General features: G+C 45.8%; 2 protein-coding genes across 2 annotated transcripts; both read left to right on the forward strand.

The window, feature by feature from the left end:
- Window positions 1-29,800: 29,800 nt before the first annotated feature.
- Window positions 29,801-33,066, forward strand: LOC140365191 (uncharacterized). The gene is made up of 3 exons (XM_072451462.1): window positions 29,801-29,918; window positions 31,370-31,490; window positions 32,056-33,066. The coding sequence occupies exons 1-3, from the start codon at window positions 29,870-29,872 to the stop codon at window positions 32,882-32,884; spliced, it is 999 nt and encodes a 332-aa protein (XP_072307563.1). The 5' UTR covers window positions 29,801-29,869; the 3' UTR covers window positions 32,885-33,066.
- A 9,454-nt stretch (window positions 33,067-42,520) lies between these two features.
- LOC140365190 (uncharacterized) lies at window positions 42,521-47,017 on the forward strand. Its single transcript, XM_072451461.1, has 3 exons — window positions 42,521-42,790; window positions 44,172-44,292; window positions 45,067-47,017. The coding sequence occupies exons 1-3, from the start codon at window positions 42,598-42,600 to the stop codon at window positions 46,304-46,306; spliced, it is 1,554 nt and encodes a 517-aa protein (XP_072307562.1). The 5' UTR covers window positions 42,521-42,597; the 3' UTR covers window positions 46,307-47,017.
- Window positions 47,018-69,380: the final 22,363 nt, after the last annotated feature.

A 69,380-nucleotide genomic window follows, 5' to 3' on the forward strand; every position in this document is an offset into this window, starting at 1 on the left:
TTTAGTCCTGTTACAGACCTGCTTTAGTCCTGTTACAGACCTGCTTTAGTCCTGTTACAGACCTGCTTTAGTCCAGTTACAGACCTGCTTTAGTCCTGTTACAGACCTGTTACAGACCTGCTTTAGTCCCGTTACAGACCTGCTTTAGTCCTGTCACAGACCTGCTTTAGTCCCGTTACAGACCTGCTTTCGTCCAGTTACAGACCTGCTTTAGTCCTGTCACAGACCTGCTTTAGACCTGTTACAGACCTGCTTTAGTCCAGTTACAGACCTGCTTTAGTCCTGTTACAGACCTGTTACAGACCTGCTTTAGTCCCGTTACAGACCTGCTTTAGTCCTGTCACAGACCTGCTTTAGTCCTGTCACAGACCTGCTTTCGTCCAGTTACAGACCTGCTTTAGTTCTGTCACAGACCTGCTTTAGTCCTGTCACAGACCTGCTTTACCCCCGTTACAGACCTGCTTTAGTCCTGTTACAGACCTGCTTTAGTCCTGTTATAGACCTGCTTTAGTCCTGTTATAGACCTGCTTTAGACCTGCTTTAGTCCTGTTATAGACCTGCTTTAGTCCTGTTATAGACCTGCTTTAGTCCTGTTACAAACCTGCTTTAGTCCTGTTATAGACCTGCTTTAGTCCTGTTACAAACCCGCTTTAGTCCTGTTATAGACCTGCTTTAGTCCTGTTATAGACCTGCTTTAGACCTGCTTTAGTCCTGTTACAGACCTGCTTTAGTCCTGTTATAGACCTGCTTTAGACCTGCTTTAGTCCTGTTATAGACCTGCTTTAGTCCTGTTACAGACCTGCTTTAGTCCTGTTACGGACCTGCTTTAGTCCTGTTATAGACCTGCTTTAGTCCTGTTACAGACCTGCTTTAGTCCTGTTACGGACCTGCTTTAGTCCTGTTATAGTCCTGTTATAGACCTGCTTTAGTCCTGTTATGGACCTGCTTTAGTCCTGTTATAGTCCTGTTACGGACCTGCTTTAGTCCTGTTACGGATCTGCTTTAGTCCTGTTATGGATCTGCTTTAGTCCTGTTACAGACCTGCTTTAGTCCTGTTACAGACCTGCTTTAGTCCTGTTACAGACCCGGTTTAGTCCCGTTACAGACCCGCTTTAGTCCTGTTACAGACCTGCTTTAGTCCCGTTACAGACCTGCTTTAGTCCTGTCACAGACCTGCTTTAGTCCCGTTACAGACCTGCTTTCGTCCCGTTACAGACCTGCTTTAGTCCTGTCACAGACCTGCTTTAGTCCTGTCACAGACCTGCTTTAGTCCAGTTACAGACCTGCTTTAGTCCTGTCACAGACCTGCTTTAGTCCAGTTACAAACCTGCTTTAGTCCCGTTACAGACCTGTTACAGGCCTGCTTTAGTCCCAATACAGACCTGCTTTAATCCTGTCACAGACCTGCTTTAGTCCTGTCACAGACCCGCTTTAGTCCTGTTATAGACCTGCTTTAGTCCTGTTACGGACCTGCTTTAGTCCTGTTACGGACCTGCTTTAGTCCTGTTACAGACCTGCTTTAGTCCTGTTACAGACCCGCTTTAGTCCCATTACAGACCCGCTTTAGTCCCGTTACAGACCCGCTTTAGTCCCGTCACAGACCCGCTTTAGTCCTGTCACAGACCTGCTTTAGTCCTGTTACAGACCTGCTTTAGTCCAGTTACAGACCTGCTTTAGTCCTGTCACAGACCCGCTTTAGTCCAATTACAGACCTGCTTTAGTCCTGTCACAGACCTGCTTTAGTCCTGTCACAGACCTGCTTTAGTCAAGTTACAGACCTGTTTTAGTCCTGTTACAGACCTGCTTTAGTCCCGTTAGGGACCTGCTTTAGTCCTGTCACAGACCTGCTTTAGTCCCGTTACAGACCTGCTTTCGTCCCGTTACAGACCTGCTTTAGTCCTGTCACAGACCTGCTTTAGTCCTGTCACAGACCTGCTTTAGTCCAGTTACAGACCTGCTTTAGTCCCGTTACAGACCTGCTTTAGTCCCGTTACAGACCTGCTTTAGTCCTGTTATAGACCTGCTTTAGTCCTGTTATAGACCTGCTTTAGACCTGCTTTAGTCCTGTTATAGACCTGCTTTAGTCCTGTTATAGACCTGCTTTAGTCCTGTTACAGACCTGCTTTAGTCCTGTTATAGACCTGCTTTAGTCCTGTTACAGACCTGCTTTTGTCCTGTTACGGACCTGCTTTAGTCCTGTTATAGTCCTGTTATAGACCTGCTTTAGTCCTGTTATGGACCTGCTTTAGTCCTGTTATAGTCCTGTTATGGACCTGCTTTAGTCCTGTTACGGATCTGCTTTAGTCCTGTTATGGATCTGCTTTAGTTCTGTTACGGACCTGCTTTAGTCCTGTTACAGACCTGCTTTAGTCCTGTTACAGACCCGCTTTAGTCCCGTTACAGACCCGCTTTAGTCCCGTTACAGACCCGCTTTAGTCCTGTCACAGACCTGCTTTAGTCCTGTCACAGACCTGCTTTAGTCCAGTTACAGACCTGCTTTAGTCCTGTTACAGACCTGCTTTAGTCCTGTTACAGACCTGCTTTAGTCCTGTTACAGACCTGCTTTAGTCCAGTTACAGACCTGCTTTAGTCCTGTTACAGACCTGTTACAGACCTGCTTTAGTCCCGTTACAGACCTGCTTTAGTCCTGTCACAGACCTGCTTTAGTCCCGTTACAGACCTGCTTTCGTCCAGTTACAGACCTGCTTTAGTCCTGTCACAGACCTGCTTTAGACCTGTTACAGACCTGCTTTAGTCCAGTTACAGACCTGCTTTAGTCCTGTTACAGACCTGTTACAGACCTGCTTTAGTCCCGTTACAGACCTGCTTTAGTCCTGTCACAGACCTGCTTTAGTCCTGTCACAGACCTGCTTTCGTCCAGTTACAGACCTGCTTTAGTTCTGTCACAGACCTGCTTTAGTCCTGTCACAGACCTGCTTTACCCCCGTTACAGACCTGCTTTAGTCCTGTTACAGACCTGCTTTAGTCCTGTTATAGACCTGCTTTAGTCCTGTTATGGACCTGCTTTAGACCTGCTTTAGTCCTGTTATAGACCTGCTTTAGTCCTGTTATAGACCTGCTTTAGTCCTGTTACAAACCTGCTTTAGTCCTGTTATAGACCTGCTTTAGTCCTGTTACAAACCCGCTTTAGTCCTGTTATAGACCTGCTTTAGTCCTGTTATAGACCTGCTTTAGACCTGCTTTAGTCCTGTTACAGACCTGCTTTAGTCCTGTTATAGACCTGCTTTAGACCTGCTTTAGTCCTGTTATAGACCTGCTTTAGTCCTGTTACAGACCTGCTTTAGTCCTGTTACGGACCTGCTTTAGTCCTGTTATAGACCTGCTTTAGTCCTGTTACAGACCTGCTTTAGTCCTGTTACGGACCTGCTTTAGTCCTGTTATAGTCCTGTTATAGACCTGCTTTAGTCCTGTTATGGACCTGCTTTAGTCCTGTTATAGTCCTGTTACGGACCTGCTTTAGTCCTGTTACGGATCTGCTTTAGTCCTGTTATGGATCTGCTTTAGTCCTGTTACAGACCTGCTTTAGTCCTGTTACAGACCTGCTTTAGTCCTGTTACAGACCCGGTTTAGTCCCGTTACAGACCCGCTTTAGTCCTGTTACAGACCTGCTTTAGTCCCGTTACAGACCTGCTTTAGTCCTGTCACAGACCTGCTTTAGTCCCGTTACAGACCTGCTTTCGTCCAGTTACAGACCTGCTTTAGTCCTGTCACAGACCTGCTTTAGTCCTGTCACAGACCTGCTTTAGTCCAGTTACAGACCTGCTTTAGTCCCGTTACAGACCTGCTTTAGTCCCGTTACAGACCTGCTTTAGTCCTGTTATAGACCTGCTTTAGTCCTGTTATAGACCTGCTTTAGACCTGCTTTAGTCCTGTTATAGACCTGCTTTAGTCCTGTTATAGACCTGCTTTAGTCCTGTTACAGACCTGCTTTAGTCCTGTTATAGACCTGCTTTAGTCCTGTTACAGACCTGCTTTAGTCCTGTTACGGACCTGCTTTAGTCCTGTTATAGTCCTGTTATAGACCTGCTTTAGTCCTGTTATGGACCTGCTTTAGTCCTGTTATAGTCCTGTTACGGACCTGCTTTAGTCCTGTTACGGATCTGCTTTAGTCCTGTTATGGATCTGCTTTAGTTCTGTTACGGACCTGCTTTAGTCCTGTTATAGTCCTGTTACAGACCTGCTTTAGTCCTGTTACGGACCTGCTTTAGTCCTGTTATAGTCCTGTTATAGACCTGCTTTAGTCCTGTTATGGACCTGCTTTAGTCCTGTTATAGTCCTGTTACGGACCTGCTTTAGTCCTGTTACGGATCTGCTTTAGTCCTGTTATGGATCTGCTTTAGTTCTGTTACGGACCTGCTTTAGTCCTGTTACAGACCTGCTTTAGTCCTGTTACAGACCCGCTTTAGTCCCGTTACAGACCCGCTTTAGTCCCGTTACAGACCTGCTTTCGTCCCGTTACAGACCTGCTTTAGTCCTGTCACAGACCTGCTTTAGTCCTGTCACAGACCTGCTTTAGTCCAGTTACAGACCTGCTTTAGTCCCGTTACAGACCTGCTTTAGTCCCGTTACAGACCTGCTTTAGTCCTGTTATAGACCTGCTTTAGTCCTGTTATAGACCTGCTTTAGACCTGCTTTAGTCCTGTTATAGACCTGCTTTAGTCCTGTTATAGACCTGCTTTAGTCCTGTTACAGACCTGCTTTAGTCCTGTTATAGACCTGCTTTAGTCCTGTTACAGACCTGCTTTAGTCCTGTTACGGACCTGCTTTAGTCCTGTTATAGTCCTGTTATAGACCTGCTTTAGTCCTGTTATGGACCTGCTTTAGTCCTGTTATAGTCCTGTTATGGACCTGCTTTAGTCCTGTTACGGATCTGCTTTAGTCCTGTTATGGATCTGCTTTAGTTCTGTTACGGACCTGCTTTAGTCCTGTTACAGACCTGCTTTAGTCCTGTTACAGACCCGCTTTAGTCCCGTTACAGACCCGCTTTAGTCCCGTTACAGACCCGCTTTAGTCCTGTCACAGACCTGCTTTAGTCCTGTCACAGACCTGCTTTAGTCCTGTTACAGACCTGCTTTAGTCCTGTTACAGACCTGCTTTAGTCCTGTTACAGACCTGCTTTAGTCCAGTTACAGACCTGCTTTAGTCCTGTTACAGACCTGTTACAGACCTGCTTTAGTCCCGTTACAGACCTGCTTTAGTCCTGTCACAGACCTGCTTTAGTCCCGTTACAGACCTGCTTTCGTCCAGTTACAGACCTGCTTTAGTCCTGTCACAGACCTGCTTTAGACCTGTTACAGACCTGCTTTAGTCCAGTTACAGACCTGCTTTAGTCCTGTTACAGACCTGTTACAGACCTGCTTTAGTCCCGTTACAGACCTGCTTTAGTCCTGTCACAGACCTGCTTTAGTCCTGTCACAGACCTGCTTTCGTCCAGTTACAGACCTGCTTTAGTTCTGTCACAGACCTGCTTTAGTCCTGTCACAGACCTGCTTTACCCCCGTTACAGACCTGCTTTAGTCCTGTTACAGACCTGCTTTAGTCCTGTTATAGACCTGCTTTAGTCCTGTTATGGACCTGCTTTAGACCTGCTTTAGTCCTGTTATAGACCTGCTTTAGTCCTGTTATAGACCTGCTTTAGTCCTGTTACAAACCTGCTTTAGTCCTGTTATAGACCTGCTTTAGTCCTGTTACAAACCCGCTTTAGTCCTGTTATAGACCTGCTTTAGTCCTGTTATAGACCTGCTTTAGACCTGCTTTAGTCCTGTTACAGACCTGCTTTAGTCCTGTTATAGACCTGCTTTAGACCTGCTTTAGTCCTGTTATAGACCTGCTTTAGTCCTGTTACAGACCTGCTTTAGTCCTGTTACGGACCTGCTTTAGTCCTGTTATAGACCTGCTTTAGTCCTGTTACAGACCTGCTTTAGTCCTGTTACGGACCTGCTTTAGTCCTGTTATAGTCCTGTTATAGACCTGCTTTAGTCCTGTTATGGACCTGCTTTAGTCCTGTTATAGTCCTGTTACGGACCTGCTTTAGTCCTGTTACGGATCTGCTTTAGTCCTGTTATGGATCTGCTTTAGTCCTGTTACAGACCTGCTTTAGTCCTGTTACAGACCTGCTTTAGTCCTGTTACAGACCCGGTTTAGTCCCGTTACAGACCCGCTTTAGTCCTGTTACAGACCTGCTTTAGTCCCGTTACAGACCTGCTTTAGTCCTGTCACAGACCTGCTTTAGTCCCGTTACAGACCTGCTTTCGTCCCGTTACAGACCTGCTTTAGTCCTGTCACAGACCTGCTTTAGTCCTGTCACAGACCTGCTTTAGTCCAGTTACAGACCTGCTTTAGTCCCGTTACAGACCTGCTTTAGTCCCGTTACAGACCTGCTTTAGTCCTGTTATAGACCTGCTTTAGTCCTGTTATAGACCTGCTTTAGACCTGCTTTAGTCCTGTTATAGACCTGCTTTAGTCCTGTTATAGACCTGCTTTAGTCCTGTTACAGACCTGCTTTAGTCCTGTTATAGACCTGCTTCAGTCCTGTTACAGACCTGCTTTAGTCCTGTTACGGACCTGCTTTAGTCCTGTTATAGTCCTGTTATAGACCTGCTTTAGTCCTGTTATGGACCTGCTTTAGTCCTGTTATAGTCCTGTTACGGACCTGCTTTAGTCCTGTTACGGATCTGCTTTAGTCCTGTTATGGATCTGCTTTAGTTCTGTTACGGACCTGCTTTAGTCCTGTTATAGTCCTGTTACAGACCTGCTTTAGTCCTGTTACGGACCTGCTTTAGTCCTGTTATAGTCCTGTTATAGACCTGCTTTAGTCCTGTTATGGACCTGCTTTAGTCCTGTTATAGTCCTGTTACGGACCTGCTTTAGTCCTGTTACGGATCTGCTTTAGTCCTGTTATGGATCTGCTTTAGTTCTGTTACGGACCTGCTTTAGTCCTGTTACAGACCTGCTTTAGTCCTGTTACAGACCCGCTTTAGTCCCGTTACAGACCCGCTTTAGTCCCGTTACAGACCTGCTTTCGTCCCGTTACAGACCTGCTTTAGTCCTGTCACAGACCTGCTTTAGTCCTGTCACAGACCTGCTTTAGTCCAGTTACAGACCTGCTTTAGTCCCGTTACAGACCTGCTTTAGTCCCGTTACAGACCTGCTTTAGTCCTGTTATAGACCTGCTTTAGTCCTGTTATAGACCTGCTTTAGACCTGCTTTAGTCCTGTTATAGACCTGCTTTAGTCCTGTTATAGACCTGCTTTAGTCCTGTTACAGACCTGCTTTAGTCCTGTTATAGACCTGCTTTAGTCCTGTTACAGACCTGCTTTAGTCCTGTTACGGACCTGCTTTAGTCCTGTTATAGTCCTGTTATAGACCTGCTTTAGTCCTGTTATGGACCTGCTTTAGTCCTGTTATAGTCCTGTTATGGACCTGCTTTAGTCCTGTTACGGATCTGCTTTAGTCCTGTTATGGATCTGCTTTAGTTCTGTTACGGACCTGCTTTAGTCCTGTTACAGACCTGCTTTAGTCCTGTTACAGACCCGCTTTAGTCCCGTTACAGACCCGCTTTAGTCCCGTTACAGACCCGCTTTAGTCCTGTCACAGACCTGCTTTAGTCCTGTCACAGACCTGCTTTAGTCCAGTTACAGACCTGCTTTAGTCCTGTTACAGACCTGCTTTAGTCCTGTTACAGACCTGCTTTAGTCCTGTTACAGACCTGCTTTAGTCCAGTTACAGACCTGCTTTAGTCCTGTTACAGACCTGTTACAGACCTGCTTTAGTCCCGTTACAGACCTGCTTTAGTCCTGTCACAGACCTGCTTTAGTCCCGTTACAGACCTGCTTTCGTCCAGTTACAGACCTGCTTTAGTCCTGTCACAGACCTGCTTTAGACCTGTTACAGACCTGCTTTAGTCCAGTTACAGACCTGCTTTAGTCCTGTTACAGACCTGTTACAGACCTGCTTTAGTCCCGTTACAGACCTGCTTTAGTCCTGTCACAGACCTGCTTTAGTCCTGTCACAGACCTGCTTTCGTCCAGTTACAGACCTGCTTTAGTTCTGTCACAGACCTGCTTTAGTCCTGTCACAGACCTGCTTTACCCCCGTTACAGACCTGCTTTAGTCCTGTTACAGACCTGCTTTAGTCCTGTTATAGACCTGCTTTAGTCCTGTTATGGACCTGCTTTAGACCTGCTTTAGTCCTGTTATAGACCTGCTTTAGTCCTGTTATAGACCTGCTTTAGTCCTGTTACAAACCTGCTTTAGTCCTGTTATAGACCTGCTTTAGTCCTGTTACAAACCCGCTTTAGTCCTGTTATAGACCTGCTTTAGTCCTGTTATAGACCTGCTTTAGACCTGCTTTAGTCCTGTTACAGACCTGCTTTAGTCCTGTTATAGACCTGCTTTAGACCTGCTTTAGTCCTGTTATAGACCTGCTTTAGTCCTGTTACAGACCTGCTTTAGTCCTGTTACGGACCTGCTTTAGTCCTGTTATAGACCTGCTTTAGTCCTGTTACAGACCTGCTTTAGTCCTGTTACGGACCTGCTTTAGTCCTGTTATAGTCCTGTTATAGACCTGCTTTAGTCCTGTTATGGACCTGCTTTAGTCCTGTTATAGTCCTGTTACGGACCTGCTTTAGTCCTGTTACGGATCTGCTTTAGTCCTGTTATGGATCTGCTTTAGTCCTGTTACAGACCTGCTTTAGTCCTGTTACAGACCTGCTTTAGTCCTGTTACAGACCCGGTTTAGTCCCGTTACAGACCCGCTTTAGTCCTGTTACAGACCTGCTTTAGTCCCGTTACAGACCTGCTTTAGTCCTGTCACAGACCTGCTTTAGTCCCGTTACAGACCTGCTTTCGTCCCGTTACAGACCTGCTTTAGTCCTGTCACAGACCTGCTTTAGTCCTGTCACAGACCTGCTTTAGTCCAGTTACAGACCTGCTTTAGTCCCGTTACAGACCTGCTTTAGTCCCGTTACAGACCTGCTTTAGTCCTGTTATAGACCTGCTTTAGTCCTGTTATAGACCTGCTTTAGACCTGCTTTAGTCCTGTTATAGACCTGCTTTAGTCCTGTTATAGACCTGCTTTAGTCCTGTTACAGACCTGCTTTAGTCCTGTTATAGACCTGCTTTAGTCCTGTTACAGACCTGCTTTAGTCCTGTTACGGACCTGCTTTAGTCCTGTTATAGTCCTGTTATAGACCTGCTTTAGTCCTGTTATGGACCTGCTTTAGTCCTGTTATAGTCCTGTTACGGACCTGCTTTAGTCCTGTTACGGATCTGCTTTAGTCCTGTTATGGATCTGCTTTAGTTCTGTTACGGACCTGCTTTAGTCCTGTTATAGTCCTGTTACAGACCTGCTTTAGTCCTGTTACGGACCTGCTTTAGTCCTGTTATAGTCCTGTTATAGACCTGCTTTAGTCCTGTTATGGACCTGCTTTAGTCCTGTTATAGTCCTGTTACGGACCTGCTTTAGTCCTGTTACGGATCTGCTTTAGTCCTGTTATGGATCTGCTTTAGTTCTGTTACGGACCTGCTTTAGTCCTGTTACAGACCTGCTTTAGTCCTGTTACAGACCCGCTTTAGTCCCGTTACAGACCCGCTTTAGTCCCGTTACAGACCCGCTTTAGTCCTGTCACAGACCTGCTTTAGTCCTGTCACAGACCTGCTTTAGTCCAGTTACAGACCTGCTTTAGTCCTGTTACAGACCTGCTTTAGTCCTGTTACAGACCTGCTTTAGTCCTGTTACAGACCTGCTTTAGTCCAGTTACAGACCTGCTTTAGTCCTGTTACAGACCTGTTACAGACCTGCTTTAGTCCCGTTACAGACCTGCTTTAGTCCTGTCACAGACCTGCTTTAGTCCCGTTACAGACCTGCTTTCGTCCAGTTACAGACCTGCTTTAGTCCTGTCACAGACCTGCTTTAGACCTGTTACAGACCTGCTTTAGTCCAGTTACAGACCTGCTTTAGTCCTGTTACAGACCTGTTACAGACCTGCTTTAGTCCCGTTACAGACCTGCTTTAGTCCTGTCACAGACCTGCTTTAGTCCTGTCACAGACCTGCTTTCGTCCAGTTACAGACCTGCTTTAGTCCTGTCACAGACCTGCTTTAGTCCTGTCACAGACCTGCTTTACCCCCGTTACAGACCTGCTTTAGTCCTGTTACAGACCTGCTTTAGTCCTGTTATAGACCTGCTTTAGTCCTGTTATAGACCTGCTTTAGACCTGCTTTAGTCCTGTTATAGACCTGCTTTAGTCCTGTTATAGACCTGCTTTAGTCCTGTTACAAACCTGCTTTAGTCCTGTTATAGACCTGCTTTAGTCCTGTTACAAACCCGCTTTAGTCCTGTTATAGACCTGCTTTAGTCCTGTTATAGACCTGCTTTAGACCTGCTTTAGTCCTGTTACAGACCTGCTTTAGTCCTGTTATAGACCTGCTTTAGACCTGCTTTAGTCCTGTTATAGACCTGCTTTAGTCCTGTTACAGACCTGCTTTAGTCCTGTTACGGACCTGCTTTAGTCCTGTTATAGACCTGCTTTAGTCCTGTTACAGACCTGCTTTAGTCCTGTTACGGACCTGCTTTAGTCCTGTTATAGTCCTGTTATAGACCTGCTTTAGTCCTGTTATGGACCTGCTTTAGTCCTGTTATAGTCCTGTTACGGACCTGCTTTAGTCCTGTTACGGATCTGCTTTAGTCCTGTTATGGATCTGCTTTAGTCCTGTTACAGACCTGCTTTAGTCCTGTTACAGACCTGCTTTAGTCCTGTTACAGACCCGGTTTAGTCCCGTTACAGACCCGCTTTAGTCCTGTTACAGACCTGCTTTAGTCCCGTTACAGACCTGCTTTAGTCCTGTCACAGACCTGCTTTAGTCCCGTTACAGACCTGCTTTCGTCCCGTTACAGACCTGCTTTAGTCCTGTCACAGACCTGCTTTAGTCCTGTCACAGACCTGCTTTAGTCCTGTTATAGACCTGCTTTAGACCTGCTTTAGTCCTGTTACAGACCTGCTTTAGTCCTGTTATAGACCTGCTTTAGACCTGCTTTAGTCCTGTTATAGACCTGCTTTAGTCCTGTTACAGACCTGCTTTAGTCCTGTCACAGACCTGCTTTAGTCCAGTTACAGACCTGCTTTAGTCCTGTCACAGACCTGCTTTAGTCCAGTTACAAACCTGCTTTAGTCCCGTTACAGACCTGTTACAGGCCTGCTTTAGTCCCAATACAGACCTGCTTTAATCCTGTCACAGACCTGCTTTAGTCCTGTCACAGACCCGCTTTAGTCCTGTTATAGACCTGCTTTAGTCCTGTTACGGACCTGCTTTAGTCCTGTTACGGACCTGCTTTAGTCCTGTTACAGACCTGCTTTAGTCCTGTTACAGACCCGCTTTAGTCCCATTACAGACCCGCTTTAGTCCCGTTACAGACCCGCTTTAGTCCCGTCACAGACCCGCTTTAGTCCTGTCACAGACCTGCTTTAGTCCTGTTACAGACCTGCTTTAGTCCAGTTACAGACCTGCTTTAGTCCTGTCACAGACCCGCTTTAGTCCAATTACAGACCTGCTTTAGTCCTGTCACAGACCTGCTTTAGTCCTGTCACAGACCTGCTTTAGTCAAGTTACAGACCTGTTTTAGTCCTGTTACAGACCTACTTTAGTCCCGTTACAGACCTGCTTTAGTCCTGTCACAGACCTGCTTTAGTCCCGTTACAGACCTGCTTTCGTCCCGTTACAGACCTGCTTTAGTCCTGTCACAGACCTGCTTTAGTCCTGTCACAGACCTGCTTTAGTCCAGTTACAGACCTGCTTTAGTCCCGTTACAGACCTGCTTTAGTCCCGTTACAGACCTGCTTTAGTCCTGTTATAGACCTGCTTTAGTCCTGTTATAGACCTGCTTTAGACCTGCTTTAGTCCTGTTATAGACCTGCTTTAGTCCTGTTATAGACCTGCTTTAGTCCTGTTACAGACCTGCTTTAGTCCTGTTATAGACCTGCTTTAGTCCTGTTACAGACCTGCTTTTGTCCTGTTACGGACCTGCTTTAGTCCTGTTATAGTCCTGTTATAGACCTGCTTTAGTCCTGTTATGGACCTGCTTTAGTCCTGTTATAGTCCTGTTATGGACCTGCTTTAGTCCTGTTACGGATCTGCTTTAGTCCTGTTATGGATCTGCTTTAGTTCTGTTACGGACCTGCTTTAGTCCTGTTACAGACCTGCTTTAGTCCTGTTACAGACCCGCTTTAGTCCCGTTACAGACCCGCTTTAGTCCCGTTACAGACCCGCTTTAGTCCTGTCACAGACCTGCTTTAGTCCTGTCACAGACCTGCTTTAGTCCAGTTACAGACCTGCTTTAGTCCTGTTACAGACCTGCTTTAGTCCTGTTACAGACCTGCTTTAGTCCTGTTACAGACCTGCTTTAGTCCAGTTACAGACCTGCTTTAGTCCTGTTACAGACCTGTTACAGACCTGCTTTAGTCCCGTTACAGACCTGCTTTAGTCCTGTCACAGACCTGCTTTAGTCCCGTTACAGACCTGCTTTCGTCCAGTTACAGACCTGCTTTAGTCCTGTCACAGACCTGCTTTAGACCTGTTACAGACCTGCTTTAGTCCAGTTACAGACCTGCTTTAGTCCTGTTACAGACCTGTTACAGACCTGCTTTAGTCCCGTTACAGACCTGCTTTAGTCCTGTCACAGACCTGCTTTAGTCCTGTCACAGACCTGCTTTCGTCCAGTTACAGACCTGCTTTAGTTCTGTCACAGACCTGCTTTAGTCCTGTCACAGACCTGCTTTACCCCCGTTACAGACCTGCTTTAGTCCTGTTACAGACCTGCTTTAGTCCTGTTATAGACCTGCTTTAGTCCTGTTATGGACCTGCTTTAGACCTGCTTTAGTCCTGTTATAGACCTGCTTTAGTCCTGTTATAGACCTGCTTTAGTCCTGTTACAAACCTGCTTTAGTCCTGTTATAGACCTGCTTTAGTCCTGTTACAAACCCGCTTTAGTCCTGTTATAGACCTGCTTTAGTCCTGTTATAGACCTGCTTTAGACCTGCTTTAGTCCTGTTACAGACCTGCTTTAGTCCTGTTATAGACCTGCTTTAGACCTGCTTTAGTCCTGTTATAGACCTGCTTTAGTCCTGTTACAGACCTGCTTTAGTCCTGTTACGGACCTGCTTTAGTCCTGTTATAGACCTGCTTTAGTCCTGTTACAGACCTGCTTTAGTCCTGTTACGGACCTGCTTTAGTCCTGTTATAGTCCTGTTATAGACCTGCTTTAGTCCTGTTATGGACCTGCTTTAGTCCTGTTATAGTCCTGTTACGGACCTGCTTTAGTCCTGTTACGGATCTGCTTTAGTCCTGTTATGGATCTGCTTTAGTCCTGTTACAGACCTGCTTTAGTCCTGTTACAGACCTGCTTTAGTCCTGTTACAGACCCGGTTTAGTCCCGTTACAGACCCGCTTTAGTCCTGTTACAGACCTGCTTTAGTCCCGTTACAGACCTGCTTTAGTCCTGTCACAGACCTGCTTTAGTCCCGTTACAGACCTGCTTTCGTCCCGTTACAGACCTGCTTTAGTCCTGTCACAGACCTGCTTTAGTCCTGTCACAGACCTGCTTTAGTCCAGTTACAGACCTGCTTTAGTCCCGTTACAGACCTGCTTTAGTCCCGTTACAGACCTGCTTTAGTCCTGTTATAGACCTGCTTTAGTCCTGTTATAGACCTGCTTTAGACCTGCTTTAGTCCTGTTATAGACCTGCTTTAGTCCTGTTATAGACCTGCTTTAGTCCTGTTACAGACCTGCTTTAGTCCTGTTATAGACCTGCTTTAGTCCTGTTACAGACCTGCTTTAGTCCTGTTACGGACCTGCTTTAGTCCTGTTATAGTCCTGTTATAGACCTGCTTTAGTCCTGTTATGGACCTGCTTTAGTCCTGTTATAGTCCTGTTACGGACCTGCTTTAGTCCTGTTACGGATCTGCTTTAGTCCTGTTATGGATCTGCTTTAGTTCTGTTACGGACCTGCTTTAGTCCTGTTATAGTCCTGTTACAGACCTGCTTTAGTCCTGTTACGGACCTGCTTTAGTCCTGTTATAGTCCTGTTATAGACCTGCTTTAGTCCTGTTATGGACCTGCTTTAGTCCTGTTATAGTCCTGTTACGGACCTGCTTTAGTCCTGTTACGGATCTGCTTTAGTCCTGTTATGGATCTGCTTTAGTTCTGTTACGGACCTGCTTTAGTCCTGTTACAGACCTGCTTTAGTCCTGTTACAGACCCGCTTTAGTCCCGTTACAGACCCGCTTTAGTCCCGTTACAGACCTGCTTTCGTCCCGTTACAGACCTGCTTTAGTCCTGTCACAGACCTGCTTTAGTCCTGTCACAGACCTGCTTTAGTCCAGTTACAGACCTGCTTTAGTCCCGTTACAGACCTGCTTTAGTCCCGTTACAGACCTGCTTTAGTCCTGTTATAGACCTGCTTTAGTCCTGTTATAGACCTGCTTTAGACCTGCTTTAGTCCTGTTATAGACCTGCTTTAGTCCTGTTATAGACCTGCTTTAGTCCTGTTACAGACCTGCTTTAGTCCTGTTATAGACCTGCTTTAGTCCTGTTACAGACCTGCTTTAGTCCTGTTACGGACCTGCTTTAGTCCTGTTATAGTCCTGTTATAGACCTGCTTTAGTCCTGTTATGGACCTGCTTTAGTCCTGTTATAGTCCTGTTATGGACCTGCTTTAGTCCTGTTACGGATCTGCTTTAGTCCTGTTATGGATCTGCTTTAGTTCTGTTACGGACCTGCTTTAGTCCTGTTACAGACCTGCTTTAGTCCTGTTACAGACCCGCTTTAGTCCCGTTACAGACCCGCTTTAGTCCCGTTACAGACCCGCTTTAGTCCTGTCACAGACCTGCTTTAGTCCTGTCACAGACCTGCTTTAGTCCAGTTACAGACCTGCTTTAGTCCTGTTACAGACCTGCTTTAGTCCTGTTACAGACCTGCTTTAGTCCTGTTACAGACCTGCTTTAGTCCAGTTACAGACCTGCTTTAGTCCTGTTACAGACCTGTTACAGACCTGCTTTAGTCCCGTTACAGACCTGCTTTAGTCCTGTCACAGACCTGCTTTAGTCCCGTTACAGACCTGCTTTCGTCCAGTTACAGACCTGCTTTAGTCCTGTCACAGACCTGCTTTAGACCTGTTACAGACCTGCTTTAGTCCAGTTACAGACCTGCTTTAGTCCTGTTACAGACCTGTTACAGACCTGCTTTAGTCCCGTTACAGACCTGCTTTAGTCCTGTCACAGACCTGCTTTAGTCCTGTCACAGACCTGCTTTCGTCCAGTTACAGACCTGCTTTAGTTCTGTCACAGACCTGCTTTAGTCCTGTCACAGACCTGCTTTACCCCCGTTACAGACCTGCTTTAGTCCTGTTACAGACCTGCTTTAGTCCTGTTATAGACCTGCTTTAGTCCTGTTATGGACCTGCTTTAGACCTGCTTTAGTCCTGTTATAGACCTGCTTTAGTCCTGTTATAGACCTGCTTTAGTCCTGTTACAAACCTGCTTTAGTCCTGTTATAGACCTGCTTTAGTCCTGTTACAAACCCGCTTTAGTCCTGTTATAGACCTGCTTTAGTCCTGTTATAGACCTGCTTTAGACCTGCTTTAGTCCTGTTACAGACCTGCTTTAGTCCTGTTATAGACCTGCTTTAGACCTGCTTTAGTCCTGTTATAGACCTGCTTTAGTCCTGTTACAGACCTGCTTTAGTCCTGTTACGGACCTGCTTTAGTCCTGTTATAGACCTGCTTTAGTCCTGTTACAGACCTGCTTTAGTCCTGTTACGGACCTGCTTTAGTCCTGTTATAGTCCTGTTATAGACCTGCTTTAGTCCTGTTATGGACCTGCTTTAGTCCTGTTATAGTCCTGTTACGGACCTGCTTTAGTCCTGTTACGGATCTGCTTTAGTCCTGTTATGGATCTGCTTTAGTCCTGTTACAGACCTGCTTTAGTCCTGTTACAGACCTGCTTTAGTCCTGTTACAGACCCGGTTTAGTCCCGTTACAGACCCGCTTTAGTCCTGTTACAGACCTGCTTTAGTCCCGTTACAGACCTGCTTTAGTCCTGTCACAGACCTGCTTTAGTCCCGTTACAGACCTGCTTTCGTCCCGTTACAGACCTGCTTTAGTCCTGTCACAGACCTGCTTTAGTCCTGTCACAGACCTGCTTTAGTCCAGTTACAGACCTGCTTTAGTCCCGTTACAGACCTGCTTTAGTCCCGTTACAGACCTGCTTTAGTCCTGTTATAGACCTGCTTTAGTCCTGTTATAGACCTGCTTTAGACCTGCTTTAGTCCTGTTATAGACCTGCTTTAGTCCTGTTATAGACCTGCTTTAGTCCTGTTACAGACCTGCTTTAGTCCTGTTATAGACCTGCTTTAGTCCTGTTACAGACCTGCTTTAGTCCTGTTACGGACCTGCTTTAGTCCTGTTATAGTCCTGTTATAGACCTGCTTTAGTCCTGTTATGGACCTGCTTTAGTCCTGTTATAGTCCTGTTACGGACCTGCTTTAGTCCTGTTACGGATCTGCTTTAGTCCTGTTATGGATCTGCTTTAGTTCTGTTACGGACCTGCTTTAGTCCTGTTATAGTCCTGTTACAGACCTGCTTTAGTCCTGTTACGGACCTGCTTTAGTCCTGTTATAGTCCTGTTATAGACCTGCTTTAGTCCTGTTATGGACCTGCTTTAGTCCTGTTATAGTCCTGTTACGGACCTGCTTTAGACCTGTTACGGATCTGCTTTAGTCCTGTTATGGATCTGCTTTAGTTCTGTTACGGACCTGCTTTAGTCCTGTTACAGACCTGCTTTAGTCCTGTTACAGACCCGCTTTAGTCCCGTTACAGACCCGCTTTAGTCCCGTTACAGACCCGCTTTAGTCCTGTCACAGACCTGCTTTAGTCCTGTCACAGACCTGCTTTAGTCCAGTTACAGACCTGCTTTAGTCCTGTTACAGACCTGCTTTAGTCCTGTTACAGACCTGCTTTAGTCCTGTTACAGACCTGCTTTAGTCCAGTTACAGACCTGCTTTAGTCCTGTTACAGACCTGTTACAGACCTGCTTTAGTCCCGTTACAGACCTGCTTTAGTCCTGTCACAGACCTGCTTTAGTCCCGTTACAGACCTGCTTTCGTCCAGTTACAGACCTGCTTTAGTCCTGTCACAGACCTGCTTTAGACCTGTTACAGACCTGCTTTAGTCCAGTTACAGACCTGCTTTAGTCCTGTTACAGACCTGTTACAGACCTGCTTTAGTCCCGTTACAGACCTGCTTTAGTCCTGTCACAGACCTGCTTTAGTCCTGTCACAGACCTGCTTTCGTCCAGTTACAGACCTGCTTTAGTCCTGTCACAGACCTGCTTTAGTCCTGTCACAGACCTGCTTTACCCCCGTTACAGACCTGCTTTAGTCCTGTTACAGACCTGCTTTAGTCCTGTTATAGACCTGCTTTAGTCCTGTTATAGACCTGCTTTAGACCTGCTTTAGTCCTGTTATAGACCTGCTTTAGTCCTGTTATAGACCTGCTTTAGTCCTGTTACAAACCTGCTTTAGTCCTGTTATAGACCTGCTTTAGTCCTGTTACAAACCCGCTTTAGTCCTGTTATAGACCTGCTTTAGTCCTGTTATAGACCTGCTTTAGACCTGCTTTAGTCCTGTTACAGACCTGCTTTAGTCCTGTTATAGACCTGCTTTAGACCTGCTTTAGTCCTGTTATAGACCTGCTTTAGTCCTGTTACAGACCTGCTTTAGTCCTGTTACGGACCTGCTTTAGTCCTGTTATAGACCTGCTTTAGTCCTGTTACAGACCTGCTTTAGTCCTGTTACGGACCTGCTTTAGTCCTGTTATAGTCCTGTTATAGACCTGCTTTAGTCCTGTTATGGACCTGCTTTAGTCCTGTTATAGTCCTGTTACGGACCTGCTTTAGTCCTGTTACGGATCTGCTTTAGTCCTGTTATGGATCTGCTTTAGTCCTGTTACAGACCTGCTTTAGTCCTGTTACAGACCTGCTTTAGTCCTGTTACAGACCCGGTTTAGTCCCGTTACAGACCCGCTTTAGTCCTGTTACAGACCTGCTTTAGTCCCGTTACAGACCTGCTTTAGTCCTGTCACAGACCTGCTTTAGTCCCGTTACAGACCTGCTTTCGTCCCGTTACAGACCTGCTTTAGTCCTGTCACAGACCTGCTTTAGTCCTGTCACAGACCTGCTTTAGTCCAGTTACAGACCTGCTTTAGTCCCGTTACAGACCTGCTTTAGTCCCGTTACAGACCTGCTTTAGTCCTGTTATAGACCTGCTTTAGTCCTGTTATAGACCTGCTTTAGACCTGCTTTAGTCCTGTTATAGACCTTCTTTAGTCCTGTTATAGACCTGCTTTAGTCCTGTTACAGACCTGCTTTAGTCCTGTTATAGACCTGCTTTAGTCCTGTTACAGACCTGCTTTAGTCCTGTTACGGACCTGCTTTAGTCCTGTTATAGTCCTGTTATAGACCTGCTTTAGTCCTGTTATGGACCTGCTTTAGTCCTGTTATAGTCCTGTTACGGACCTGCTTTAGTCCTGTTACGGATCTGCTTTAGTCCTGTTATGGATCTGCTTTAGTTCTGTTACGGACCTGCTTTAGTCCTGTCACAGACCTGCTTTAGTCCTGTCACAGACCTGCTTTAGTCCAGTTACAGACCTGCTTTAGTCCCGTTACAGACCTGCTTTAGTCCCGTTACAGACCTGCTTTAGTCCTGTTATAGACCTGCTTTAGTCCTGTTATAGACCTGCTTTAGACCTGCTTTAGTCCTGTTATAGACCTGCTTTAGTCCTGTTATAGACCTGCTTTAGTCCTGTTACAGACCTGCTTTAGTCCTGTTATAGACCTGCTTTAGTCCTGTTATGGACCTGCTTTAGACCTGCTTTAGTCCTGTTATAGACCTGCTTTAGTCCTGTTATAGACCTGCTTTAGTCCTGTTACAAACCTGCTTCAGTCCTGTTATAGACCTGCTTTAGTCCTGTTACAAACCCGCTTTAGTCCTGTTATAGACCTGCTTTAGTCCTGTTATAGACCTGCTTTAGACCTGCTTTAGTCCTGTTACAGACCTGCTTTAGTCCTGTTATAGACCTGCTTTAGACCTGCTTTAGTCCTGTTATAGACCTGCTTTAGTCCTGTTACAGACCTGCTTTAGTCCTGTTACGGACCTGCTTTAGTCCTGTTATAGACCTGCTTTAGTCCTGTTACAGACCTGCTTTAGTCCTGTTACGGACCTGCTTTAGTCCTGTTATAGTCCTGTTATAGACCTGCTTTAGTCCTGTTATGGACCTGCTTTAGTCCTGTTATAGTCCTGTTACGGACCTGCTTTAGTCCTGTTACGGATCTGCTTTAGTCCTGTTATGGATCTGCTTTAGTCCTGTTACAGACCTGCTTTAGTCCTGTTACAGACCTGCTTTAGTCCTGTTACAGACCCGGTTTAGTCCCGTTACAGACCCGCTTTAGTCCTGTTACAGACCTGCTTTAGTCCCGTTACAGACCTGCTTTAGTCCTGTCACAGACCTGCTTTAGTCCCGTTACAGACCTGCTTTCGTCCCGTTACAGACCTGCTTTAGTCCTGTCACAGACCTGCTTTAGTCCTGTCACAGACCTGCTTTAGTCCAGTTACAGACCTGCTTTAGTCCCGTTACAGACCTGCTTTAGTCCCGTTACAGACCTGCTTTAGTCCTGTTATAGACCTGCTTTAGTCCTGTTATAGACCTGCTTTAGACCTGCTTTAGTCCTGTTATAGACCTGCTTTAGTCCTGTTATAGACCTGCTTTAGTCCTGTTACAGACCTGCTTTAGTCCTGTTATAGACCTGCTTTAGTCCTGTTACAGACCTGCTTTAGTCCTGTTACGGACCTGCTTTAGTCCTGTTATAGTCCTGTTATAGACCTGCTTTAGTCCTGTTATGGACCTGCTTTAGTCCTGTTATAGTCCTGTTACGGACCTGCTTTAGTCCTGTTACGGATCTGCTTTAGTCCTGTTATGGATCTGCTTTAGTTCTGTTACGGACCTGCTTTAGTCCTGTTATAGTCCTGTTACAGACCTGCTTTAGTCCTGTTACGGACCTGCTTTAGTCCTGTTATAGTCCTGTTATAGACCTGCTTTAGTCCTGTTATGGACCTGCTTTAGTCCTGTTATAGTCCTGTTACGGACCTGCTTTAGTCCTGTTACGGATCTGCTTTAGTCCTGTTATGGATCTGCTTTAGTTCTGTTACAGACCCGGTTTAGTCCCGTTACAGACCCGCTTTAGTCCTGTTACAGACCTGCTTTAGTCCCGTTACAGACCTGCTTTAGTCCTGTCACAGACCTGCTTTAGTCCCGTTACAGACCTGCTTTCGTCCCGTTACAGACCTGCTTTAGTCCTGTCACAGACCTGCTTTAGTCCTGTCACAGACCTGCTTTAGTCCAGTTACAGACCTGCTTTAGTCCCGTTACAGACCTGCTTTAGTCCCGTTACAGACCTGCTTTAGTCCTGTTATAGACCTGCTTTAGTCCTGTTATAGACCTGCTTTAGACCTGCTTTAGTCCTGTTATAGACCTGCTTTAGTCCTGTTATAGACCTGCTTTAGTCCTGTTACAGACCTGCTTTAGTCCTGTTATAGACCTGCTTTAGTCCTGTTACAGACCTGCTTTAGTCCTGTTACGGACCTGCTTTAGTCCTGTTATAGTCCTGTTATAGACCTGCTTTAGTCCTGTTATGGACCTGCTTTAGTCCTGTTATAGTCCTGTTACGGACCTGCTTTAGTCCTGTTACGGATCTGCTTTAGTCCTGTTATGGATCTGCTTTAGTTCTGTTACGGACCTGCTTTAGTCCTGTTATAGTCCTGTTACAGACCTGCTTTAGTCCTGTTACGGACCTGCTTTAGTCCTGTTATAGTCCTGTTATAGACCTGCTTTAGTCCTGTTATGGACCTGCTTTAGTCCTGTTATAGTCCTGTTACGGACCTGCTTTAGACCTGTTACGGATCTGCTTTAGTCCTGTTATGGATCTGCTTTAGTTCTGTTACGGACCTGCTTTAGTCCTGTTACAGACCTGCTTTAGTCCTGTTACAGACCCGCTTTAGTCCCTTTACAGACCCGCTTTAGTCCCGTTACAGACCCGCTTTAGTCCTGTCACAGACCTGCTTTAGTCCTGTCACAGACCTGCTTTAGTCCAGTTACAGACCTGCTTTAGTCCTGTTACAGACCTGCTTTAGTCCTGTTACAGACCTGCTTTAGTCCTGTTACAGACCTGCTTTAGTCCAGTTACAGACCTGCTTTAGTCCTGTTACAGACCTGTTACAGACCTGCTTTAGTCCCGTTACAGACCTGCTTTAGTCCTGTCACAGACCTGCTTTAGTCCCGTTACAGACCTGCTTTCGTCCAGTTACAGACCTGCTTTAGTCCTGTCACAGACCTGCTTTAGACCTGTTACAGACCTGCTTTAGTCCAGTTACAGACCTGCTTTAGTCCTGTTACAGACCTGTTACAGACCTGCTTTAGTCCCGTTACAGACCTGCTTTAGTCCTGTCACAGACCTGCTTTAGTCCTGTCACAGACCTGCTTTCGTCCAGTTACAGACCTGCTTTAGTCCTGTCACAGACCTGCTTTAGTCCTGTCACAGACCTGCTTTACCCCCGTTACAGACCTGCTTTAGTCCTGTTACAGACCTGCTTTAGTCCTGTTATAGACCTGCTTTAGTCCTGTTATAGACCTGCTTTAGACCTGCTTTAGTCCTGTTATAGACCTGCTTTAGTCCTGTTATAGACCTGCTTTAGTCCTGTTACAAACCTGCTTTAGTCCTGTTATAGACCTGCTTTAGTCCTGTTACAAACCCGCTTTAGTCCTGTTATAGACCTGCTTTAGTCCTGTTATAGACCTGCTTTAGACCTGCTTTAGTCCTGTTACAGACCTGCTTTAGTCCTGTTATAGACCTGCTTTAGACCTGCTTTAGTCCTGTTATAGACCTGCTTTAGTCCTGTTACAGACCTGCTTTAGTCCTGTTACGGACCTGCTTTAGTCCTGTTATAGACCTGCTTTAGTCCTGTTACAGACCTGCTTTAGTCCTGTTACGGACCTGCTTTAGTCCTGTTATAGTCCTGTTATAGACCTGCTTTAGTCCTGTTATGGACCTGCTTTAGTCCTGTTATAGTCCTGTTACGGACCTGCTTTAGTCCTGTTACGGATCTGCTTTAGTCCTGTTATGGATCTGCTTTAGTCCTGTTACAGACCTGCTTTAGTCCTGTTACAGACCTGCTTTAGTCCTGTTACAGACCCGGTTTAGTCCCGTTACAGACCCGCTTTAGTCCTGTTACAGACCTGCTTTAGTCCCGTTACAGACCTGCTTTAGTCCTGTCACAGACCTGCTTTAGTCCCGTTACAGACCTGCTTTCGTCCCGTTACAGACCTGCTTTAGTCCTGTCACAGACCTGCTTTAGTCCTGTCACAGACCTGCTTTAGTCCAGTTACAGACCTGCTTTAGTCCCGTTACAGACCTGCTTTAGTCCCGTTACAGACCTGCTTTAGTCCTGTTATAGACCTGCTTTAGTCCTGTTATAGACCTGCTTTAGACCTGCTTTAGTCCTGTTATAGACCTTCTTTAGTCCTGTTATAGACCTGCTTTAGTCCTGTTACAGACCTGCTTTAGTCCTGTTATAGACCTGCTTTAGTCCTGTTACAGACCTGCTTTAGTCCTGTTACGGACCTGCTTTAGTCCTGTTATAGTCCTGTTATAGACCTGCTTTAGTCCTGTTATGGACCTGCTTTAGTCCTGTTATAGTCCTGTTACGGACCTGCTTTAGTCCTGTTACGGATCTGCTTTAGTCCTGTTATGGATCTGCTTTAGTTCTGTTACGGACCTGCTTTAGTCCTGTCACAGACCTGCTTTAGTCCTGTCACAGACCTGCTTTAGTCCAGTTACAGACCTGCTTTAGTCCCGTTACAGACCTGCTTTAGTCCCGTTACAGACCTGCTTTAGTCCTGTTATAGACCTGCTTTAGTCCTGTTATAGACCTGCTTTAGACCTGCTTTAGTCCTGTTATAGACCTGCTTTAGTCCTGTTATAGACCTGCTTTAGTCCTGTTACAGACCTGCTTTAGTCCTGTTATAGACCTGCTTTAGTCCTGTTATGGACCTGCTTTAGACCTGCTTTAGTCCTGTTATAGACCTGCTTTAGTCCTGTTATAGACCTGCTTTAGTCCTGTTACAAACCTGCTTCAGTCCTGTTATAGACCTGCTTTAGTCCTGTTACAAACCCGCTTTAGTCCTGTTATAGACCTGCTTTAGTCCTGTTATAGACCTGCTTTAGACCTGCTTTAGTCCTGTTACAGACCTGCTTTAGTCCTGTTATAGACCTGCTTTAGACCTGCTTTAGTCCTGTTATAGACCTGCTTTAGTCCTGTTACAGACCTGCTTTAGTCCTGTTACGGACCTGCTTTAGTCCTGTTATAGTCCTGTTATAGACCTGCTTTAGTCCTGTTATGGACCTGCTTTAGTCCTGTTATAGTCCTGTTACGGACCTGCTTTAGACCTGTTACGGATCTGCTTTAGTCCTGTTATGGATCTGCTTTAGTTCTGTTACGGACCTGCTTTAGTCCTGTTACAGACCTGCTTTAGTCCTGTTACAGACCCGCTTTAGTCCCGTTACAGACCCGCTTTAGTCCCGTTACAGACCCGCTTTAGTCCTGTCACAGACCTGCTTTAGTCCTGTCACAGACCTGCTTTAGTCCAGTTACAGACCTGCTTTAGTCCTGTTACAGACCTGCTTTAGTCCTGTTACAGACCTGCTTTAGTCCTGTTACAGACCTGCTTTAGTCCAGTTACAGACCTGCTTTAGTCCTGTTACAGACCTGTTACAGACCTGCTTTAGTCCCGTTACAGACCTGCTTTAGTCCTGTCACAGACCTGCTTTAGTCCCGTTACAGACCTGCTTTCGTCCAGTTACAGACCTGCTTTAGTCCTGTCACAGACCTGCTTTAGACCTGTTACAGACCTGCTTTAGTCCAGTTACAGACCTGCTTTAGTCCTGTTACAGACCTGTTACAGACCTGCTTTAGTCCCGTTACAGACCTGCTTTAGTCCTGTCACAGACCTGCTTTAGTCCTGTCACAGACCTGCTTTCGTCCAGTTACAGACCTGCTTTAGTTCTGTCACAGACCTGCTTTAGTCCTGTCACAGACCTGCTTTACCCCCGTTACAGACCTGCTTTAGTCCTGTTACAGACCTGCTTTAGTCCTGTTATAGACCTGCTTTAGTCCTGTTATGGACCTGCTTTAGACCTGCTTTAGTCCTGTTATAGACCTGCTTTAGTCCTGTTATAGACCTGCTTTAGTCCTGTTACAAACCTTCTTTAGTCCTGTTATAGACCTGCTTTAGTCCTGTTATAGACCTGCTTTAGTCCTGTTATAGACCTGCTTTAGACCTGCTTTAGTCCTGTTACAGACCTGCTTTAGTCCTGTTATAGACCTGCTTTAGACCTGCTTTAGTCCTGTTATAGACCTGCTTTAGTCCTGTTACAGACCTGCTTTAGTCCTGTTACGGACCTGCTTTAGTCCTGTTATAGACCTGCTTTAGTCCTGTTACAGACCTGCTTTAGTCCTGTTACGGACCTGCTTTAGTCCTGTTATAGTCCTGTTATAGACCTGCTTTAGTCCTGTTATGGACCTGCTTTAGTCCTGTTATAGTCCTGTTACGGACCTGCTTTAGTCCTGTTACGGATCTGCTTTAGTCCTGTTATGGATCTGCTTTAGTCCTGTTACAGACCTGCTTTAGTCCTGTTACAGACCTGCTTTAGTCCTGTTACAGACCCGGTTTAGTCCCGTTACAGACCCGCTTTAGTCCTGTTACAGACCTGCTTTAGTCCTGTTACAGACCTGCTTTAGTCCTGTTACAGACCCGGTTTAGTCCCGTTACAGACCCGCTTTAGTCCTGTTACAGACCTGCTTTAGTCCCGTTACAGACCTGCTTTCGTCCCGTTACAGACCTGCTTTAGTCCTGTCACAGACCTGCTTTAGTCCTGTCACAGACCTGCTTTAGTCCAGTTACAGACCTGCTTTAGTCCCGTTACAGACCTGATTTAGTCCCGTTACAGACCTGCTTTAGTCCTGTTATAGACCTGCTTTAGTCCTGTTATAGACCTGCTTTAGACCTGCTTTAGTCCTGTTATAGACCTGCTTTAGTCCTGTTATAGACCTGCTTTAGTCCTGTTACAGACCTGCTTTAGTCCTGTTATAGACCTGCTTTAGTCCTGTTACAGACCTGCTTTAGTCCTGTTACGGACCTGCTTTAGTCCTGTTATAGTCCTGTTATAGACCTGCTTTAGTCCTGTTATGGACCTGCTTTAGTCCTGTTATAGTCCTGTTACGGACCTGCTTTAGTCCTGTTACGGATCTGCTTTAGTCCTGTTATGGATCTGCTTTAGTTCTGTTACGGACCTGCTTTAGTCCTGTTATAGTCCTGTTACAGACCTGCTTTAGTCCTGTTACGGACCTGCTTTAGTCCTGTTATAGTCCTGTTATAGACCTGCTTTAGTCCTGTTATGGACCTGCTTTAGTCCTGTTATAGTCCTGTTACGGACCTGCTTTAGTCCTGTTACGGATCTGCTTTAGTCCTGTTATGGATCTGCTTTAGTTCTGTTACGGACCTGCTTTAGTCCTGTTACAGACCTGCTTTAGTCCTGTTACAGACCCGCTTTAGTCCCGTTACAGACCCGCTTTAGTCCCGTTACAGACCCGCTTTAGTCCTGTCACAGACCTGCTTTAGTCCTGTCACAGACCTGCTTTAGTCCAGTTACAGACCTGCTTTAGTCCTGTTACAGACCTGCTTTAGTCCTGTTACAGACCTGCTTTAGTCCTGTTACAGACCTGCTTTAGTCCAGTTACAGACCTGCTTTAGTCCTGTTACAGACCTGTTACAGACCTGCTTTAGTCCCGTTACAGACCTGCTTTAGTCCTGTCACAGACCTGCTTTAGTCCCGTTACAGACCTGCTTTCGTCCAGTTACAGACCTGCTTTAGTCCTGTCACAGACCTGCTTTAGACCTGTTACAGACCTGCTTTAGTCCAGTTACAGACCTGCTTTAGTCCTGTTACAGACCTGTTACAGACCTGCTTTAGTCCCGTTACAGACCTGCTTTAGTCCTGTCACAGACCTGCTTTAGTCCTGTCACAGACCTGCTTTCGTCCAGTTACAGACCTGCTTTAGTCCTGTCACAGACCTGCTTTAGTCCTGTCACAGACCTGCTTTACCCCCGTTACAGACCTGCTTTAGTCCTGTTACAGACCTGCTTTAGTCCTGTTATAGACCTGCTTTAGTCCTGTTATAGACCTGCTTTAGACCTGCTTTAGTCCTGTTATAGACCTGCTTTAGTCCTGTTATAGACCTGCTTTAGTCCTGTTACAAACCTGCTTTAGTCCTGTTATAGACCTGCTTTAGTCCTGTTACAAACCCGCTTTAGTCCTGTTATAGACCTGCTTTAGTCCTGTTATAGACCTGCTTTAGACCTGCTTTAGTCCTGTTACAGACCTGCTTTAGTCCTGTTATAGACCTGCTTTAGACCTGCTTTAGTCCTGTTATAGACCTGCTTTAGTCCTGTTACAGACCTGCTTTAGTCCTGTTACGGACCTGCTTTAGTCCTGTTATAGACCTGCTTTAGTCCTGTTACAGACCTGCTTTAGTCCTGTTACGGACCTGCTTTAGTCCTGTTATAGTCCTGTTATAGACCTGCTTTAGTCCTGTTATGGACCTGCTTTAGTCCTGTTATAGTCCTGTTACGGACCTGCTTTAGTCCTGTTACGGATCTGCTTTAGTCCTGTTATGGATCTGCTTTAGTCCTGTTACAGACCTGCTTTAGTCCTGTTACAGACCTGCTTTAGTCCTGTTACAGACCCGGTTTAGTCCCGTTACAGACCCGCTTTAGTCCTGTTACAGACCTGCTTTAGTCCCGTTACAGACCTGCTTTAGTCCTGTCACAGACCTGCTTTAGTCCCGTTACAGACCTGCTTTCGTCCCGTTACAGACCTGCTTTAGTCCTGTCACAGACCTGCTTTAGTCCTGTCACAGACCTGCTTTAGTCCAGTTACAGACCTGCTTTAGTCCCGTTACAGACCTGCTTTAGTCCCGTTACAGACCTGCTTTAGTCCTGTTATAGACCTGCTTTAGTCCTGTTATAGACCTGCTTTAGACCTGCTTTAGTCCTGTTATAGACCTGCTTTAGTCCTGTTATAGACCTGCTTTAGTCCTGTTACAGACCTGCTTTAGTCCTGTTATAGACCTGCTTTAGTCCTGTTACAGACCTGCTTTAGTCCTGTTACGGACCTGCTTTAGTCCTGTTATAGTCCTGTTATAGACCTGCTTTAGTCCTGTTATGGACCTGCTTTAGTCCTGTTATAGTCCTGTTACGGACCTGCTTTAGTCCTGTTACGGATCTGCTTTAGTCCTGTTATGGATCTGCTTTAGTTCTGTTACGGACCTGCTTTAGTCCTGTCACAGACCTGCTTTAGTCCTGTCACAGACCTGCTTTAGTCCAGTTACAGACCTGCTTTAGTCCCGTTACAGACCTGCTTTAGTCCCGTTACAGACCTGCTTTAGTCCTGTTATAGACCTGCTTTAGTCCTGTTATAGACCTGCTTTAGACCTGCTTTAGTCCTGTTATAGACCTGCTTTAGTCCTGTTATAGACCTGCTTTAGTCCTGTTACAGACCTGCTTTAGTCCTGTTATAGACCTGCTTTAGTCCTGTTACAGACCTGCTTTAGTCCTGTTACGGACCTGCTTTAGTCCTGTTATAGTCCTGTTATAGACCTGCTTTAGTCCTGTTATGGACCTGCTTTAGTCCTGTTATAGTCCTGTTACGGACCTGCTTTAGTCCTGTTACGGATCTGCTTTAGTCCTGTTATGGATCTGCTTTAGTTCTGTTACGGACCTGCTTTAGTCCTGTTACAGACCTGCTTTAGTCCCGTTACAGACCCGCTTTAGTCCCGTTACAGACCCGCTTTAGTCCTGTCACAGACCTGCTTTAGTCCTGTCACAGACCTGCTTTAGTCCAGTTACAGACCTGCTTTAGTCCTGTTACAGACCTGCTTTAGTCCTGTTACAGACCTGCTTTAGTCCTGTTACAGACCTGCTTTAGTCCAGTTACAGACCTGCTTTAGTCCTGTTACAGACCTGTTACAGACCTGCTTTAGTCCCGTTACAGACCTGCTTTAGTCCTGTCACAGACCTGCTTTAGTCCCGTTACAGACCTGCTTTCGTCCAGTTACAGACCTGCTTTAGTCCTGTCACAGACCTGCTTTAGACCTGTTACAGACCTGCTTTAGTCCAGTTACAGACCTGCTTTAGTCCTGTTACAGACCTGTTACAGACCTGCTTTAGTCCCGTTACAGACCTGCTTTAGTCCTGTTACAGACCTGTCACAGACCTGCTTTAGTCCTGTCACAGACCTGCTTTCGTCCAGTTACAGACCTGCTTTAGTCCTGTCACAGACCTGCTTTACCCCCGTTACAGACCTGCTTTAGTCCTGTTACAGACCTGCTTTAGTCCTGTTATAGACCTGCTTTAGTCCTGTTATAGACCTGCTTTAGACCTGCTTTAGTCCTGTTATAGACCTGCTTTAGTCCTGTTATAGACCTGCTTTAGTCCTGTTACAAACCTGCTTTAGTCCTGTTATAGACCTGCTTTAGTCCTGTTACAAACCCGCTTTAGTCCTGTTATAGACCTGCTTTAGTCCTGTTATAGACCTGCTTTAGACCTGCTTTAGTCCTGTTACAGACCTGCTTTAGTCCTGTTATAGACCTGCTTTAGACCTGCTTTAGTCCTGTTATAGACCTGCTTTAGTCCTGTTACAGACCTGCTTTAGTCCTGTTACGGACCTGCTTTAGTCCTGTTATAGACCTGCTTTAGTCCTGTTACAGACCTGCTTTAGTCCTGTTATAGACCTGCTTTAGACCTGCTTTAGTCCTGTTATAGACCTGCTTTAGTCCTGTTACAGACCTGCTTTAGTCCTGTTATGGACCTGCTTTAGTCCTGTTATAGTCCTGTTACGGACCTGCTTTAGTCCTGTTACGGATCTGCTTTAGTCCTGTTATGGATCTGCTTTAGTCCTGTTACAGACCTGCTTTAGTCCTGTTACAGACCTGCTTTAGTCCTGTTACAGACCCGGTTTAGTCCCGTTACAGACCCGCTTTAGTCCCGTTACAGACCTGCTTTAGTCCCGTTACAGACCTGCTTTAGTCCTGTCACAGACCTTCTTTAGTCCTGTCATAGACCTGCTTTAGTCCTGTTACGGACCTGCTTTAGTCCTGTTACAGACCTGCTTTAGTCCTGTTACAGACCTGCTTTAGTCCTGTTATAGACCTGCTTTAGACCTGCTTTAGTCCTGTTATAGACCTGCTTTAGTCCTGTTATAGACCTGCTTTAGTCCTGTTACAAACCTGCTTTAGTCCTGTTATAGACCTGCTTTAGTCCTGTTACAAACCCGCTTTAGTCCTGTTATAGACCTGCTTTAGTCCTGTTACAGACCTGCTTTAGTCCTGTTATAGACCTGCTTTAGACCTGCTTTAGTCCTGTTATAGACCTGCTTTAGTCCTGTTATAGACCTGCTTTAGTCCTGTTATAGACCTGCTTTAGTCCTGTTACAGACCTGCTTTAGTCCTGTTACAGACCTGGTTTTCACTCTTCTACTGTAACATTCTCAAAGACATACTGTAAGTACCACTCTGATCCAGCAGACGGTGCCCGAGCCCGGGTTTCACACTCACGCATGCGCAGAACAGATAGTTTTCCGGTCTCGGGGTGGTTAGCTCGGAGCTAAAGCTAAAAACAAAACACAGAGTAAATGTCTGCGGGAGCCGCGCGCGGGGACCGGACGCCGCGGTCACGTGACGGTGAGTGCGTTTGAAGAGCGGGAATAATCTGAGGAAAGAAAGAGAGAAGTGAAAAGGAGAAGAAGAGAGAACCCGTGCGGTCTCCTTTAAAGCTCACGCACGGAACCTCTGACATGATCACGTGTGAACTCAGAGGGTCACACTGGGCGGGGTCAGGCTCACTCTGTGACTTCTGTGACCTGTGTGACCTGTGTGCCTGAGGCTGGACGGTCTTTGGTGCAGGAGCTTCACTCAAAGTCATTTCTTTGGCTCTGACTAATCAAAAGAGAATTAAAGATGTCTCTGATCAGAGAAATAGTGACTATTTTTAACAGTATAATATTTGTACAGTATAATATTTGTATATTATGCAAGTGGTTTAATGATGTAAGCGATAGTTGCTGTGTAAATGCTTTTTCTCTTTCAGTATTTGTCTTTCGGCTGTAAATTCTTCAGTCGTCCAAAAGTAAATGAGAATTGATTGATTATTGATTATATTCTTACATTTTAACTTCTATCTTTTGATTTTATCGCAATAATCAGAGTTTAATGATTATTGATCAAAGACTTTGAGGGCTTAAATAAAGTCTCAGTTCCTTTAAAGTTCTGAACGCGTCTGAACTTTAGATATTGAATATGTTTATCACGTCCAAACATAAACCTACTTACCGTATTTTCCGGACTATAAGTCGCACCAAAGCATAATAGAGAAGACAAAAACATATAAGTTGCATTTTTGGGGAAATTTATTTGCTAAAATCCAAGACCAAGAACAGACATTTCCTCTTGAAATGCAGTTTAAAATAATAACAGATGAGAGAACATGGTGAATAGGTGTACGTATGCTAACGCTAACACCTTCAGCTACATGACGTATGCTAACGCTAACACCTTCAGCTACATGAGGCACAGACAGAACTGTGGTAAGTGTCTGGTATGTTAACGTAACATATGAACAGTTATTCAGATAACTATAGCATAAAGAACATGCTAACAAGTTTACCAAAGCATCATTTTTACCCCAAATCACTAAATCCATTGAATTCTTCTTCCTCTGTGTCACTTCTAAACAACTCCACAAACTCCAGAGGTAGAGGAAGTGCAGATTCTTCTTCTGCGTCGCTCAGAGCCCAGAGCGCCCTCTTGTGGTTGTCAGTGTGAAAATAACGAATAATATCACGTTTAAGTCGCTCTGGAGTATAAGTCGCACCCGGGCCAAAACTATGAAAAAAGGTGCGACATATAGTCCAGAAAATACGGTATTTGACTTCTTTGACAGCTTGCATCCTCTGTAAGTTCTGAACCGTTTCCACCTTTGCTGAGCTCCGTCTAAAAGGCGGCGGAACTGAAGGTTTTTAACGTTTCCTCATTCTCTCCTGCAGGTGTCCAGATGCTCTCCCTGAGTCCTGCAGCTGTCCAGATGCTCTCCCTGAGTCCTGCAGGTGTCCAGATGTCCTCCCAGACTCCTGCAGGTGTCCAGATGTCCTCCCTGAGTCCTGGTCCTGGTCTGAACCTGGAAATCCCAGAGACTTCACAGATTAAAGAGGAGCCAGAGGAACAGAGCGTCAAACAGGAGGAAGAGCAGCTGCAAGTGTAGGCCTCATTTACACACATCTGAGCGATGTTCTACTGTAGGCCTCATTTACACACCTCTGAGCCATGTTCTACCGTAGGCCTCATTTACACACATCTGAGCGATGTTCTACTCTAGGCCTCATTTACACACCTCTGAGCGATGTTCTACTGTAGGCCTCATTTACACACATCTGAGCGATGTTCTACTGTAGGCCTCATTTACACACATCTGAGCCATGTTCTACTGTAAGCCTCATTCACACACATCTGAGCGATGTTCTACTGTAGGCCTCATTTACACACATCTGAGCCACGTTCTACTGTAGGCCTCATTTACACGCATCTGAGCCATGTTCTACTGTAGGCCTCATTTACACACATCTGAGCCACGTTCTACTGTAGGCCTCATTTACACGCATCTGAGCCATGTTCTACTGTAGGCCTCATTTACACGCATCTGAGCCATGTTCTACTGTAGGCCTCATTTACACACATCTGAGCCATGTTCTACTGTAGGCCTCATTTACACACATAGGCCTCATTTACACACATATGACCCATGTTCTGTGTTTTTGACTTACAGGTCTGTCCCAGAGTCCAGATCTGTTTGTGTGAAGACAGAAGAGTCGTCACGGCAACAAACACAAACTGAGCACAAAGAGGAAGCACAGGAAGAGGACCTCAGCGCAGAGCCACAAGAGGGAGACACTGAGCACTCTTCTGACAATGATGAAGACTGGAGAGCTCCTCTCAGCTGTTCAGCTGCAGAGGTGGAGACAGAGGAAGAGGAATCAAAGAAATACAAGTGCTTTGTTTGTAGAAAGACATTTGGGAAAAAAGAACACTTACAAATACACATTAGAATTCACACCGGAGAGAAGCCTTACAGCTGTCCCACCTGTAACAAAGCCTTTTCTATTAAGAGTACTTTAGATAAACATATAAGAACTCATACAGGAGAAAAACCTTACAGCTGTTCTACCTGTAAGAAGTCCTTTTCCCAAAAGTCTACTTTAGATAAACATAATCGAACACACACTGGAGAAAAGCCTTACAGCTGTTCAGAGTGTAGCAGGACCTTTGCCGACAGCTCGACTCTGAGCACGCACGTGAAAACTCACACAGGAGAAAAAACACACAGCTGTTCCTTTTGTTTGAAAGGATTTATAAAGCGCGGGGAGCTGGAGCGCCACATTAGAATCCATACAGGTGAAAAACCATTCAGCTGTTCCACTTGTGATAGACGTTTTACACACGACCTCACACTGAAACGACATATGAGGTCACACACTGGCGAAAGACCTTACAGCTGTTCAATCTGTAACAAAACATTTACTCAAAAGGGTAATTTAAATGTGCACGCGAGAACGCACACAGGTAAACAACCTGTCGGCTGTTCTACCAGTGCGTAGCCCCGCCCCCATCTGCTGCTCTGTTGCTGCAGAAACAACTGAAACTACAGCTGAAACTACAGCTGAAACTACAACTGAAACTACAACTGAAACTACAGATGAAACTACAGATGAAACTACTGCTGTGAGAGCCAGTTTTCATCCACTGTTTGGTCCTGAACATTTGCCGAGACATGAATTACTTGGGCTTTAAAATTACTAATTTAAATTTGTGAAATAATTAAATTATTTATTTAACTGAAAAAAACCTTTAATGAAATAAAGCTCGTCATGTATTAAACATGATTCATCTGATTCATTTGTAATATCGATCGACACCACTAATATCAAACTCCACTGACGACAAACGAGTAGAAGAAGAAGTTTGAGCTGTGATGTTCACTCATGAATCCTGGTGCATTGTGGGAAGGAGGGCTTTGTCCTGCTGATGGTAGTGACGAGGTGGTCTTATTACAGACCTGGTTTAGTCCTGTTACGGACCTGCTTTAGTCCTGTTACGAACCTGGTTTAGTCCTGTTACAGACCTGATTTAGTCCTGTTACAGACCTGCTTTAGTCCTGTTACAGACCTGCTTTAGTCCTGTTACAGACCTGGTTTAGTCCTGTTACAGACCTGGTTTAGTCCTGTTACAGACCTGCTTTAGTCCTGTTACAGACCTGCTTTAGTCCTTTTATAGACCTGGTTTAGTCCAGTTACAGACCTGGTTTACAGACCTGGTTTACAGACCTGCTTTAGTCCTGTTACAGACCTGCTTTAGTCCTGTTACAGACCTGCTTTAGTCCTGTTATAGACCTGCTTTAGTCCTGTTACGGACCAGCTTTAGTCCTGTAATAGACCTGCTTTAGTCCTGTTACAGACCTGCTTTAGTCCTGTTACAGACCTGCTTTAGTCCTGTTATAGACCTGCTTTAGTCCTGTTACAGACCTGCTCTAGTCCTGTTATAGACCTGCTTTAGTCCTGTTATAGACCTGCTTTAGTCCTGTTACAGACCCGCTTTAGTCCTGGTATAGACCTGCTTTAGTCCTGTTACAGGCCTGCTTTAGTCCTGTTATGGACCTGCTTTAGTCCTGTTACAGACCAGCTTTAGTCCTGTTATAGACCTGCTTTAGTCCTGTTAAAGACCTGCTTTAGTCCTGTTACAGACCTGCTTTAGTCCTTTTACAGACCTGCTTTAGTCCTGTTACAGACCTGCTTTAGTCCTGTTACAGACCAGCTTTAGTCCTGTTATAGACCTGCTTTAGTCCTGTTATAGACCTGCTTTAGTCCTGTTACAAACCCGCTTTAGTCCTGTTATAGACCTGCTTTAGTCCTGTTACAGGCCTGCTTTAGTCCTGTTATGGACCTGCTTTAGTCCTGTTACAGACCTGCTTTAGTCCTGTTATAGACCTGCTTTAGTCCTGTTACAGACCAGCTTTAGTCCTGTTATAGACCTGCTTTAGTCCTGTTACAGACCTGCTTTAGTCCTGTTACAGACCTGCTTTAGTCCTGTTATAGACCTGCTTTAGTCCTGTTATAGACCTGCTTTAGTCCTGTTATAGACCTGCTTTAGTCCTATTACAGACCTGCTTTAGTCCTGTTATAGACCTGCTTTAGTCCTGTTACAGACCAGCTTTAGTCCTGTAATAGACCTGCTTTAGTCCTGTTACAGACCTGCTTTAGTCCTGTTACAGACCTGCTTTAGTCCTGTTACAGACCTGCTTTAGTCCTGTTACAGACCTGCTTTAGTCCTGTTACAGACCAGCTTTAGTCCTGTCACAGACCTGCTTTAGTCCTGTCACAGACCTGCTTTAGTCCTGTTACAGACCTGTTACAGACCTGCTTTAGTCCTGTCACAGACCTGCTTTAGTCCCGTTACAGACCTGCTTTAGTCCCGTTACAGACCTGCTTTACTCCTGTTACAGACCTGCTTTCGTCCCGTTAGACCTGCTTTAGTCCTGTCACAGACCTGCTTTAGTCCAGTTACAGACCTGCTTTCGTCCCGTTAGACCTGCTTTAGTCCTGTCACAGACCTGCTTTAGTCCAGTTACAGACCTGCTTTAGTCCCGTTACAGACCTGCTTTAGTCCCGTTACAGACCTGCTTTAGTCCTGTTATAGACCTGCTTTAGTCCTGTTATAGACCTGCTTTAGTCCTGTTATAGACCTGCTTTAGTCCTGTTACAGACCTGCTTTAGTCCTGTTACAGACCTACTTTAGTCCTGTTACAGACCTGCTTTAGTCCTGTTACAGACCTGCTTTAGTCCAGTTACAGACCTGCTTTAGTCCCGTTACAGACCTGCTTTAGTCCCGTTACAGACCTGCTTTAGTCCTGTTATAGACCTGCTTTAGTCCTGTTATAGACCTGCTTTAGTCCTGTTATAGACCTGCTTTAGTCCTGTTATAGACCTGCTTTAGTCCTGTTACAGGCCTGCTTTAGTCCTGTTACAGACCTGCTTTAGTCCTGTTACAGACCTGCTTTAGTCCTGTTACAGACCTGCTTTAGTCCTGTTACAGACCTGCTTTAGTCCTGTTACAGACCTGCTTTAGTCCTGTTATAGACCTGTTACAGACCTGCTTTAGTCCCGTTACAGACCTGCTTTAGTCCTGTCACAGACCTGCTTTAGTCCCGTTACAGACCTGCCTTAGTCCCGTTACAGACCTGCTTTAGTCCTGTCACAGACCTGCTTTAGTCCCGTTACAGACCTGCTTTAGACCTGCTTTAGTCCTGTTATAGACCTGCTTTAGTCCTGTTACAGACCTGCTTTAGTCCTGTTACAGACCTGCTTTAGTCCTGTTATAGACCTGCTTTAGTCCTGTTACAGACCTGCTTTAGTCCTGTTATAGACCTGTTACAGACCTGCTTTAGTCCCGTTACAGACCTGCTTTAGTCCTGTCACAGACCTGCTTTAGTCCCGTTAAAGACCTGCTTTAGTCCCGTTACAGACCTGCTTTAGTCCTGTTATAGACCTGCTTTAGTCCTGTTATAGACCTGCTTTAGTCCCGTTACAGACCTGCTTTAGTCCTGTTATAGACCTGCTTTAGTCCTGTTATAGACCTGCTTTAGACCTGCTTTAGTCCTGTTATAGACCTGCTTTAGGCCTGTTATAGACCTGCTTTAGTCCTGTTACAGACCTGCTTTAGTCCTGTTATAGACCTGCTTTAGTCCCCTTACAGACCTGCTTTAGTCCTGTTATAGACCTGCTTTAGTCCTGTTACAGACCTGCTTTAGTCCTGTTACAGACCAGCTTTAGTCCTGTTATAGACCTGCTTTAGTCCTGTTATAGACCTGCTTTAGTCCTGTTACAGGCCTGCTTTAGTCCTGTTATGGACCTGCTTTAGTCCTGTTACAGACCTGCTTTAGTCCTGTTATAGACCTGCTTTAGTCCTGTTACAGACCAGCTTTAGTCCTGTTATAGACCTGCTTTAGTCCTGTTACAGACCTGCTTTAGTCCTGTTACAGACCTGCTTTAGTCCTGTTATAGACCTGCTTTAGTCCTGTTATAGACCTGCTTTAGTCCTGTTATAGACCTGCTTTAGTCCTATTACAGACCTGCTTTAGTCCTGTTATAGACCTGCTTTAGTCTTGTTACAGACCAGCTTTAGTCCTGTTATAGACCTGCTTTAGTCCTGTTACAGACCTGCTTTAGTCCTGTTACAGACCTGCTTTAGTCCTGTTATAGACCTGCTTTAGTCCTGTTACAGACCTGCTTTAGTCCTGTTACAGACCTGCTTTAGTCCTGTTACAGACCTGCTTTAGTCCTGTTACAGACCAGCTTTAGTCCTGTCACAGAACTGCTTTAGTCCTGTCACAGACCTGCTTTAGTCCCTTTTACAGACCTGATACAGACCTGCTTTAGTCCCGTTACAGACCTGCTTTAGTCCTGTCACAGACCTGCTTTAGTCCCGTTACAGACCTGCATTAGTCCTGTTACAGACCTGCTTTCGTCCCGTTAGACCTGCTTTAGTCCTGTCACAGACCTGCTTTAGTCCAGTTACAGACCTGCTTTAGTCCCGTTACAGACCTGCTTTAGTCCCGTTACAGACCTGCTTTAGTCCTGTTATAGACCTGCTTTAGTCCTGTTATAGACCTGCTTTAGACCTGCTTTAGTCCTGTTATGGACCTGCTTTAGTCCTGTTACAGACCTGCTTTAGTCCTGTTACAGACCTGCTTTAGTCCTGTTATAGACCTGCTTTAGTCCTGTTACAGACCCGCTTTAGTCCTGTTACAGACCTGCTTTAGTCCTGTTATAGACCTGCTTTATTCCTGTTACAGACCTGTTACAGACCTGCTTTAGTCCTGTTATAGACCTGCTTTAGTCCTGTTATAGACCTGCTTTAGTCCTGTTACAGACCTGTTACAGACCTGCTTTAGTCCTGTTATGGACCTGCTTTAGTCCTGTTACAGACCTGCTTTAGTCCTGTTATAGACCTGCTTTAGTCCTGTTATAGACCTGCTTTAGTCCTGTTATAGACCTGCTTTAGTCCTGTTATAGACCTGCTTTAGTCCTGTTATAGACCTGCTTTAGTCCTGTTACAGACCTGCTTTAGTCCTGTTATAGACCTGCTTTAGTCCTGTTACAGACCTGCTTTAGTCCTGTTACAGACCTGCTTTAGTCCTGTTATAGACCTGCTTTAGTCCTGTTACAGACCTGCTTTAGTCCTGTTACAGACCTGCTTTAGTCCTGTTACAGACCAGCTTTAGTCCTGTCACAGACCTGCTTTAGTCCTGTTACAGACCTGATACAGACCTGCTTTAGTCCCGTTACAGACCTGCTTTAGTCCTGTCACAGACCTGCTTTAGTCCCGTTACGGACCTGCTTTAGTCCCGTTACAGACCTGCTTTAGTCCTGTTACAGACCTGCTTTCGTCCCGTTAGACCTGCTTTAGTCCTGTCACAGACCTGCTTTAGTCCAGTTACAGACCTGCTTTAGTCCCGTTACAGACCTGCTTTAGTCCAGTTACAGACCTGCTTTAGTCCCGTTATAGACCTGCTTTAGTCCTGTTATAGACCTGCTTTAGTCCTGTTACAGACCTGCTTTAGTCCTGTTACAGACCTGCTTTAGTCCTGTTATAGACCTGCTTTAGTCCTGTTATAGACCTGCTTTAGACCTGCTTTAGTCCTGTTATAGACCTGCTTTAGTCCTGTTATAGACCTGCTTTAGTCCTGTTACAGACCTGCTTTAGTCCTGTTACAGACCTGCTTTAGTCCTGTTACAGACCTGCTTTAGTCCTGTTATAGACCTGCTTTAGTCCTGTTACAGACCTGCTTTAGTCCTGTTACAGACCTGCTTTAGTCCTGTTATAGACCTGCTTTAGTCCTGTTACAGACCTGTTACAGACCTGCTTTAGTCCTGTTATAGACCTGCTTTAGTCCTGTTATAGACCTGCTTTAGTCCCGTTACAGACCTGCTTTAGTCCTGTTACAGACCTGCTTTAGTCCCGTTACAGACCTGCTTTCGTCCCGTTAGACCTGCTTTAGTCCTGTCACAGACCTGCTTTAGTCCAGTTACAGACCTGCTTTAGTCCCGTTACAGACCTGCTTTAGTCCCGTTACAGACCTGCTTTAGTCCCGTTACAGACCTGCTTTCGTCCCGTTAGACCTGCTTTAGTCCTGTTATAGACCTGCTTTAGTCCTGTTACAGACCTGCTTTAGTCCCGTTATAGACCTGCTTCAGACCTGTTATAGACCTGCTTTAGTCCTGTTACAGACCTGCTTTAGTCCTGTTACAGACCTGCTTTAGTCCTGTTATAGACCTGCTTTAGTCCTGTTATAGACCTGCTTTAGACCTGCTTTAGTCCTGTTATAGACCTGCTTTAGTCCTGTTATAGACCTGCTTTAGTCCTGTTACAGACCTGCTTTAGTCCTGTTACAGACCTGCTTTAGTCCTGTTATAGACCTGCTTTAGTCCTGTTATAGACCTGCTTTAGTCCTGTTACAGACCTGCTTTAGTCCTGTTACAGACCTGCTTTAGTCCTGTTACAGACCTGCTTTAGTCCTGTTATAGACCTGCTTTAGTCCTGTTACAGACCTGCTTTAGTCCTGTTACAGACCTGCTTTAGTCCTGTTATAGACCTGCTTTAGTCCTGTTACAGACCTGTTACAGACCTGCTTTAGTCCTGTTATAGACCTGCTTTAGTCCTGTTATAGACCTGCTTTAGTCCTGTTATAGACCTGCTTTAGTCCTGTTATAGACCTGCTTTAGTCCTGTTACAGACCTGCTTTAGTCCTGTTACAGACCTGCTTTAGTCCTGTTACAGACCTGCTTTAGTCCTGTTATAGACCTGCTTTAGTCCTGTTACAGACCTGCTTTAGTCCTGTCACAGACCTGCTTTCGTCCCGTTAGACCTGCTTTAGTCCCGTTATAGACCTGCTTTAGTCCTGTTATAGACCTGCTTTAGACCTGCTTTAGTCCTGTTACAGACCTGCTTTAGTCCTGTTACAGACCTGCTTTAGTCCTGTTATAGACCTGCTTTAGTCCTGTTATAGACCTGCTTTAGTCCAGTTATAGACCTGCTTTAGTCCTGTTATAGACCTGCTTTAGTCCTGTTACAGACCTGCTTTAGTCCTGTTACAGACCTGCTTTAGTCCTGTTATAGACCTGCTTTAGTCCTGTTATAGACCTGCTTTAGTCCAGTTATAGACCTGCTTTAGTCCTGTTATAGACCTGCTTTAGTCCAGTTATAGACCTGCTTTAGTCCTGTTATAGACCTGCTTTAGTCCTGTTACAGACCTGCTTTAGTCCTGTTACAGACCTGCTTTAGTCCTGTTACAGACCTGCTTTAGTCCTGTTACAGACCTGCTTTAGTCCTGACACAGACCTGCTTTCGTCCCGTTAGACCTGCTTTAGTCCCGTTATAGACCTGCTTTAGTCCTGTTATAGACCTGCTTTAGACCTGCTTTAGTCCTGTTACAGACCTGCTTTAGTCCTGTTACAGACCTGCTTTAGTCCTGTTATAGACCTGCTTTAGTCCTGTTATAGACCTGCTTTAGTCCAGTTATAGACCTGCTTTAGTCCTGTTATAGACCTGCTTTAGTCCTGTTACAGACCTGCTTTAGTCCTGTTATAGACCTGCTTTAGTCCTGTTATAGACCTGCTTTAGTCCAGTTATAGACCTGCTTTAGTCCTGTTATAGACCTGCTTTAGTCCAGTTATAGACCTGCTTTAGTCCTGTTATAGACCTGCTTTAGTCCTGTTACAGACCTGCTTTAGTCCTGTTATAGACCTGCTTTAGTCCTGTTATAGACCTGCTTTAGTCCAGTTATAGACCTGCTTTAGTCCTGTTATAGACCTGCTTTAGTCCTGTTATAGACCTGCTTTAGTCCTGTTACAGACCTGCTTTAGTCCTGTTACAGACCTGCTTTAGTCCTGTTACAGACCTGCTTTAGTCCTGTTATAGACCTGCTTTAGTCCTGTTACAGACCTGCTTTAGTCCTGTCACAGACCTGCTTTCGTCCCGTTAGACCTGCTTTAGTCCCGTTATAGACCTGCTTTAGTCCTGTTATAGACCTGCTTTAGACCTGCTTTAGTCCTGTTACAGACCTGCTTTAGTCCTGTTACAGACCTGCTTTAGTCCTGTTATAGACCTGCTTTAGTCCTGTTATAGACCTGCTTTAGTCCAGTTATAGACCTGCTTTAGTCCTGTTATAGACCTGCTTTAGTCCTGTTACAGACCTGCTTTAGTCCTGTTACAGACCTGCTTTAGTCCTGTTATAGACCTGCTTTAGTCCTGTTATAGACCTGCTTTAGTCCAGTTATAGACCTGCTTTAGTCCTGTTATAGACCTGCTTTAGTCCAGTTATAGACCTGCTTTAGTCCTGTTATAGACCTGCTTTAGTCCTGTTACAGACCTGCTTTAGTCCTGTTACAGACCTGCTTTAGTCCTGTTACAGACCTGCTTTAGTCCTGTTACAGACCTGCTTTAGTCCTGACACAGACCTGCTTTCGTCCCGTTAGACCTGCTTTAGTCCCGTTATAGACCTGCTTTAGTCCTGTTATAGACCTGCTTTAGACCTGCTTTAGTCCTGTTACAGACCTGCTTTAGTCCTGTTACAGACCTGCTTTAGTCCTGTTATAGACCTGCTTTAGTCCTGTTATAGACCTGCTTTAGTCCAGTTATAGACCTGCTTTAGTCCTGTTATAGACCTGCTTTAGTCCTGTTACAGACCTGCTTTAGTCCTGTTATAGACCTGCTTTAGTCCTGTTATAGACCTGCTTTAGTCCAGTTATAGACCTGCTTTAGTCCTGTTATAGACCTGCTTTAGTCCAGTTATAGACCTGCTTTAGTCCTGTTATAGACCTGCTTTAGTCCTGTTACAGACCTGCTTTAGTCCTGTTATAGACCTGCTTTAGTCCTGTTATAGACCTGCTTTAGTCCAGTTATAGACCTGCTTTAGTCCTGTTATAGACCTGCTTTAGTCCTGTTATAGACCTGCTTTAGTCCTGTTACAGACCTGCTTTAGTCCTGTTACAGACCTGCTTTAGTCCCGTTATAGACCTGCTTTAGTCCCGTTATAGACCTGCTTTAGACCTGCTTTAGTCCTGTTACAGACCTGCTTTAGTCCTGTTACAGACCTGCTTTAGTCCTGTTATAGACCTGCTTTAGTCCTGTTATAGACCTGCTTTAGTCCAGTTATAGACCTGCTTTAGTCCTGTTATAGACCTGCTTTAGTCCTGTTACAGACCTGCTTTAGTCCTGTTACAGACCTGCTTTAGTCCTGTTATAGACCTGCTTTAGTCCTGTTATAGACCTGCTTTAGTCCAGTTATAGACCTGCTTTAGTCCTGTTATAGACCTGCTTTAGTCCAGTTATAGACCTGCTTTAGTCCTGTTATAGACCTGCTTTAGTCCTGTTACAGACCTGCTTTAGTCCTGTTATAGACCTGCTTTAGTCCTGTTATAGACCTGCTTTAGTCCAGTTATAGACCTGCTTTAGTCCTGTTATAGACCTGCTTTAGTCCTGTTATAGACCTGCTTTAGTCCTGTTACAGACCTGCTTTAGTCCTGTTACAGACCTGCTTTAGTCCTGTTACAGACCTGCTTTAGTCCTGTTACAGACCTGCTTTAGTCCTGTCACAGACCTGCTTTCGTCCCGTTAGACCTGCTTTAGTCCCGTTATAGACCTGCTTTAGTCCTGTTATAGACCTGCTTTAGACCTGCTTTAGTCCTGTTACAGACCTGCTTTAGTCCTGTTACAGACCTGCTTTAGTCCTGTTATAGACCTGCTTTAGTCCTGTTATAGACCTGCTTTAGTCCAGTTATAGACCTGCTTTAGTCCTGTTATAGACCTGCTTTAGTCCTGTTACAGACCTGCTTTAGTCCTGTTACAGACCTGCTTTAGTCCTGTTATAGACCTGCTTTAGTCCTGTTATAGACCTGCTTTAGTCCTGTTACAGACCTGCTTTAGTCCTGTTATAGACCTGCTTTAGTCCTGTTATAGACCTGCTTTAGTCCAGTTATAGACCTGCTTTAGTCCTGTTATAGACCTGCTTTAGTCCTGTTATAGACCTGCTTTAGTCCTGTTATAGACCTGCTCTAGTCCTGTTACAGACCTGCTTTAGTCCTGTTACAGACCTGCTTTGTCCTGTTACACACCTGCTCAAAGACATAAAGTAGTACCACTCTGATCCAGCAGGCGGCGCCGTGACCCGGGCTTCAGACTCGCGCATGCGCAGCACGGGTTGTGCGTCGGTCTCACGGTGGTTAGCTCGGAGCTAAAGCTAAAAACAGTGAGTAAAATGTGTGAAAGGCGCACGCTGAGAGCTCTGGTGCAGGAGCGGCTGACTGCGGCTGCGGAAGAGATCTTTGCGCTGTTCGAAAGAACGATCGCGGAGTATGAGGAGGAACTGTGTCGCTCCAAAGAGGAGAACCAGAGGAACCAGGAGCTGCTGGAGTCTGTCCTGAGCCCGAGAGTCGTGCTCCTCAGACCCGGTGAGAAATACATGCGTGTTTACACTTTGAAACAGGATTTTATCTGACCGCAGCGAAATAAAAGTCTCATCTTTGAGCCGGAACAGGGCTGAAGCTGGTGGAATCATGATCGAATAACCGAGATATGAGCTTCTCTGGAGAATGTTCCGTTTATCATTTAGACTCATATGTTTATATCAAATAACTCTGGCCTTTAGTAGGAACTCAACAGGGGCCCTTTTCACCACGGGCCCTTGTGACGCGTGTCTAGTTACTGTTACAGTAAAACATCTTCACTTCTCGCTCTGTTCGTTCTCTAAATGAGTCTGTCTCAAATCAAGTCTGACAAAAGCTGTGATGGAGCGGGTTCTAGAGTGATAATATCTGCAGCAGCTTCAGAGGGAAACGATCCAACGATCAATGTGTCTCTGTTTCATCTGCTAAAGGTCATTTAAGTTCTCATTCATGCAAACTCAGCATCTGGACAGGAAACGGAAGTCGAAATGTTTGCAAATGTATTAAAAAGACAAACTGAAATATCTCATGGTCTTAAGTAATCAGAGCCTCATATTCAACTCACACTTAACATTATATATTAACAATATATATTTGTATTATATATTAACATTAGCCACACAAAGTCACTCTGCCTGGAACTTTAGAGTTCTATAGTTCATAGTCTTAATGTCGTGACCTTGAGAGTTGGTTTTTAATGTTCTGCTGGACGTCCAGATGGCGCCCTTTATAAAATATGATGTGTTAATTAGTGTTGCCATGGTGAGAAGTTTGTTCTATTGATGATGTCGTGTGAGACAAGTCAAACCTGCTGATCCGATCTGATCACTCCAGAGCGGCTTCAGGGCGGCTCTTTACCTCTGGTCTTTACCTCTGGTCTTTACCTCTGGTCTTTACCTCTGGTCTTTACTTCTGGTCTTTACTTCTGGTCTTTACCTCTGGTCTTTACCTCTGGTCTTTACTTCTGGTCTTTACCTCTGGTCTTTACCTCTGGTCTTTACCTCTGGTCTTTACTTCTGGTCTTTACTTCTGGTCTTTACCTCTGGTCTTTACCTCTGGTCTTTACTTCTGGTCTTTACCTCTGGTCTTTACCTCTGGTCTTTACCTCTGGTCTCACTCGTTACAGTAAGAATGCTTTTGTCACAGAGAGCGATGCTGAAAGAGTTAAAAGGCTGCAGTACGACTAAAAGGAGACAGGTGGCGCCAACACAACATAAAGCTCATCTAAAATATGTGTTTGACCTGTAGTTCCCCATTTCTCCTGCAGGTGTCCAGATGTCCTCCCGGAGTCCTGCAGGTGTCCAGATGTCCTCCCTGAGTCCTGCAGGTGTCCAGATGTCCTCCCTGAGTCCTGCAGGCGTCCAGATGTCCTCCCTGAGTCCTGCAGGCGTCCAGATGTCCTCCCTGAGTCCTGGTCCTGGTCTGAACCTGGAAATCCTAGAGACTCCGCAGATTAAAGAGGAGCCAGAGGAACAGAGCGTCAAACAGGAGGAAGAGCAGCTGCAAGTGTAGGCCTCATTTACACACATCTGAGCCATGTTCTACTGTAGGCCTCATTTACACACCTCTGAGCCATGTTCTACTGTAGGCCTCATTTACACACATCTGAGCCATGTTCTACTGTAGGCCTCATTTACACACATCTGAGCCACGTTCTACTGTAGGCCTCATTTACACACATCTGAGCCACGTTCTACTGTAGGCCTCATTTACACACATCTGAGCCACGTTCTACTGTAGGCCTCATTTACACGCATCTGAGCCATGTTCTACTGTAGGCCTCATTTACACGCATCTGAGCCATGTTCTACTGTAGGCCTCATTTACACACCTCTGAGCCATGTTCTACTGTAGGCCTCATTTACACACATCTGAGCGATGTTCTACTGTAGGCCTCATTTACACACATCTGAGCCATGTTCTACTGTAGGCCTCATTTACACACATCTGAGCCACGTTCTACTGTAGGCCTCATTTACACACATCTGAGCCACGTTCTACTGTAGGCCTCATTTACACGCATCTGAGCCACGTTCTACTGTAGGCCTCATTCACACACATCTGAGCGATGTTCTACTGTAGGCCTCATTCACACACATCTGAGCGATGTTCTACTGTAGGCCTCATTTACACACATCTGAGCCATGTTCTACTGTAGGCCTCATTTACACACATCTGAGCCATGTTCTACTGTAGGCCTCATTTACACACATCTGAGCCATGTTCTACTGTAGGCCTCATTTACACACATATGAGCCATGTTCTGTGTTTTTGACTTACAGGTCTGTCCCAGAGTCCAGATCTGTCTGTGTGACGTCAGAAGAGTCGTCGCGGCAACAAACACAAACTGAGCACAAAGAGGAAGCACAGGAAGAGGACCTCAGCGCAGAGCCACAAGAGGGAGACACTGAGAACTCTTCTGACAATGATGAAGACTGGAGAGCTCCATTCAGCTGTTCAGCCGCAGAGGTGGAGACAGAGTCTGATGGAGACCATGACATGTCAGGAATAGCCGAAGGAGCTGAGGACAGGAAACACCTCTGCTCTGTTTGTACAAAGAGGTTTGGTACTAAAGAGGGTCTACGACGGCACTTTAGGAGTCACACAGGAGAGAAACCTTACAGCTGTCCAATCTGTAAGAAAGCGTTTTCCCAGAAGTCTAATCTAGAGACGCATAAAAAAACACACACAGGCGAAAAAACATTCAGCTGTTCAATGTGTAAGAAATCTTTTTCCCGCAAGTCTCATCTAAATATACATAGAAGAAGACACACCGGAGAGAGACCTTACAGCTGCTCGACATGTGACAGAGCGTTTGCCGACAGCTCCAGTCTCTGCACGCACGCGAAAACTCACACGGGAAGAAGACCTCACAGCTGCTCTGTTTGTATGAAAGGATTTATCAAACGCAGTGAACTGGACGTCCACATGAGGACACACACGGGGGAAAAACCATTCAGTTGTTCGTTTTGCGATAAACGTTTCAAACATAGAATTAGCCTCAAGTTGCACACAAAAGCACACACCAGTGACAGACTTTACGGCTGCTTGTTCTGTGACAAAACCTTTCCCCAGAGATCTGATCTAGTCGTACATAAAAGAACTCACGTGGGAGAAAAGCCTTACCTCTGTGCCATGTGTGAGAAAGCCTTTGCGAACAAGTGCACTCTGAGGGCCCACATGTTGAGACACACGGGAGAGAGACCTTACAGCTGCTCAATTTGTGAGAAAGCATTTTTTAGACGTTATGATCTGGATATCCACATGAGAACACATACAGGTGAACGACCTTTCAGCTGTTCTACATGTAAGAAAACATTTACCCAAAGAGTTGCTCTAAGAGTTCACAGAATAACGCACACAGGGGAAAAACCTTACAGCTGTCCCATCTGTGATAAAGCGTTTAACCGTAAGGGTAATCTAAATAAACATGTGCAAAGACACACGCGTGACGAAGGAAGTTCACAGGACGCTCAGTTTGAACATCCTGAAGAACCCAAAGTTCAACATGCAGATGAGTAAGCCTCTTGTTGGTTAAGTGAGCCTCCTGTTGGTTGAGTGAGCCTCCTGTTGGTTGAGTGAGCCTCCTGTTGGTTGAGTGAGCCTCCTGTTGGTTGAGTGAGCCTCCTGTTGGTTCAGTGCGCCTCCTGTTGCTTGTTCGAGCCTCCTGTTGGTTGAGTGCGCCTACTGTTGGTTAAGTGAGCCTCCTGTTGGTTGAGTGAGCCTCCGGTTGGTTGTGTGCGCCTCCTGTTGGTTCAGTGTGCCTCCTGTTGGTTGTGTGCGCCTCTTGTTGGTTGTTTGAGCCTCCTGTTGGTTCAGTACGCCTCCTGTTGCTTGTTCGAGCCTCCTGTTGGTTGAGTGCGCCTCCGGTTTGTTGTGTGAGCCTCCTGTTGGTTAAGTGAGCCTCCTGTTGGTTAAGTGAGCCTCCTGTTGGTTGTGTGAGCCTCCTGTTGGTTGAGTGCGCAGCTCTCCCGCTCTAAGGTCCCGCTCTAAGGTCCCGCTCTAAGGTCCCGCTCTAAGGTCCCGCTCTAAGGTCCAGCTTCTGTTTGTCTCTAAAGCTCTAGGTGGGGTTTTATTTCACATTTGCTGAACATCAGATCAAGTATTAATCAATTTTTCTGGATTTCAGGAACTTTGCTCCAGAACGAAACACAAATACTTTGAAATGACATGATTTGATGCCTTTAATGAACTCAAAGCACTCGTTAAAGTCTGTGATCTTATTTTAATTAAAGAATTTTATTCCATATTGTGTTCTTGTACATGTGTTTTATTGATTGTTTTATTGACATTTTCACAAAATATTCTGTTTCTGTTTATCTTATGTGTTTTATATTCAACATTTATTTAAAAAAAAAACTTGGACTTAAAATATTGTATCCACATAAAATATTCCAGAACTAGAAGAGGACAGGAGGAGGACAGGAAGAGGACAGGAAGAGGACGGGAAGAGGACGGGAAGAGGGCGGGAAAAGGACAGGAAGAGGGCGGGAGGAGGACGGGAAGAGGACAGGGACAGATTCACAAACATGTATATTTATTGTGTTACTGTGTTTCACTTTTGTATATTTCTAAGATATTTGAATAAACATTTAACATTAAAAGATGATTGTGAGAATTAATGCCGATCCACTATTCCCAAGAACCTAACCCCAAGAACCAAACCCCAAGAACCCAATCAACCCCAGGAGATCACTCTTAGTACTATAATTGCTCTGTTGATAAAAAGGAACTTGTAGATGGCAAACAAGGCGCTTCGAAGAGACACTAGGCCAGGGGAAAAGTGAACGGAGGCGGAGATGTATCAATTTTATTTTAAAAAACAAACTCACCTCACCCTCCGCGGGTGGTCCCCTTTCAAGTTGGGGTCCTCTACCGGAGGCCTGGGAGCTTGAGGGTTCTGCGTAGTATCTTTGCTGTTCCTATCACTTTTCGGGACCGAGATCTCCGACGTCCTTCCTGGGATATGCTCGAGCCATTCTTCCAGTTTGGGGGTCACTGCCCCAAGTGCTCCGGTCACTACGGGCATCACTGATACCTTCACACTCCAGGCCTTGGTATTTCTCTAGTTTCTCGTGTTCCCTCTTCCGGATGTTTCCATCCCATGGCACTGCAATGTTCACCACCACGACTTTCCTCTGACCCTTGATGACCACCACTATGTCCGGATGGTTCTCCATTACCATTCAGTCTGTATGTGGAAGTCCCAGAGGACCTTGGCTCGGTCGTTCTCCACCACCTTTGGAGGTGTTTCCCACTTTGTCCTTGGGGTCTCCAGCCCATACTCTGGACAGATGTTTCTGTACACTATACCAGCCACCTGGTTATGGCGCTCCATGTATGCTGTCCCTGCAGCATCTTGGACCCTGCAGTTATGTGTGGGATGGTCTCAGGGCCCCCTTTGGACAGCCTACACCTTTGCAGGACATTGCAGTTCCATGGGATGGAAACATCCGCAATAAGGAACACGAGAAACTAAAGAAATACCAAGGCCTCAGAGAGGAGCTGGAGGAGGCTCTAGGCGTGAAGGTATCAGTGATGCCCGTAGTGACCGGAGCACTTGGGGCAGTGACCCCCAAACTGGAAGAATGGCTCGAACAGATCCCAGGAAGGATGTCGGAGATCTTGGTCCAGAAAAGTGCAGCGCTAGGAACAGTAAAGATACTGCGCAGAACTTTCAAACCCCCAGGCCACCAGTAGAAGACCCGAGGGGACCACCCGCGGAGGGTGAAGTGAGAGTAATATATATATATATATATATATATATATATATATATATATATATATATATATATATATGCGTTTTTCGGCATTCCAACGACGCTCAGTAATTCACAGTTGATGATTGCATAATTTCCGATTCAAATAGCTGTTTGTCTTGACAAATTGCAAGATCGTGCTGAACGCAGACCTGAGCAGGGAGAAAGAGAGAGAGCCTCGGTGACCCGGCTGCACCCCATCCTCCCTGTAGAGATGCTAATGCTAATACTTAGCATGCTAACGCTAAGCATTAGCAATTTATTTTTGCAAATACTGAAAAATATTCTGGTATGTAAAAATGTGTAAAGCAATAGCTCCCCTAAGACGGTGAACGCGATCGTAAAGAGGAATAGCTTGTTGAAATCGGTGACAGTGTTGAGGAGTTGAAACGCGTCAAAAATCCTACAATCCTAAAATACAAGAACATAGTGTCTGCTTTATGACATCATAAGCAGACACTCAATAAACTCTCACCTCCCCCTCTGTGGGCGGTCTCTATTCCTCCCCTTTCAAGCTGGGGTCCTCTACCAGAGGCCCTGGAAGCTTGAGGGTTCTTCAATATCTCTGCTGTTCCTGCACTTTTAATAATAATAATAATAATAATAAATAATAATGAATCTTTTATTTATATAGCCCTTTTCAGGGACCCAAAGACGCTGGACATATAAAAAAAAAAAGGGGGGGGGGTATTTACAGACAGCACGTACAATACACAATAATGAACAGATAAAAAAAAACAAGACAGGAGAGGTAGAAAGAAAATGATGGGGATGTAACGGGGGGTAGAAGTGTAGTCAGTGGGGTAGAGGAGGCTAGGGGTAGGGTAGGTCATAGGCTTGGGTGAAGAGGTCCGACGATGATGTGGAGTACAGGGGACTGGCGCAGGACTTTGTGGACTGGTGTCAGCGGAACCACCTCCTCATCAACGCGGGAAAGACCAAGGAGATGATGGTGGATTTCCGCAGACGCCACCCCACTGCCCCCTCACCAGTGAACATCCAGGGACGGGACATTGAGAGAGTGGACTCATACAAGTACCTGGTGTTCATCTGAACCACAAACTGGACTGGACTCATAACACAGACGCACTGTACAGGAAGAGCCAGAGTCGGCTCTACCTCCTGAGGAGACTCAGGTCTTTTGGAGTGACAGGGCCACTCCTGAAGACCTTCTACGACTCTGTGGTGGCATCAGCTCCTGTAGGTGTGGCCTGCTGGAGCAGCAGCATCACAGAGAGGGAGAGGAGGAAGCTGGACAGAGTCATCAAGAAGTCCAGCTCCGTCCTGGGCTGTGCTCTGGACTCGGTGCAGGAGGTGGGGGACAGAAGGGTCCTGGCTAAACTCACATCTGTGCTGGACCATGAGTGTCGCCCCCTGCAGGGCACTCTGTCCCCTGCAGGACACTCTGTCCGCTCTGGAGAGCAGCTTCAGTGAGAGACTGATCCACCCTCGCTGTGTGAAGGAAAGGTTTCACATGTCTTTCCTTCCTGCTGCTGTCAGACTTAATAACAAACACTGTAAGTCCTGAACACTCGCAATACTGACCTAACCATGTGCAATTCCGTCATATGTGCAATTACTGTTGTGATTCATGTGCAATTACTGTGAAATTCATGTGCAATCCATGTGCCGTCGTGACACATATTCGCGCATATGACTCATATACATGCTCCAGGTGAAGAAACACATCCTGCAGTATTTATACACAGGTGTACTATATATTCATCATGTGTAAAAACATGGACAGAGCCAAGTTTAATTGTCTTGGTTCATTTTGTGGACATATAAAACATTTAAAGAGTGAATTTATTCAGGAAACATTTCAGTTTATTCTTTTGGTCAATTCTTTTTTAAATCGTGTTTTGCTAAATGTAGTATTAACAGAGGCAACTGCTTCAAAAAGAACAGCTTGATTTAGCTGGGTCAGGAAACAGAAGTAAAAGGTTTTATTTTAGATTTGAAAAGAGGATCAAACGCGTCCCAAAAGCAGGATTATGTGACGCGCGGATGATGGAGCATAAATGGTTATTATTTGATGATCCTGGCCATTACATGAATGAAAGACTAATCCTCTCAGGATATTATGCTTTTGTTTAGCGTTTGTACACGAACGCCATGTCAGACTAAAACAGGACTAAAGCAGGACTAAAGCAGGACTAAAGCAGGACTAAAGCAGGTCTAAAGCAGGACTAAAGCAGGTCTAAAGCACGACTAAAGCAGGTCTAAAGCAGGACTAAAGCAGGTCTAAAGCAAGACTGAAGCAGGACTAAAGCAAGACTAAAGCAGGTCTAAAGCAGGACTAAAGCAGGACTAAAACAGGTCTAAAGCAGGTCTAAATCAGGTCTAAAGCAGGTCTAAAGCACGACTAAAGCAGGTCTAAAGCAAGACTAAAGCAGGTCTAAAGCAAGACTAAAGCAGGACTAAAGCAAGACTAAAGCAGGTCTAAAGCAGGACTAAAGCAGGTCTAAAGCAGGTCTAAAGCACGATTAAAGCAGGTCTAAAGCAAGACTAAAGCAGGTCTAAAGCAAGACTAAAGCAGGACTAAAGCAGGACTAAAGCAAGACTAAAGCAGGTCTAAAGCAGGACTAAAGCAGGTCTAAAGCAGGTCTAAACCAGGTCTAAAGCAGGTCTAAACCAGGTCTAAAGCAGGTCTAAAGCAGGTCTAAAGCAGGTCTAAACCAGGGCTAAAGCAGGTCTAAAGCAAGACTAAAGCAGGACTAAAGCAAGACTAAAGCAGGTCTAAAGCAGGACTAAAGCAGGTCTAAAGCAGGTCTAAAGCACGATTAAAGCAGGTCTAAAGCAAGACTAAAGCAGGACTAAAGCAAGACTAAAGCAGGTCTAAAGCAGGACTAAAGCAGGTCTAAAGCAGGTCTAAAGCACGATTAAAGCAGGTCTAAAGCAAGACTAAAGCTGGTCTAAAGCAAGACTAAAGCAGGACTAAAGCAGGACTAAAGCAGGTCTAAAGCAGGTCTAAAGCAGGTCTAAACCAGGGCTAAAGCAGGTCCAAACCAGGTCTAAACCAGGTCTAAAGCAGGTCTAAAGCAGGTCTAAAGCAGGTCTGAAGCAGGTCTAAACCAGGTCCAAACCAGGTCCAAACCAGGTCCAAACCAGGTCCAAACCAGGTCTAAACCAGGTCTAAACCAGGTCTAAAGCAGGACTAAACCAGGTCTAAACCAGGTCTAAACCAAGTCTAAAGCAGGACTAAAGCAGGTCTAGAACTGGACACATGAACGCACCATTCAACAAATACATTTTTAAAGGTTTGTGTCTGTCAGATGACACTTGCTGATGTCCACCAGTGGGGGGAAGTGTTCTGAGTTCTGCAGAGAAACATGTTAATGAAAACGTCAATATAACTGTAGAATAATACAAAACCGGTTTAGTTTAGACCTGGTTTAGTCCTGGTTTAATCCTGGTTAAGTCCTGGTTTAGACCTGCTTTAGTCCTGGTTTTGTCCTGGTTTCGACCTGGTTTGGCCCTGGTTTAGTCCTGGTTTAGAACTGGTTTAGTCATGGTTTAGAACTGGTTTAGTCTTGGTTTAGTCCTGGTTTAGAACTGGTTTAGACCTGGTTTAGAACTGGTTTAGACCTGGTTTAGAACTGGTTTAGTCCTGGTTTAGAACTGGTGTCGTCCTGGTTTAGAACTGGTTTAGAAATTGTTTAGTCCTGGTTTAGAACTGGTTTAGAACTGGTGCAGACCTGGTTTAGACCTGGTTTAGTCCTGGTTTAGATCTGGTTTAGACCTGGTTTAGACCTGGTTTAGACCTGATTCAGGCAGAAACCGACCTGGAGCTGTCCGTGGTGCTGAACGTGACCTCAGTTCTTTCCGATTTCTTTCTGATTGTTCAAACTTTTTTTAGACAAAGTGAAACAAGGCCAACATAAAACAGAAAATGTTATTTCAGATTCTTTGAACTTTGTTTTCTGAATACAAAGTGTTAGTCTAAAAACACGTGTCACCAGCTCCTCCCTTCAACGCCATCGCTCTCCCCCCCAATTCTCCTCCGAGTCTCTCTCTCTCTCTCTCCCTCCCTCTCTCTCCTCCCTCTCTCTCTCTCTCCTCCCTCTCTCTCTCTCTCTCTCTCTCCTCCCTCTCTCTCTCTCCCTCTCTCTCCTCCCTCTCTCTCATCCCTCTCTCTCCTCCTCTCCTCTTTCATCCCCGGACCACTGCGCTCCTCTGTTCCGCCGCGGGAGATGGAGGAGAGCGAACACCGGGGCCGCCGCTGCCTCTGCGCCGCGAACAGGACACGCAGACCGGCCGCACACACGCGCTGACCCCCGCGGGAAGAGCCGGGACGCACCGTGGACGTTACGCCTGCGGGTTTCTCCTCGTCCTAACATCACTACGGATGCCCTGGCGCCACCGTGGACTTGGAAGTTGGACGCAGTGGACGCAGATGCCGCCGCCGCGCGAAGGTACGGGCTGCCGCCGCCGCCGCCGCCGCCGTGGCCGCCGTGGCCGGTGCCGCTGCTGCGGGTCCGCTGCGGATTTTGGTGGATGTTCCGCGTGTGAAAGTGGCGGAGACGGTGACTCATTCTCTCTCCCGCGTCTCGTCACAAATGTTGGGTGATTTCGGTCCGTCCGGAGGCGTCATTCGGAGCACGTCTGTTCTGGAAGACGCGTTTGTTTCGTGTTTTTTTGGGGGGGTAAATGCTCCCCTGATTTTGGCTGCAGAAGCGGTGGTGTGGCGCGATTTCCCTTTTACTGCTAAGTCCTGGTTTAGTCCTGGTTTAGTCTTGTGTTAGTCCTGGATTAGTCCTGGTTTAGTCCTGGTTTAGTCTTGGGTTAGTCCTGGGTTGGTCCTGGTTTAGTCCTGGGTTAGTCCTGGGTTGGTCCTGGTTTAGTCCTGGGTTAGTTCTGGGTTGGTCCTGGTTTAGTGCTGGTTTAGTCATGGGTTAGTCCTGGTTGAGTCCTGGTTAAGTCCTGGTTTAGTCTTGGGTTGGACCTGGTTTAGTCCTGGTTTATTAATACTGGATTAAAAAGGAATCCAGAAATATTGAACCTGTTTTATGCCAATTTTTGTCCTGGTTAAAATCCAGATTATTCCTGGTTTAGATCTGTCCTAGACCTTGACTAGTCCTGATTCTGTAGTTCTTTTAGATCCTGCTTAGTCTCGGTTTAGTCATTCATTCTGGTTTAACTTTGGTGTATTCCTAGTACACAGTAATCCAAGTGTACTCCTGGTTTTGTTTGGATGTTGTCTTGGTTTAGTCCTGGTTTAGCCCTGGTTTAGAGCTTGTTTAGTCCTAGTTTAGTCCTGGTTTAGTCCTGGTTTAATCTTGATTTAGTCCTGGTTTAGTCCTGGTTTAGAGCTTGTTTAGTCCTAGTTTAGTCCTGGTTAAGTCCTGGTTTAGTCTTGGGTTAGTCCTGGTTTAGTCCTGGTTTAGTCTTGGGTTAGTCCTGATTTAGTCCTGGTTTAGTCCCTATTTCCTGCAGACGCAGGTTTGGCGGCTGATTTAGCTCTGGCCTGTTGACATTTGTGGCTGGTCAGCTTTAGTTAATGACGGGCCAAGGATTAGAGCACTAAATCAAATGGCATTAATTTAAAAGCACCGCGTCCAGAAGAGGAAGAGGAGGAAGAGGAGGAAGAGGGACGTGAACTCACATGTTTGATTTAAGTATTCTTTTATGTGAACAATGTAAATCTGCAGCTTCACTTTGGGTTAGTCCTGGTTTAGTCCTGGTTAAGTCCTGGTTTAGTCCTGGTTTAGTCTTGGGTTAGCCCTGGTTTAGACATGGTTTAGATCTGGTTTAGTCCTGGTTTAGACCTGGTTTAGTCCTGCTTTAGTCCTGGTTTAGTCCTGGTTTAGTCCTGGTTTGGTCCTGGTTTAGTACTTGTTTAGTCCTGGTTTGGTCGTGGTTTAGACCTGGTTTAGTCCTGCTTTAGTCCTGGTTTAGTCCAGGTTGAGTCCTGGTTTAGTCCTGGTTTAATCCTGGTTTAGTCCTGCTTTAGACCTGGTTTAGTCCTGGTTTGGTCCTGGTTTAGACCTGGTTTAGTCCTGCTTTAGGCCTGGTTTAGACATGGTTTAGATCTGGTTTAGTCCTGGTTTAGACCTGGTTTAGTCCTGCTTTAGTCCTGGTTTAGTCCTGGTTTAGTCCTGGTTTGGTCCTGGTTTAGTACTTGTTTAGTCCTGGTTTGGTCCTGGTTTAGTCCTGGTTTAGTCCTGGTTTAGTCCTGGTTTAGACCTGGTTTAGTCCTGCTTTAGTCCTGGTTTAGTCCTGCTTTAGTCCTGGTTTAGTCCTGGTTTAGTCCTGGTTTAGTCCTGGTTTAGTCCTGGTTTAGTCCTGCTTTAGTCCTGGTTTAGTCCTGGTTTAGTCCTGGTTTAGTCCTGCTTTAGTCCTGGTTTAGTCCTGGTTTAGTCCTGGTTTAGTCCTGGTTTAGTCCTGCTTAATCCTGCTTTAGTCCTGGTTTAGTCCTGGTTTAGTCCTGGTTCAGTCCTGATTTAGACCTGGTTTAGTCCTGGTATAAGCGCCCCTGCAGCTGTGTTTGTCTCTTTTGTATGATGAGGTCGTCCAGTGGAATATTGACGTAAAACCCTTTCACGGGTCACGGCTCTGCTCCATAAACGCTCCATACGTTCGTCTCTGTCGCGTGTGTTTTCCGTGTAAAGCTGGTGCTTCTCACCTGCTTCACACGCTTAAAATGACACGGACTGAACCGTTCATGAGACGCACTCTGATGTTTCCACTGCTCCATTTACTCACTTTTAATTCAGCTTTATTTGTGTTATTTTCGGCCTTTAAACCTGCTCTGGAGTTCATCTGGCTTCTCATGTTCTAGATTTACACACAGTTTAAGTTCTGTCACATCCTGGTCTCTGCTCACACTTGTCCTGATGGTGATGACACAGAACGAGTCTGAAGATGATTTTCAGAGCCACGTCACACATGGAAAAAACGTATCGTAACTAGTGTAAAATATCTACTGGAAACTGGACATAATCATCTTGTGACTGAAGATGGGCTTTAGTCCGTGTTTAGTCCTGGTTCTGACCTGCTTACGCTCCGGTTTAATCCTCATTTATACTTGAGCCTTGTCCTGGTCACTTTTCAGCCTTGATTTAGTCCAGTTTCATATTCGCAGAACATCCTGTTCCTCCAGTTGATCCTGGACTCCTTGACCCACATTCACAAGGTCAGGCCCCAGTGGTCACCTCTGGTACGGCGCACACATGTTTATGCAGCTTTAGACCTGGTTTAGTCTTGGTTTAGTCTTGGTTTAGACCTGGTTTAGACCTGGTTTAGACCTGGTTTAGACCTAGTTTAGACCTGGTTTGGACCTGGTTTAGACCTGGTTTAGACCTGGTTTAGACCTGATTTAGTCCTGGTTTAATCCTGGTTTAGATTTATAAATAGGAGGAATGATATTTAAATAGATGACACTTGGATCATGCAGGTGATTCATAGACAGAATGTTGCCATTGTCTTTAATCATATTACATTAAACGCATGATTAAAATAAGTACTTGAATAAACATTAACGAACATCTGTCTTTACACGCCGCTTTAGTCAGACTCGGCACACTTGGTTCAGTCCCTGGAGCGGGATGAAACATGAAGTATATTCAAACAAACTGACGTAACTCTAGTCCTGCTTTGGTCCTGGTTTAGTTCTGGTTTAGACCTGGTTTAGACCTGGTTTAGTCCTGGTTTAGTCCTTGTTTAGACCTGGTTTAGACCTGGTTTAGTCCTGGTTTGGACCTGGTTTAGTCCTGGTTTAGTCCTGGCTTAGTCCTGCTTTTGTCTTGGTTTAGTCCTGCTTTAGTCCTGGTTTAGTTCTGGTTTAGTTCTGGTTTAGACCTGGTTTAGACCTGGTTTAGTCCTGGTTTAGTCCTTGTTTAGACCTGGTTTAGACCTGGTTTAGTCCCGCTTTAGACCTGGTTTAGTCCTTGGTCCGGTCCTGGCTCAGTCTTGTCTCTCTCTGTATGTTCCGTGTCACGTCTGCTGTAAATCAGAGCTTGGTTGATGTGGTGATTCCGAGTGTCTGTAAAATGGTTCATCATAAGTTTATTGACGCTCATAAACATTTGGACTCATCATCACAAATCTATAATCAATAAATCAATCTAAGGACCAACACAAACACAGATTGGATTTAACACTAATGTGTCCACTAATCTCCATTATTCTTAGGCTAGTTTAACCTTATGTAGTCCTAGTTTAGTCCTGGTTTAGTCCTGGTTTAGTCCATTTATTCTGATGAATCCCAGTGTCACTGTGAATCTCTCCTTTTAGCTCAGGGTTTTTATGTGACCTGAAAACTGTTCTCCTCCTGCTCCTGACTGCAGCGCGACCTCATAACTCCTCCTGCTTTAGTCCTGCTTTAGACCTGCTTTATACCTACTTTAGACCTGCTTTATACCTACTTTAGACCTGCTTTAGTCCTGCTTTAGTCCTGATTTACACCTGCTTTAGACCTGCTTTAGTCCTGCTTTAGCCCTGCTTTAGTCCTGCTTTAGACCTGCTTTAGTCCTGCTTTAGTACTGCTTTAGTCCTGCTTTAGTCCTGCTTTACACCTGCTTTAGTCCTGCTTTAGTCCTGCTTTAGACCTGCTTTTGACCTGCTTTAGACCTGCTTTAGTCCTGCTTTAGTCCTGGTTTAGACCTGCTTTAGACCTGCTTTAGTCCTGCTTTAGTCCTGATTTACACCTGCTTTAGACCTGCTTTAGTCCTGCTTTAGACCTGCTTTAGTCCTGCTTTAGTACTGCTTTAGTCCTGCTTTAGTCCTGCTTTACACCTGCTTTAGTCCTGCTTTAGTCCTGCTTTAGACCTGCTTTTGACCTGCTTTAGACCTGCTTTAGTCCTGCTTTAGTCCTGGTTTAGACCTGCTTTAGACCTGCTTTAGACCTGCTTTATCCTGCTTTAGTCCTGCTTTAGATCTGCTTTAGACCTGCTTTAGACCTGCTTTAGACCTGCTTAAGTCCTGCTTTAGTCCTGCTTTAGACCTGCTTTAGACCTGGTTTAGTCCTGGTTTAGACCTGGTTTAGTCCTGCTTTAGACCTGCTTTAGTCCTGCTTTAGTCCTGGTTTAGACCTGCTTTAGACCTGCTTTAGTCCTGCTTTAGACCTGCTTTAGACCTGCTTTATCCTGCTTTAGTCCTGCTTTAGATCTGCTTTAGACCTGCTTTAGACCTGCTTTAGACCTGCTTAAGTCCTGCTTTAGTCCTGCTTTAGACCTGCTTTAGACCTGGTTTAGTCCTGGTTTAGACCTGGTTTAGTCCTGGTTTAGTCCTGCTTTAGACCTGCTTTAGTCCTGTTTTAGTTTTTGTGCAGAGCGGAGGATCATGAAGCAGTTAACTCTGGCTCAGGTTCAAGGACGTCACTCTAAACTGAGATCAAATCCGCAGGAAAAGAAGAGTTTATTTTTAAAACTTCCTCGTCTGACTTCTGCAGTCCTGGTTTAGACCTGCTTAAGACCTGTTTAGACCTGGTTTAGATCTGGTTTAGTCCTGGTTTAGTCCTGGTTTAGACCTGCTTTAGACCTGTTTAGACCTGGTTTAGACCTGCTTTAGTCCTGGTTTGGACCTGGTTTAGACCTGGTTTAGTCCTGGTTTAGTCCTGGTTTAGACCTGTTTAGACCTGCTTTAGTCCTGCTTTAGTCCTGGTTTAGTCCTGGTTTAGTCCTGGTTTAGACCTGCTTTAGACCTGGTTTAGTCCTGGTTTAGACCTGCTTTAGACCTGCTTTAGACCTGGTTTAGTCCTGCTTTAGACCTGCTTTAGACCTGCTTTAGACCTGGTTTAGTCCTGCTTTAGACCTGCTTTAGACCTGCTTTAGACCTGGTTTAGTCCTGCTTTAGACCTGCTTTAGACCTGCTTTAGACCTGGTTTAGTCCTGCTTTAGACCTGCTTTAGACCTGCTTTAGACCTGGTTTAGTCCTGCTTTAGACCTGCTTTAGACCTGCTTTAGACCTGGTTTAGTCCTGGTTGTCTTTCTTCTACTTCTGGAGAAAGTTGACGCTGTAGAAATGTGTCTGTTTTTGAATTGAATTATTCTGTTTTGTTAAAGTCTCGTTCAGAGAAAGCGAAGCACTGAAAACAGGAAGTGAAGGAGAACGTCTGAGCAGAAGAAACTGGAGGATGGAGGACGTCTGAGCAGAAGAAACTGGAGGATGGAGGACGTCTGAGCAGAAGAAACTGGAGGATGGAGGACGTCTGAGCAGAAGAAACTGGAGGATGGAGGACGTCTGAGCAGAAGAAACTGGAGGATGGAGAACGTCTGAGCAGAAGAAACTGGAGGATGGAGAACGTCTGAGCAGAAGAAACTGGAGAAAAGCTTGTGTTTCTGTGGGAAACGTCTCTGCGTCGGACCTTCTCCAGTTCATTGAAGCTTGAGCTTCTTCTGCTGAGCTCAGCAGATCTGAGCAGGATGTGTCCAAAACCAGGACTAAACGTGGTCCAAAACCAGGACTAAACGTGGTCCAAAACCAGGACTAAACGTGGTCCAAAAGCAGGACTAAACGTGGTCCAAAAGCAGGACTAAGTGACTTGTTCCACAGAGACCATGTTCAGGAGCTTCAGGAGAAGCTTCAAACCAGAGGAAACACAAACTAACACATCATTCAATTATTATAATATTATTATTATTATTATTATTATTATTATTAATTCTGTCTCGTCTGATTCCGTCTTGTCTGTTTAGTGCAAAATGAAGATTATTGTAAAATCTGGCACGTTTCTAAAAGTGTTTGTTCCGTTTCGGTGTGAAACACTGTTCTTCAGACTTGGACCTTTGGAACGTTGTAATTGTTGTAATTTGTAAATTGGAAATCGTGTTCAAACCTTTTATGATTTGTTTTTTTTGTGCCGTTTCCTCAGACTGAGGATCATTTATGACGTTTTGGCTCCTCGTTGTCTCGTCATTAACAATGTATGATCTAAAGAAAAGGCTTGATACTCGACACTCCCTGATCACAGGCAGAACATGCAAACTCCACAGACTGAGCCCAGGGACCTCCTCACGGTGGGGCGGGCGTGCTAACCACTCTGCCACAGTTATAGTTCTTCTGCAGTGGAACCCTGAGGCAGAAGGTTCTTGTCTAATGAGGAGGAACTCAGATCCAATCAAACTGTTAAAACCAAAGAAAACAATTGTTTAAAAGTGAAACGTGTGAATATGAAATATCTGAAAACGACAACAATCTTCTGATTATATCCAAATATAATACAAATATAATACAAATATAATCATGAAAATCTTTTGTTTCCTTTTGACTCTGGTTTAGTCCTGATTTAGTCCTGCTTTAGTGCTGTTTTAGACCTGGTTTAGACCTGGTTTAGACCTGGTTTAGACCTGGTTTGGACCTGGTTTAGTCCTGCTTTAGTCCTGCTTTAGTCCTGCTTTAGACCTGCTTTAGTCCTGCTTTAGTCCTGGTTTAGACCTGCTTTGGACCTGCTTTAGACCTGCTTTAGTGCTGTTTTAGACCTGGTTTAGACCTGGTTTAGTCCTGCTTTAGTCCTGGTTTAGTCCTGCTTTAGTCCTGGTTTAGTCCTGCTTTAGACCTGCTTTAGACCTGGTTTGGACCTGCTTTAGACCTGCTTTAGTCCTGGTTTAGTCCTGCTTTAGACCTGGTTTAGACCTGGTTTGGACCTGCTTTAGTCCTGGTTTAGTCCTGCTTTAGTCCTGCTTTAGACCTGGTTTGGACCTGCTTTAGACCTGCTTTAGTCCTGTTTTAGTCCTGCTTTAGTCCTGCTTTAGACCTGGTTTGGACCTGCTTTAGACCTGCTTTAGACCTGGTTTAGACCTGGTTTGGACCTGCTTTAGTCCTGGTTTAGTCCTGCTTTAGTCCTGCTTTAGACCTGGTTTGGACCTGCTTTAGACCTGCTTTAGTGCTGTTTTAGATCTGCTTTAGTCCTGGTTTAGTCATGCTTTAGACCTGGTTTGGACCTGGTTTTGACCTGGTTTAGTCCTGCTTTAGTCCTGGTTTTGTCCTGCTTTAGTCCTGGTTTAGTCCTGCTTTAGCCCTGCTTTAGACCTGGTTTAGTCCTGGTTTAGTCCTGCTTTAGTCCTGCTTTAGACCTGATTTACACCTGCTTAAGTCCTGCTTTAGACCTGCTTTAGTCCTGCTTTAGACCTGCTTTAGACCTGCTTTAGTCCTGTTTTAGACCTGCTTTAGACCTGGTTTAGTCCTGCTTTAGTCCTGCTTTAGTCCTGGTTTAGTCCTTGTTTAGTCCTGCTTTAGTCCTGCTTTAGTCCTGCTTTAGTCCTGGTTTAGACCTGGTTTAGACCTGGTTTAGACCTGGTTTAGTCCTGCTTTAGTCCTGCTTTAGTCCTGGTTTGGACCTGGTTTAGTCCTGGTTTAGTCCTGCTTTTGTCCTGCTTTAGTCCTGCTTTAGTCCTGGTTTAGACCTGGTTTGGACCTGGTTTAGTCCTGGTTTAGTCCTGCTTTAGTCCTGCTTTAGTCCTGGTTTAGACCTGGTTTAGACCTGGTTTAGTCCTGGTTTAGTCCTGCTTTAGTCCTGGTTTTAGTCCTGCTTTAGTCCTGGTTTAGTCCTGGTTTAGTCCTGGTTTAGACCTGCTTTAGTCCTGGTTTAGTCCTGCTTTAGTCCTGGTTTAGTCCTGGTTTGGACCTGCTTTAGACCTGCTTTAGTCCTGTTTTAGTCCTGCTTTAGTCCTGCTTTAGACCTGGTTTGGACCTGCTTTAGACCTGCTTTAGTCCTGGTTTAGTCCTGCTTTAGACCTGGTTTAGACCTGGTTTGGACCTGCTTTAGTCCTGGTTTAGTCCTGCTTTAGTCCTGCTTTAGACCTGGTTTGGACCTGCTTTAGACCTGCTTTAGTGCTGTTTTTGATCTGCTTTAGTCCTGGTTTAGTCCTGCTTTAGACCTGGTTTGGACCTGGTTTAGACCTGGTTTAGTCCTGCTTTAGTCCTGGTTTAGTCTTGCTTTAGTCCTGCTTTAGTCCTGCTTTAGTCCTGCTTTAGTCCTGCTTTAGTCCTGCTTAAGTCCTGGTTTGGACCTGGTTTAGTCCTGGTTTAGTCCTGCTTTAGTCCTGGTTTAGTCCTGCTTTAGACCTGGTTTAGACCTACTTTAGTCCTGCTTTAGTCCTGGTTTCGACCTGGTTTTGTCCTGGTTTAGTCCTGCTTTAGTCCTGGTTTTGTCCTGCTTTAGTCCTGGTTTAGTCCTGCTTTAGCCCTGCTTTAGACCTGGTTTAGTCCTGGTTTAGTCCTGCTTTAGTCCTGCTTTAGTCCTGGTTTAGACCTGGTTTAGTCCTTATTTAGTCCTGCTTTAGTCCTGCTTTAGTCCTGCTTTAGTCCTGGTTTAGACCTGGTTTAGACCTGGTTTAGACCTGGTTTAGTCCTGCTTTTGTCCTGCTTTAGTCCTGGTTAGACCTGGTTTAGTCCTGGTTTAGTCCTGCTTTTGTCCTGCTTTAGTCCTGCTTTAGTCCTGGTTTAGACCTGGTTTAGACCTGGTTTAGTCCTGGTTTAGTCCTGCTTTAGTCCTGCTTTAGTCCTGGTTTAGACCTGGTTTAGACCTGGTTTAGTCCTGGTTTAGTCCTGCTTTAGTCCTGGTTTAGTCCTGCTTTAGTCCTGGTTTAGTCCTGCTTTAGTCCTGGTTTAGTCCTGGTTTAGTCCTGGTTTAGACCTGGTTTAGTCCTGGTTTAGTCCTGGTTTAGACCTGCTTTAGTCCTGCTTTAGTCCTGGTTTATTCTTGGTTTAGTCCTGGTTTAGACCTGGTTTAGTCCTGCTTTAGACCTGGTTTAGACCTACTTTAGTCCTGCTTTAGTCCTGGTTTAGACCTGGTTTCGACCTGGTTTAGTCCTGCTTTAGTCCTGGTTTAGTCCTGCTTTAGTCCTGGTTTAGTCCTGCTTTAGACCTGGTTTGGACCTGCTATAGACCTGCTTTAGTCCTGTTTTAGTCCTGCTTTAGTCCTGCTTTAGACCTGGTTTGGACCTGCTTTAGACCTGCTTTAGTCCTGCTTTAGTCCTGCTTTAGTCCTGCTTTAGACCTGGTTTAGACCTGGTTTAGACCTACTTTAGTCCTGGTTTAGACCTGGTTTAGTCCTGGTTTAGACCTGCTTTAGACCTGCTTTAGTCCTGCTTTAGTCCTGATTAGATCTGGTTTAGTCCTGATTTAGTCCTGCTTTAGTCCTGGTTTGGACCTGGTTTAGTCCTGCTTTAGTCCTGGTTTAGTCCTGCTTTAGTCCTGCTTTAGTCCTGCTTTAGACCTGCTTTAGTCCTGCTTTAGACCTGCTGTAGTCCTGCTTTAGTCCTGCTTTAGACCTGCTTTAGTCCTGCTTTAGACCTGCTTTAGACCTGCTTTAGACCTGCTTTAGACCTGGTTTAGTCCTGCTTTAGTTCTGCTTTAGTACTGCTTTAGTCCTGCTTTAGATCTGCTTTAGACCTGCTTTAGACCTGCTTTATCCTGCTTTAGTCCTGCTTTAGACCTGGTTTAGTCCTTATTTAGTCCTGCTTTAGTCCTGCTTTAGTCCTGGTTTAGACCTGGTTTAGACCTGGTTTAGACCTGGTTTAGTCCTGCTTTTGTCCTGCTTTAGTCCTGGTTAGACCTGGTTTAGTCCTGGTTTAGTCCTGCTTTTGTCCTGCTTTAGTCCTGCTTTAGTCCTGGTTTAGACCTGGTTTAGACCTGGTTTAGTCCTGGTTTAGTCCTGCTTTAGTCCTGCTTTAGTCCTGGTTTGGACCTGGTTTAGACCTGGTTTAGTCCTGGTTTAGTCCTGCTTTAGTCCTGGTTTAGTCCTGCTTTAGTCCTGGTTTAGTCCTGCTTTAGTCCTGGTTTAGTCCTGGTTTAGTCCTGGTTTAGACCTGGTTTAGTCCTGGTTTAGTCCTGGTTTAGACCTGCTTTAGTCCTGCTTTAGTCCTGGTTTATTCTTGGTTTAGTCCTGGTTTAGACCTGGTTTAGTCCTGCTTTAGTCCTGGTTTAGTCCTGGTTTAGACCTGGTTTTGTCCTGCTTTAGTCCTGCTTTAGTCCTGCTTTAGTCCTGGTTTAGTCCTGCTTTAGTCCTGCTTTAGTCCTGGTTTAGACCTGGTTTAGACCTACTTTAGTCCTGCTTTAGTCCTGGTTTAGACCTGGTTTCGACCTGGTTTAGTCCTGCTTTAGTCCTGGTTTAGTCCTGCTTTAGTCCTGGTTTAGTCCTGCTTTAGACCTGGTTTGGACCTGCTTTAGACCTGCTTTAGTCCTGTTTTAGTCCTGCTTTAGTCCTGCTTTAGACCTGGTTTGGACCTGCTTTAGACCTGCTTTAGTCCTGGTTTAGTCCTGCTTTAGACCTGGTTTAGACCTGGTTTGGACCTGCTTTAGTCCTGCTTTAGTCCTGCTTTAGTCCTGCTTTAGACCTGGTTTAGACCTGGTTTAGACCTACTTTAGTCCTGGTTTAGACCTGGTTTAGTCCTGGTTTAGACCTGCTTTAGACCTGCTTTAGTCCTGCTTTAGTCCTGATTAGATCTGGTTTAGTCCTGATTTAGTCCTGCTTTAGTCCTGGTTTGGACCTGGTTTAGTCCTGCTTTAGTCCTGGTTTTTTCCTGCTTTAGTCCTGGTTTAGTCCTGCTTTAGCCCTGCTTTAGACCTGCTTTAGACCTGCTTTTGTCCTGCTTTAGTCCTGCTTTAGACCTGCTTTAGTCCTGCTTTAGACCTGCTGTAGTCCTGCTTTAGTCCTGCTTTAGACCTGCTTTAGTCCTGCTTTAGACCTGCTTTAGATCTGCTTTAGACCTGCTTTAGACCTGCTTTATCCTGCTTTAGTCCTGCTTTAGACCTGCTTTAGTCCTGGTTTAGTCCTGCTTTAGTCCTATTTTAGTCCTGTTTTAGTCCTGCTTTAGTCCTGCTTTAGACCTGGTTTGGACCTGCTTTAGACCTGCTTTAGTCCTGGTTTAGTCCTGCTTTAGACCTGGTTTAGACCTGGTTTGGACCTGCTTTAGTCCTGGTTTAGTCCTGCTTTAGTCCTGCTTTAGACCTGGTTTAGACCTGGTTTAGACCTACTTTAGTCCTGGTTTAGACCTGGTTTAGTCCTGGTTTAGACCTGCTTTAGACCTGCTTTAGTCCTGCTTTAGTCCTGATTAGATCTGGTTTAGTCCTGCTTTAGTCCTGGTTTGGACCTGGTTTAGTCCTGCTTTAGCCCTGCTTTAGACCTGCTTTAGACCTGCTTTTGTCCTGCTTTAGTCCTGCTTTAGACCTGCTGTAGTCCTGCTTTAGTCCTGCTTTAGACCTGCTTTAGTCCTGCTTTAGTCCTGTTTTAGTCCTGCTTTAGTCCTGCTTTAGACCTGCTTTAGTCCTGCTTTAGACCTGCTTTAGACCTGCTTTAGACCTGCTTTAGACCTGCTTTAGACCTGCTTTAGTCCTGCTTTAGACCTGCTTTAGTCCTGCTTTAGACCTGCTTTAGACCTGCTTTAGACCTGGTTTATCCTGCTTTAGTCCTGCTTTAGACCTGCTTTAGTCCTGGTTTAGTCCTGCTTTAGTCCTAGTTTAGTCCTGCTTTAGACCTGGTTTAGTCCTGGTTTAGTCCTGCTTTAGTCCTAGTTTAGTCCTGCTTTAGACCTGGTTTAGTCCTTCTTTAGTCCTGGTTTAGTCCTTCTTTAGTCCTGGTTTAGTCCTGCTTTAGACCTGGTTTAGTCCTGCTTTAGTCCTGGTTTAGTCCTTCTTTAGTCCTGGTTTAGTCCTTCTTTAGTCCTGGTTTAGTCCTGCTGATGAAGAAACACATGTATTGAAGGTTTCATAAAATGTCCTTCAGTTTCTCTCAGATCTTCAGGGTCGTTTTTGTTTCTCAGTGACGCAAATCATCTCTATCTCTCCTCCTCTTCACCTCTTCATTTCTCCTCCTCTCTCCCCCTCCTCTCTCCTCCTCCTCTCTCCTCTCTCCTCCTCTCTCCTCTCTCCTCTCTCCTCCTCCTCTCTCCTCCTCCCCTCTCCTCTCTCCTCTCTCCTCCTCCTCTCTCCTCCTCCTCTCTCCTCTCTCCTCCTCCTCTCTCCTCCTCTTCTCTCCTCTCTTCCTCCTCTTCATTTCTCCTCCTCTCTCCCCCTCCTCTCTCCTCCTCCTCTCTCCTCCTCCTCTCTCCTCTCTCCTCCTCTTCTCTCCTCTCTCCTCCTCCTCTCTCCTCCTCCTCTCTCCTCCTCCTCTCTCCTCTCTCCTCCTCCTCTCTCCCCTCTCCTCTCTCCTCCTCCTCTCTCCTCCTCCTCTCCTCTCTCCTCTCTCCTCCTCCTCTCTCCTCTCCTCTCTCCTCCTCTCTCCTCCTCCTCTCTCCTCCTCCCTCTCCTCTCTCCTCTCTTCTCCTCCTCTCTCCTCTCTCCTCCTCCTCTTTCCTCCCTCCTCCTCCTCTCTCCTCCTCCTCCTCTCCTCTCTCCTCCTCCCTCTTCCTCTCTCCTCTCTCCTCTCTCCTCTCTCCTCCTCCTCTCTCCTCTCTCTCTCTCCTCCTCCTCTCTCCTCTCTCCTCCTCCTCTCTCCTCTCTCCTCCTCCTCTCTCCTCCTCCTCTCTTCTCCTCCTCTCTCCTCTCTCTCCTCCTCCTCTCTCCTCTCTCCTCTCTCCTCTCTCCTCCTCCTCCTCTCTCCTCCTCCTCTCTCCTCTCTCCTCCTCCTCTCTCCTCTCTCCTCCTCCTCTCTCCTCCTCCTCTCTCCTCCTCCTCTCTCCTCTCTCCTCCTCCTCTCCTCCTCCTCTCTCCTCCTCCTCTCTCCTCCTCCTCTCTCCTCTCTCCTCTCTCTTCCTCCTCTCTCCTCCTCTCTCCTCCTCCTCTCTCCTCTCTCCTCCTCTCTCCTCCTCCTCTCTCCTCCTCCTCTCTCCTCTCTCCTCCTCTCTCCTCTCTCCTCCTCCTCTCTCCTCCTCTCTCCTCTCCTCTCCTCCTCCTCTCTCCTCCTCCTCTCTCCTCTCCTCTCTCCTCTCTCCTCCTCCTCTCCTCCTCCTCTCTCCTCTCTCCTCCTCCTCTCCTCTCTCTCTCCTCCCCTCTCCTCTCTCCTCCTCCTCTCTCCTCTCTCCTCCTCCCCTCTCCTCTCTCCTCTCTCCTCTCTCCTCCTCCTCTCTCCTCTCTCCTCCTCCTCTCTCCTCCTCCCCTCTCCTCTCTCCTCTCTCCTCTCTCCTCCTCTCTCCTCCTCCTCTCTCCTCTCTCCTCCTCCTCTTTCCTCCCTCCTCCTCCTCTCTCCTCCTCCTCTCTCCTCTCTCCTCTCTCCTCCTCCCCTCTCCTCTCTCCTCTCTCCTCCTCCTCTCTCCTCCTCCTCTCTCCTCCTCCTCTCTCCTCCTCCCCTCTCCTCTCTCCTCTCTCCTCCTCCTCTCTCCTCTCTCCTCCTCCTCTTTCCTCCCTCCTCCTCCTCTCTCCTCTCTCCTCTCTCCTCTCCTCCTCCCCTCTCCTCTCTCCTCTCTCCTCCTCCTCTCTCCTCCTCCTCTCTCCTCTCTCCTCTCTCCTCCTCCTCTCTCCTCTCTCCTCCTCCTCTCTCCTCTCTCCTCCTCCTCTCTCCTCCTCCTCTCTCCTCCTCCTCTCTCCTCTCTCCTCCTCCTCTCTCCTCTCTCCTCCTCCTCTCTCCTCCTCCTCTCTCCTCTCTCCTCCTCCTCTCTCCTCTCTCCTCCTCCTCTCTCCTCCTCCTCTCTCCTCCTCCTCCTCCTCTCTCCTCTCTCCTCCTCCTCTCCTCCTCCTCTCTCCTCCTCCTCTCTCCTCCTCCTCTCTCCTCTCTCCTCCTCCTCTCTCCTCCTCCTCTCTCCTCTCTCCTCCTCCTCTCTCCTCCTCCTCTCTCCTCTCTCCTCCTCCTCTCCTCCTCCTCTCTCCTCCTCCTCTCTCCTCCTCCTCTCTCCTCTCTCCTCCTCCTCTCTCCTCCTCCTCTCTCCTCCTTGGGTCTAAGAACAGCTTTGATTGACAGATGCTGCTGTTCAAACCATGAATCATGATGAGAAAATGTGATTTATGAAAACTCTTTTTAAACCTCTGGGATTTTACTTTTTATTTTTATGCGCAGAACATGCCGGGAATGCGCAGAACGTGTCGGGAATGCGCAGAACGTGTCGGGAATGCGCAGAACGTGTCGGCAATGCGCAGAACGTGTCGGCAATGCGCAGAACGCGTCAGGAATGCGCAGAACGTGTCGGGAATGCGCAGAACGTGTCGGGAATGCGCAGAACGTGTCGGGAATGCGCAGAACGTGTCGGGAATGCGCAGAACGTGTCGGGAATGCGCAGAACGCGTCGGGTATGCGCAGAACGCGTCGGGAATGCGCAGAACGTGTCGGGAATGCGCAGAAGGCGTCGGGTATGCGCAGAACGCGTCGGGAATGCGCAGAACGTGTCGGGAATGCGCAGAACGTGTCGGGTATGCGCAGAGCGTGTCGGGTATGCGCAGAGCGTGTCGGGTATGCGCAGAGCGTGTCGGGAATGCGCAGAGCGTGTCGGGAATGTGCAGAACGTGTCGGGAATGTGCAGAACGTGTCGGGAATGTGCAGAACGTGTCGGGAAAGGTCTCGGTCGTGCTTCAGACGTGGCACTGAAAGTTATATTGTTTTTTTCTCTCTGCTCATCTCGGACTCGAGCCGTTTTCGCCTCCGCACGACTTTGTGGCACAAAAAAACTCGGCTTTTCCTTTGACGATCTCTTTTGCCCTTTGACCCGGACGAGGACGAACGCTGCTTCTCTCACGCTGATGGAAGTATTTTAGGTTTTGCCGGTGCAGTTTTTGCTTGTGAACGATTTGAAACGGTTAAACGTTGTGTTGAGAAAATATTGTAAATTTTTAAACTAATTTAATATAAAGCTGATTTTTTGTTTTTGTTTTTTCCAGAGCAAGTCCTGGTTTAGTTCTGGTTTAGGCCTGGTTTGGACCTGGTTTGGACCTGGTTTAGTCCTGGTTTAGTCCTGGTTTGGACCTGGTTTAGTCCTGGTTTGGACCTGGTTTAGTCCTGGTTTAGTCCTGGCTTAGACCTTGTTTAGTCCTGGTTTAGTCCTGGTTTAGAACTGGTTTAGTCCTGGTTTAGGCCTGGTTTGGACCTGGTTTGGACCTGGTTTAGTCCTGGTTTAGTCCTGGTTTGGACCTGGTTTAGTCCTGGTTTGGACCTGGTTTAGTCCTGGTTTAGTCCTGGCTTAGACCTTGTTTAGTCCTGGTTTAGTCCTGGTTTAGAACTGGTTTAGTCCTGGTTTAGAATTGTTTTAGTCCTGGTTTAGACCTGGTTTAGACCTGGTTTCGACCTGGTTTCGACATGATTTAGCCATGGTTTAGAACTGGTTTAGTCCTTGTTTAGGCCTGGTTTGGATCTGGTTTAGTCCTGGTTTAGTCCTGGTTTAGTCCTGGTTTGGACCTGGTTTATTCCTGGTTTGGACCTGGTTTAGTCCTGGTTTAGTCCTGGCTTAGACCTGGTTTAGTCCTGGTTTAGTCCTGGTTTAGAACTGGTTTAGTCCTGGTTTAGAATTGTTTTAGTCCTGGTTTTGACCTGGTTTCGACCTGATTTAGTCATGGTTTAGAACTGGTTTAGTCCTGGTATAGAACTGATTTAGTCCTAGTTTAGTCCTAGTTTAGTCCTAGTTTAGACCTGGTTTAGTCCTGGCTTAGTCCTGGTTTAGAACTGGTTTAGTCCTGGTATAGAACTGATTTAGTCCTGGTTTAGACCTGGTTTAGACCTGGTTTGGTCCTGGTTTAGACCTTGTTTAGTCCTGGTTTAGTCCTTGTTTAGTCCTGGTTTAATCCTGGTTTAGTCCTGGTTTAGTCCTTGTTTAGTCCTGGTTTAATCCTAGTTTAGACCTGGTTTAGTCCTGGTTTAGTCCTTGTTTTGTCCTGGTTTAATCCTGGTTTAGACCTGGTTTAGTCCTTGTTTAGTCCTGGTTTAATCCTGGTTTAGTCCTGGTTTAGTCCTTGTTTAGTCCTGGTTTAATCCTAGTTTAGACCTGGTTTAGTCCTGGTTTAGTCCTTGTTTGGTCCTGGTTTAATCCTGGTTTAGA

The sequence above is a fragment of the Eucyclogobius newberryi genome, unplaced genomic scaffold, assembly GCF_026437365.1.
Source record: "Eucyclogobius newberryi isolate DKJ021-1_F unplaced genomic scaffold, fEucNew1.0.hap1 SCAF_19, whole genome shotgun sequence".
Classification (NCBI taxonomy): Eukaryota; Metazoa; Chordata; class Actinopteri; order Gobiiformes; family Gobiidae; genus Eucyclogobius; species Eucyclogobius newberryi.

Bases quoted from the DNA above. Each gene is read 5' to 3' on its own strand.
- LOC140365191 (XM_072451462.1), top strand. From the start codon at position 29,870: ATGTCTGCGGGAGCCGCGCGCGGGGACCGGACGCCGCGGTCACGTGAC. The intron at 29,919-31,369 runs GTGAGTGCGTTT...AGACTCCTGCAG, and splicing joins GACGCCGCGGTCACGTGACG to GTGTCCAGATGTCCTCCCTG. The intron at 31,491-32,055 runs GTAGGCCTCATT...TTTGACTTACAG, and splicing joins GAGGAAGAGCAGCTGCAAGT to GTCTGTCCCAGAGTCCAGAT.
- LOC140365190 (XM_072451461.1), top strand. From the start codon at position 42,598: ATGTGTGAAAGGCGCACGCTGAGAGCTCTGGTGCAGGAGCGGCTGACT. The intron at 42,791-44,171 runs GTGAGAAATACA...TGAGTCCTGCAG, and splicing joins AGTCGTGCTCCTCAGACCCG to GCGTCCAGATGTCCTCCCTG. The intron at 44,293-45,066 runs GTAGGCCTCATT...TTTGACTTACAG, and splicing joins GAGGAAGAGCAGCTGCAAGT to GTCTGTCCCAGAGTCCAGAT.